The 54,665-nt window shown below is 39.6% G+C and overlaps 3 protein-coding genes across 3 annotated transcripts; 2 read left to right on the top strand and 1 right to left on the bottom strand.

Annotated features, from left to right (window-relative positions):
- The first annotated feature begins 9,453 nt into the window (after positions 1-9,453).
- Positions 9,454-15,218, top strand: LOC135477976 (uncharacterized). The gene is made up of 3 exons (XM_064758213.1): positions 9,454-9,592; positions 10,483-10,632; positions 13,875-15,218. Exons 1-3 carry the CDS (start codon positions 9,526-9,528, stop codon positions 14,045-14,047), a joined length of 390 nt encoding a protein of 129 aa, XP_064614283.1. The 5' UTR covers positions 9,454-9,525; the 3' UTR covers positions 14,048-15,218.
- Positions 15,219-22,596: 7,378 nt separating this feature from the next.
- Positions 22,597-36,520, top strand: LOC135477682 (D-3-phosphoglycerate dehydrogenase-like). Its single transcript, XM_064757871.1, is given in 12 exon segments — positions 22,597-22,740; positions 25,484-25,635; positions 25,968-26,033; positions 27,642-27,732; positions 27,734-27,796; positions 28,728-28,860; positions 30,529-30,677; positions 31,107-31,259; positions 32,557-32,695; positions 33,845-33,975; positions 35,141-35,369; positions 36,224-36,520. Coding segments are annotated over 12 exon segments (1,596 nt in total). The 5' UTR covers positions 22,597-22,605; the 3' UTR covers positions 36,379-36,520.
- Positions 36,521-46,990: 10,470 nt separating this feature from the next.
- Positions 46,991-51,105, bottom strand: LOC135478087 (helix-loop-helix protein 13-like). Its single transcript, XM_064758358.1, has 3 exons — positions 51,062-51,105; positions 50,393-50,853; positions 46,991-47,079 (listed from the first exon to the last, which is right to left on the bottom strand). The coding sequence occupies exons 1-3, from the start codon at positions 51,103-51,105 to the stop codon at positions 46,991-46,993; spliced, it is 594 nt and encodes a 197-aa protein (XP_064614428.1).
- Positions 51,106-54,665: the final 3,560 nt, after the last annotated feature.

Here is a 54,665-nt window from a genome sequence, read left to right as displayed (position 1 = left end):
GTTCCCTGGCAGTATTCTATTGTGTTCTTTGGCTCAGTTGGTTAGCTCGCCTAGCGCAGCGTAATGACCCAGAATCCTCTCACCAATGCGGTAGCTGTGAGTTCAAGTCAGCTCATGCTGGCTTCCTCTCCTGCCGTACGTGGGGTCTGGCATCAACCTGCGGATGGTCGTGGGTTTCCCCCGGGCTCTGTCTGGTTTCCTCCCACCTTAATGCTGGCCTCCGTCGTATAAGTGAAATATTCTTTAGTACGGCGTAAAACACCAATCAAATAAATAAATAAATAAATAAATATTGTGTTCTTTGGAAACTTGAGTACGTGCATCTGCTTTTGTTGGAAGTCATGGAAAGCATGTGCTGTGAATCTGACTCGTTTCTCTGTACCGATCCTTATGTCACCAGTTACATAACTCTGTGTGTTCCCTTCTCAATGTCGTCCTCGTGCTTTTTCTGCTTTGACATGACACCGTATGCAGATTTCTCACAATCAGATCCTATTGAATATCGTCTCCCATGTCTTGTCTATGCGATATTCAAATGAGTTATACTGCCCTAACTTGTAAAATTATTTTGTTGAGACTAGTACACTCGTCTATGCGATATTCCAATGAGTTATACTGCCCTAACTTGTAAAATTATTTTGTTGAGACTAGTACACTCGTCTATGCGATATTCCAATGAGTTATACTGTCCTAACTTGTAAAATTATTTTGTTGAGACTAGTACACTCGTCTATGCGATATTCCTATGAGTTATACTGCCCTAACTTGTAAAATTATTTTGTTGAGACTAGTACACACACATATACATGTATGTTTGTTTTCGTCTCACTCGGGTAAAGAATAGCCTATGGCCCCATTTGCGTCTTTTTCTAACAATTATTGCAAATCATATTTATTGCCGCTAAAGTTAATTTACGTGTTTTTTCCGTCTCAGTCAGCCTCTTCTCGTAAACAGTGCCGCAGCATTTACTGTCTTGTTCTTTATATGACTCTTTTCCTTGTCTGCTCTGCTATTTTTCTTTTCTGTTTTTGTGAGTTAACGTGCCTGTTCGTGGTGTCATTTACCCCAATACAAAAATCTGCCTGGACTTACTTACTATACAAACTGTCTTGTATCCGTAATTGATAATATCATAAATACTCCCGAACCCCCTTTCAATCTTCCATTCAACAATGAATCTTCTCTTCCCGAATTCCCCTCCAATAACCAACCTCTGCTCTCACGTGATGTCAACCTTGATTTCATCGACAACATGTGCATTGAAAATGAACACTATAAATCGTCTACGGAAGACAATCATTACGAAATATCACACTGGAATAAAATAACCGATCGCCAGTCTAGTTTTTCCACGCAAACTCAGTTTATCTCAACCTTTAATGACAGCAAAGGCCTATTCTATGATAAGACAGGGGGTGTTTTCTTGTAACGACTCGTACTGGCTGAGAGGCAACACACCCCCAGCATAAATTACAGGGTGTTGAAGATGGAGGGCGCGATGAACTCTGCGATTTATACCATCTTTGCCGTTTTCAGACTACGTCTATCGCGAGGAAAAATTGCAAAATTATGCAGCAGGCACCACCAGATAGACAAAAATGTGCTCTTTTCAGCCTATAGTGTCATCGTTTTAATTCTTCTTTTCCTTTAACGAGCATCTCGGTTTAAGGCTCAGAAACATTCCGCCTACCAAACAATGTATTACAATGGCCGATTTTAATATCGATCTTTTTCACACTGATAAACAATTCGCCTCCAAGGAATTCCTGGAAACCATGAAATGTAATTCTTTTTCCCTCTAATAACTAAACCTACTAGAGTGACAACCAGCTCAGCAACCTTGATCGACAATATTTTTCTAAACTTTTACGAGTCGGACATCCTAAGAGTTTTACCTACCGACCTGAATCACCTGCTCAGATATGTCAGTTCAAGGAAATGATTAAAAACCTTTACAGGGATGAAGTCATAACAAAAACAACCATTAACGAGGCTCTTGAAATTTTTATGGAAAATTTGAAAAAAATTATGATGAAGTTTTCCTCGAGCGGACTGTCGCCGCTCCCTGTCAAAGAACACGCAAACCATGGATAACGTCATCTCCCCTTACGTCAATTCACGAAAAAAAACACAAACTGTACCGCAAACAGCTTTCCTCCCCAAACGCTCTAAATAAATATAGGAAATGCAGAAATAAGCTGAATACTATGATTAAATTCTCTCGCAAAACATGTTTCGAAAACAAATTTTTAGAGTGCCATAATGACATAAAGGCCACTAGGAAAGTTCTCAATAAAACATTTGGCAGAAGTAAATCGCACTCGCTTAAGTTTTCCTCCCCAAACGCTCTAAATAAATATAGGAAATGCAGAAATAAGCTGAATACTATGATTAAATTCTCTCGCAAAACATATTTCGAAAACAAATTTTTAAAGTGCCATAATGACATAAAGGCCACTAGGAAAGTTCTCAATAAAACATTTGTCAGAAGTAAATCGCACTCGCTTAAGTTTTCCTCCCCAAACGCTCTAAATAAATATAGGAAATGCAGAAATAAGCTGAATACTATGATTAAATTCTCTCGCAAAACATATTTCGAAAACAAATTTTTAAAGTGCCATAATGACATAAAGGCCACTAGGAAAGTTCTCAATAAAACATTTGTCAGAAGTAAATCGCACTCGCTTCCAAAAACGTTTACTGTAAATAGTCATGATGTGTCTAACAAAGAAGATAAAGCCGACAGTTTCGATAATTATTTTTTTGCCATGGTATCTAACTTTGAATCAAAAATACCGCATCCTACGTGCGACTTTTCTCAATACCTTGGCCAGCCAATCTCAAATACGTTCAATTTCTCTCCCGTCTCACATGCAACCATTTCTTTGAAAACTTACTCCCTAAAATCTTCTGCAACCGGAATTTACGGTATCAAAATGTCCGATCTCAAACTAGTTTCCGAGTATATTTCTACTCCGTTAGCGCACATCATTAACTTATCTTTCCAAAGTGGTCACGGCCCGGACTCGACCAATATTTGTCCTCCCAGTCATAAGTAAAATATTTGAAAAATCTGCAACAATCAATATTACAAATTATCTCGAAGAAAATGATATCATATCGCCTGATCAATATGGTTTTCGTGCCCATCATTCCACCATGCATGCAGCATGTTCTTCACGCGGTTTTCTTGTACCTGCTAGGGAAAAGAACGAAACTAATCTTGTTACTTTCTTAGATTTATCTAAAGTATTTGATATCGTGAATCACAAGATACTCCTGACTAAACTTAAACATTACGGCTTTCATGCCAAACCGTTTTTATGGCTGTCAAGTTATTTAGCTCCATCCTAGGGCCCATCTTATTTCTTTGCTAATATCAACCAGTAATTAATGTCACCACTGTATTGAAATATGTATTATTCGCCAAAGACACAAATGTGTGTAGCTGATCCAGAAATATAAACAAAGCAGACACTACCATGCCTGCTGAACTCGAAAAGATTCCTGACTGGATGGCTTCACACAGGCTAAGGGGCCTCCGTGGCTCCATGGCTCCGTGGCTCAGTTGGTTAGCACGCTAACGCAGGGTAATGACCCTGGGGCCTCTCACCAATGCGGTCGCCGTGAGTTCAAGTCCAGCACATGCTGGCTTCCTCTCCGGCCGTACGTGGGAAAGTCTGACAGCAACCTGCGGGTGGTCGTGGGTTTCCACCGTGCTCTATCCGGTTTCCTCCCACCATAATACTGACCGCCGTCGTATAAGTGAAACATTCTTGAGCACGGCCTGAAACACCAATCAAATCCAACAGGCTATCCTTAAACATTAAAATAAAACCAAATGTATGGTCATCGGACCAGTGTCCTCTTCTCCTAAGGACATTCCTCGGCTATTCATGCAAGGGTGAGTTATAGACTATGTTTCCACAGCTTTCTAGTGAGGCATTGCCTGTGCTGCTGTGAATTACTAGAATACACAATAGATTCTGTTTTGAAGTTACTAGATCCTGCAACAAATGAGGACTTCTTTTCATTTTCGTCTACCAGAAATTCAACACATATCGAACACCTCATAACGTTTTCTTTCAGCATCATATTGTAACCATGGCCTACCGTCCTCCCATGATTTTAATACCGACGCCTGTTCCACTCCATTTCACCTGTTGTCAGTACCCCTCGACTCTTTTTCTTTGTCGGTTCCGCCCCAGAAATAACCCCCCACATAGCGAAATTCAACTTTACCGAACTTAATTCATACCTTGCAAATGGCCCTAGCCACCCACAAACAAGGAGGCACTTGCTATGACATCGTGTCCTGCGCAGCTCTTACCTAGACTTGTACCTTCCTATGATATACCTTATATGCGAGTTTGAAGGAAAGGTACGAATGTGCGTGTTTTCATCAAACACCGTTGAATGGAGAACAAAATCGTTTTCGTTTAGCTCGCTAAAAAATTGGACGCATTTGAAGTATTCCATTATAGTTTTACGAACCTATCATCATATTATTCATTTATATCATCAAAATATCATCATTTTTTTCACCATAATTTTGTCTACCATAATTTTCACTAGCCAAAACGGACAAGTGGTTTCAAAATCATACTAGCCCGACGACGGCTATTTTCACTCGCCAGCTTGTGCTGGTTTCCTCTCCGGCCGTACGTGAGATGGTCTGCGGATGGTCGTGGGTTTCCCCCGGGCTCTGTTCGGTTTCCTCCCACCACAATGCTGACTGCCGTCGTATAAGTGAAATAAACTTGAGTACGGCGTAAAACACCAATCAAATAAATAAATAAATAAATAAATTTTCACTCGCCACGGGCCAGCAGACCTATACTAATTTCGAGGCTGCTATTCTGCAAAATGTAACATTCGAATGTACCGATCGGCTTGTAAACACCAACAATGACGTATTTCTCGCCTTGAATGAATGGATGAATGATTATTGTTTAACGCCACGTCGGCAATATCTCCGCCATATCGTGGCGAGAACATGTTTATACCAGGGGACAGTGAATGGCTTTCGATATGCTGAAAACATTTAAAATAAACAAAAAAGATCAGCATGAATAAAAGCAGTTTAAAGATATATATGGGAAGAATCATATTTTGTAATATAGAAAATATTTGACAGCATCGCCAACAATGCCGTCAGATAAATTGTTTATAGTGTTGACTGTGTAGAACTTTTCCCGAACATGGGCAAAGTCCATACAGTCAGCCATGATATGGTTCATGCGGCACTGAACATCACATCCAACACACTCGGGAGCACTACGTCCATCAATAATATAATTGTGTGTCAAACGAGAATGCCGAATACGACAGCTCGTTAAAACTACTTGTTGACTTCGAGACATAGCATGAGTATAAGAATTATAGCCAATGCCAGGGTGAATAGCGTGTAGTTTATTATGGACCTGCAAATCCCATTCACCCTGCCATAATCGGCGAACATACCTACACAGTATATTTGTTGTAGGTATTTTTTATTCAGTTTTCTATGTAAAGCTTATATTTCAAATATCAGTGGATTGTTAAATGTATTATTCTGTATTGCCAAAAGACAAGAGACCGAGCCACTGTATTTCACTGTCTTCTGGGCGCGCCCAGAGGAAACATATGACAACGCCAGCTGAATAGCCATGGCCTAGGCACAAAAGGTTGAAGAAGAGGAAGGAAGAAGAAGAGAAGACTCGGTGTTACAAGACCGTAGACACAAATGTATTATTTGAACCATCAGTAAATGTAAATTTATAATCCAGATAATTAGCCTTAATTTCAGCAAAACTTTGCTAAATGATAAAAGGGTTTGTATCTGCTTTCTTATGCTTATGCAGACCAAATTTCAATTCAGGCTGTGGAAGAAGCCAGGGAGGAGACTCTTGAAAAGACACCGGAGTTAATCCGAGCTATATCCTCTACTTTGATGTTAGCTTCCACAATATGCGAATACAGACCGAACGCTGGGATCTTGTTAGGACATCTATTATATCTATCTACATATGATGGATTAAAAACACAGTCGTAGGCAGGATCTTTTGGATGAGCTTTAGCTTTGTAGCATATTGAAGGCTGAGTTTAATACGTCCGTAGTTTACAGAAGGTTCATTTGCCTCTACGCATAAACACTCTGCTGGTGAGGTTCTAAAAGAGCCAAGGCTCAGCCTCAAGCCCTGGTGATGGACAGGGTCCAACATTTTAAGGTATGATTTCCTTGCGGAATCGTAAATGATGGATCCATAATCCATTTTAGACCTCACCAGAGAACGATATAGATTAAGTAAAGCTGATCAGTCAGCACCCCGGTCGGTGCTAGACACGACCTTAATTATATCGGGAGCCTTTGTACATTTAGCTTCAAGCATTTTAATTTCAGAAATAAACGATAATCTGCGTTCATATATAAACCCTAAAAATTTATTTTCCCCATCGGTTTTAACTGGTTCCCTACAAAATTTAAGATTTGGATCTAAATGAAGTTTCCGTTCATTGCAAAAATGCATACCGACAGTTTTAGATTTTGAAAATCTAAAACCGTTTTCAGTTGGGCATTACTCGATCTTAATGACACGAGGCTATAACTGACGTTGTCAGTTTTTTTTTTCAATGCTATTTTGTCGCACACAGTTAAGTCGACATCTTACTGAAAACAAGTTTTGACAAAATAACAGATTGCAATGCAACAGTGATAATGAGATATACATACGCGCACAAGTGTTTTTAATTTAAGAAGTCATACATCACAAAATGAATTTCATTCATAATGAATGTATGGTCTAGATATTGTTTGACCTTGAAAAGGCTTACGACACCATATGGAAATTTGGTATTTTGAAAGACCTCTCGGATATGGGGCTTCAAGGTCGATTACCGATATTTATATCAATTTTTATCTGATCTTCAGTTTTAGGTACGGGTGGGGTCCACCCTTTCTGACTCCTGAGCTGGAAATGGGTGTACCTCAGGGCAGTATATTATCATCAGCCTTGTTTAGCATAAAATAAATAGCTTAGTCAAAACATTAACATCGGGCATAGAGGGTGCTTTATATGTTGATGACTTTCTTATATGCTACCGTGCTAAAAATATGAATAACATCGAAAGACAGATGCAGCTTTGTCTCAGTAAGATCGAAAAAATAGGCAACTGAGAACGGTTTTAAAATTTCAACATCTGAAACCGTTGGTATGTATTTTTGCAATAAACGGGGTATTTACCTCATAATCGGAAACGATTACACTCAGCTGCCACGTTAACAGATTAAAACCTATTTTGTAGAGTTGCAAGGTCTCGAATTTAAACGTGGTTTTCGTTGGGGTTAACTTCCAGAAGGATGTAAAATACTCGCTGTCCCTCGGCTCCATTGCAGTGTTGCAGCACAGCCCGTTTGCGGAGACTTACCCTCGTACCTTTTCAACCGGTACATTGCATAAGACACTACATTTTTCTGCAAAAACCAGGATTCTCCTGGTGAACTAAGCATCCCCGAAGCCTGGTGTCTTTGCATTGTTTAAATGTAATTGTATGTTAACTGTGATGACAACACCGCATTTTGAGTAATTCTAAACCAGGGATGTCTAATAAATGTCGGTTAACATCACTGTATGTTTTCCCCCCTAAGTCTGCTGAAGCCTTGGTGCTACGTGGCGTGCAAAGTGCTATTATTTATGCATTTACATAAAAATTTAAAATAAAAAAACTGATAGTTGCGGAATATAATTCTCTGTATCGATAACACGAAGTGTTGCTAGAGTTAGGGGAATAACTGCTTCCAGTGTGCCGGATCGACGTTAAGCCACATTTACCGGATCTTCACACGCGCATTAAATCTTTCCTAGCATAAATCGATGTCAAACGTGCGGTCCCGATAATCATCTAGCCTGTTTTGAGTCTCGCCTAACCAAAAACGATCCATGACAACCGCACAAATTCACAAAATAAATACTTTTTCAGACACCGCTTCTTACCCGAAGCGGACACTATACGAACTGAACAATCGGGGCCAGTAGATCTAGGTTCAATCCGGATTGGGGTCACACCTAAGATCTTAAGAGAGGAAGGTATAGCTTCCTCACTTGGCGTTCAGCATTGAGTGGATACTGAGTGAATGAGTGCTTGGGGGTTTAACGTCGTACTCAACAATTTTTCAGTCATATGACGGCGAAGGAATCCTTAGAGTGTATGGAATGTGCCGCCTTGTCGCAGAGCGGATTTCCACCACTCTTTTATCTAGTGCTGCTTCACTGAGAGGACTCACCGAAGGCAAGTAGGCCGCCCCGACCGAGCCATTATACTGATACAGGTCAACCAGTCGTTGCACTATCCCTTCATGCTGAATGCCAAACGAGGAAGGTGTTGAGCATGAAGGGGATAGTGCAACGACTGGTTCGGATGGAGCCTCCGTCTCAGTGAAGCAGTACCAGAAAAAAGAGCGGTGTAAATCCGCCCTGCAACAAGGAGGCATGTTAAATGCATTCCAAGGACTCCGTCGTCATATGACTAAAACATTGTTAAGGACTCGTTCTCTCACTGTTTTCATTTTCTCTCTGTCAAATGGAAACCCATTCATGTTCTCACGGTCCATGCATGGTGTCACGGTCAAATGGAAACCCATTTATGGTGTCACGGTCAAATGAAAAGCCATTCATATTCTCACTGTCAAATGAAGACCCATTCATCATGTCACGGTCAAATGGAAACCGATTCACTGCTCTGGGTTTAAGCATGTTAGTTTTATTGCCATTCTATGTCTGAAGTATTGCCGAGATGAGGTTAACCAATAATTATTTTTTTATCCATTTTCTCATACCGGAGAACATTATTTTGCCCATAATCCTAGACCGACTTCGCAAACAGAAGAACATACAACAGAGTGCGCAAATTTTATCGAAATAACTTTACTGCGAAAATTTCATCTATTTTTATCCATGCATTATGTATTTATTATTTCAATTCATACACTGGATTTTCTGACACATAATAAAAGCTAAATAAGTGAAACGAAACAACCATTGTGAATATTACAGGAAATCTGTCTCATAGATGATAGTAAAGATTTTTAGATAAAGTCGGTAATGTTTCGTTGTAGTAGAATTTTATGATCATGATATAACTTCGCTATAACTTTGTTTACTTGCTTTGACGAAACCGCAAACCCGTATGTGTTTAACGCAAAATGTTATCGCCATTTCGGGTCAAGCACACGCTGTTACAGTATTTCATTAACACAAATGCTTTTCTGCTGGTGCAAAGCCGTGGCACTTAAAATAATAAATATGACTGCAAGCAATTTGTGCTGCCAACAGAGGCAACTTATCAGTTAGGCAATTATGCAGGTGGATAATATTACAATTGTTTATTTCAAAATGAAGATAATAAGGCATATAATCGACTGCTATTTTAACTAAACGTTTCGTTAATTCAGCTGACATTCACCAAATTGTGCGCAAAAACTGAGGCATAAAAAAGCCATGGAATCGTGAGTTCCATTCATCAAACTGCCCTCACAACTGGGAACCATGGTCGGGAAACTGTTTATCTGCACTGCTATGCTTTTTGCTGCCTGTCAGGCCACCGTTCTAAAACGTAAGTACTTTTTGCCTCCTTAGTTTCAACTCTCATTACGGAAAGTTTTGAGTGTGTTTAAACGGAGTAGTTACGTGTAACATAGAGGAGGTTGGTCTAAAATATAAAGCCTAACATCTTTGGACGGTTGGATGAGGGATAAGGCGAAGTTGTAACGACAGAGTAAAACGGTATCTGGGTTAAACTGACAACAGGCCCTGTTTCACCGGTTACATGGTCTCTGCTCTGGGTTTTTTTCCCTGTGCTGTAAGTCTTTTATTATATTGCAATCGTGTAACTGTTCACTTGCGAATAGGGCAAATTCTATTAATACAGTCAACTTTCGTCAGGTGGACATTCACTAAATTAGTACAACGAAATATTTGCTTTCTGACTTCAAATTCAAATGAAAGAACATATCCATTTAACTTGTGTTGCAACGGAATATACTCTTTCTTTACTTTCTTTGCTGCACATCTTTCATCGTGTTCCAAGCTGTAGATAGGGAGTTTAAGACTAAATAACGATTATTATGCTGTTTCTAGTGGTGGTACTAGTAATAAATGCAAGTCGGAAGGCTCTCATCCGTTTTTACCAGAGACATTTTAGCACAACGTTAAAAACATTTCAAGAACTAGTTCATTACATGATCAAGTTGTGTTAAATCCCAGTGTTTGATCTCTGCAGAACATGCTTTGGCATATAAGTAAAAATATTCTCAAGCACAGCGTTAAACACCAATGAATGTTTTTATTTTTTTATTTTTATTTAATTTCTTTTGGGTAATCCTACTTTATGGGGAAAATACCTTCTCGTCTACTGCCGGCTATTATATGACTGGTACAGGGCTGTGTGGTATTAGCCCATGAGGTGGTGAACTTTAATTTGATATGTTGTATGTGTTATTACAGAATACTGCCTGGACACATCCGGAAACAGCCGGAGGCTGGGTGAGGAATGGGACGAAGGGGACAAACGATGTGAATGCATCCGAAGCGACCTTTTCTACATGGAGGGAGGGAATGACAATTCCGATCCCGTTAAGAACTGTCTGTGGAACGGTAAGCATTTGTGTGTCATTATACAGTTCTCCTTAAAGCGCATGTGTCGATCTATACGCCTACTTGATCTATAATGGTTAAAAAGATTTACTCTTTGGTTCACACCTGGATTTAAACTACGGTATCTACTTGCGAGGTCCAGCACACTACCTTCTGAGGCAAATCAAAATTGTAACCAGTTCACGCTACAGAAAAATCCCTGTCAGAGCTGGACACATGCGGGCTGCGAAGTCTTAGCCTCACCACTAATCTCCTTGGGTGGACCTATGGTCAGCTTTTATCCTCTGGCTCATCACCGTGACCCTAGGGACCCTGACGCTTCAGTTTGCTTTAACGCATAAAGCGAGCAAATTAGCCTCTTTATGTGTTATATTTCCTCTATATTAAAATTTGTACGTATCCATGACACTTGTCATTACTAATGCGTAACTGATTTAGGCATATGAATCGCTTTTGTTGTGGTAGCGTAATGGTATAGAGTGTTTCTGTGGGATCATGCGCTGCAGTCCTCTAGTAATGCGTGGGAACCTCATTGAAGCGGGAAATCGGGATCAGGTCCTGTCTCGCAGCTGGTGCCGTTCATGGCTGTTCATCGTCCAGGCCTCAATTCAAATATGTCTACGGGACACCACGCACGCTGGTTTTGACACGAAATTTCCTGCAAAATATTGACGTCATGGAATGGCCATCGAGATCACCTGACCTCAATCGCATCGACCACGTACGGAATGCTCTTGGGAAAAGTTTTGGTACCTTGAGACGTCAAACCCAGAATGTCAGGCTTACGGGTTGTTAAACGGTCAATCAGGCAACGTTGCCTTGTTATTGTGAATGCGAGAATGAGGCCAATGGGGCATGGAACAAGTTTCTTTGAAAAGAAAAACTGACCCGATCACGCTATTTTTGACTCTGGAGGGTGCACCAAGCATACCTTAATCCTGTTTTAGTGTACGCTCATTAAGCCCAGAAACCGGATTTATCCACTGGCAAAACACCTTGTTCCGTATGGGTATATTTGTAACATAAAATAACACATGAAAAATGTTTCTTGTTTTGTTCAGTGTATATTTTTGATTGGTAGTGCATACTAGGGTAAGAAATGTCCGGAATTGTCAGTTCTTGATAGGTGGTCTTCAACTCGTACTCCGCACTCCGCACTTGGAATGTAGAACTTCTTATGCAGAATTAGCAAAAATAGTTCTGATCTTACGTGATGTTTTATGCTAACTGTTCATACTTCGGTTATGTGCTGTCAGGTTGCTTTAGCAATCCCAACCTGTGTCGAGACTCGTCGGTTCACATTCATATTTGGGTCCACTTCAGGCAGGATATCCACTTGATACGTAAAGAAGTGGATCTAAAAATCACCTTAGGAGGCCATCTGGCATTATACAGGGAAACGTATGCACAAGGCAGAGCAGGTCGGAGAACTTGGCTTCTGTTCTCCTCAGGATACCAGTGACATAGGCCTTTTGCAGTAAAGGATCATCCAGAGCCGCAGGTTGCATGATGCTGGAAACTTTTGAGTTATATACGTGGCAGCAGTCGCCGAACACTGTCGAAAAAGAGGTTTCTGTCTTTTGCGATCAGGCCTTGCTCCTTGCACTGTTCGAAATAAAACCTGGTTTGCTGTCCAGTGACGATTTCATCTCTGGACTTCTGTATATTTCTGTCGTGGAAGTCTGGAGTATGCATGTTCTCTTGCCTTTGTGATGGCATCTGGGTGATAAACCTAAGCAACAAATTGGTCAGAACTGTGATACAGCTGGAGTGTACCAGATGAATCAGGCAGTTAGAGCTTCACGTTTGGATTTATCAAGGCATGATGAACTCGCTCAGGTCTCGACTTGCCACCCCCTTGCTATAGTTGACAAAAGAAAAGCTCTAGAAAATAGTGAAAAGGAAAAACAAGACTGATTAGTTGGTTTATTATACCTTAATGCCCCACTCAGATTCACATTCCAGTGTTTGAAGACAATTAAAGTCTCTACCTTTACTTTATTCGTTTCCACATATGGCTATGCACACTGCATGTTTACTTGGACTATATAATTCATACCGCTAATAATAGTGTTTTCGTTAATTTTCTTAAATGTTTAATTGAACAATTTGATTTGCATTATGGGTTTTGGTCTATGTTTAAGAATCTTTCACACATAGGACAGTGACAAGCCAGAGTGAGAATAAAACCCTATCTGAGGTAAATTGACAAGAGGCTGTATTTCACCGGTTAAGTGTGACCATTTGCCAGCTATCACACCGTCGTCGCTGCTCTGGTTTTACTCTCTATGCTGTACGTCTATCTACCTGTCGTCGCTGCTCTGGTTTTACTCTCTATGTTGTATGTCTATCACACCGTCGTCGCTGCTCTGGTCTTACTCTCTATGCTGTACGTCTATCACACAGTCGTCGCTGCTCTGGTCTTACTCTCTATGCTGTACGTCTATCACCCTGTCGTCGCTGCTCTGGTTTTACTCTCTATGTTTTTTGAAAGGCCCTTTTAACAAAGCACCGTTGGTTTGTGCGTTTATATTTTTGTTGAGGGTACAACAACATTAAAACAATGAAAGGCGGCCAGACCTAGGTGATGCTTATTAATGCACAAGGAGAATCCTGGTTTATGCAGGAATACAGTATACATGAGAGCTGTGTAATTTATTTTCCGTCTTATATATTCATTCATGTACCGATTTATTTATATACTTTCGTGTTTGACGCCATACACCAATACGAGAATGGGACATAACCCACATTATGAAGTATAATTAAAGACGCGCAGCATAGAGAGTAAAACCAGAGCAGCAACGACAGTGTGACAGCTGGCAAATAGTTACACGAAACCAGTGAAGACTGGCTACCCGTCAGTTTACCTCGGTTAGGGGTTTATTCTTTATTCATGTAAATGCTTAAAACAGCAGCTATTTGAAGGCCCTGCCCCATAGAATCCTACGGTATATGCACGTTTATCACAGTTTTCATTGTCCACGATACAGCTGAAATATTGCCGATGTGGCGCTAAGCCATAACCATTCATTCACTGTTTCCAAATGTCGGTTAGTCTTTGGGTCTGTCACAGCATTATGTTTTGAGATTTGACAGCCACAAAATCTGCATAACAGTCCGTTGTGCAAGTCTGCCTTAAAAGAGGTAAGGACGGAAGCAGTATATTGCTTCCTGTCTGTATATAGCAGATGACAGAGGCGGTAATGTTTTCATAATGTCAAATCATTCTCCTCTTGCAGGCTGTCCCGACCCGTCAGGTGGTCCAATACTCAAGGATGGGGATGAATACCAGGACAAATACGGCTACACCTGCACATGCAAGTTCGGATCAGACCCCTTTTTGGCGGATGCCTATACACTTTACCACGTTGAGTGCTTTCCTACTATCGGCGTTGAAAATTCGGAAGATTGAAGCGCATTTTCCAACAACGTATAAATAAAGTCCCACCAATGATTATCGCATATAATTTCTCTTTCTTGTGACGTAGAACATCAGATGCATTTTGTAAACCTAATTCGTAGCATTCTGAATATTAAAATCTTTTTTGTCAAAGAGACGGCACATTTGAACTCCATACAAATTACGAAATAACCCGCCTAGTCATTCAGATAACATTCGTCTAAGATGTCGAAGGATTCATTTCGTTCTCTTTGTCACGCTAGAAGAGATTACGTTACTGCATAATACGAAGTCCTTGGGGTTTCCACCGTTGACTTAGTGAAATACTCATGAGATTGGCGTAAAACCCCAATCAAATACTGCATGATTCAGTCTTAATATACTTTCTTAGTTCTTTCCTGGGTTGTGTTAAACGTTGTTTTGGGAATTGGTCTGGCGATTATTGACCAGGAACGTTCACTTAGGTTGACGACAGGTAAGCGAATGTCTGTTTCGACACATAGATTATAAACTGACAGAACAGACAAAGCGAAATACACGTCTCTGTCATTAATCATGGAAAAGAGTTTAACCATTTTGGGAAAGTGTATAAATATGTATTCTGCCTTCCTCTCCTGAACTTTCCCGTAAGTCTGCCTATAGCCTGCGTTTGATAGTGGGTATTCCCTGGGCTGTCTGGTTTCATATTGTTGGTCACTGTGGTATTGGTGAAATATTCTGGAGTACGGCGCAAAGCTGGTGGGAATGGGCATGTGGTTTTGGGGGCGTTTTTTGGGCAGTTTTACTCATTATACTGTTTGTCTTTTGTCACATTATGTTCAAACAAGTATGTAAAAGTAGTACGGCATCTTTGCATATATATACATATATAAGTTCAAATCCTCATGGTTAGGTAGTGATGCAGCAACTATTGAAGTGAAATGTTCTTTTCAATCCAAAGACAAACGCTAACGGTACCTTATCTCATATTGTAGACACTTTTTATACGCTGTGCAAATGACAGGAGTATCTTGTAAATTTAGGCACAAATACATTGCGCATTGGAAAGACTTTAAAGTAATGAAAGTACAAAAGCATATATAAAAGACTACAACGTGTAAAGTAAAGCAAAGAGTGTGATAGTTGGTAATGTTTGTACGTTTCTGGTGAAATACGGCGTCTTGTCGCTTTATCTTAGTGGGGGTGTTATTCCAATTGTACCATCGTTTAATTAAGATTTATAGAGTATGACATTAAGCAACACTCAAATACATATATTTATTTATTTAATTGATGTTTCACGCCGTACTGCGGATAGGAAACCGGGTCGAACCCGTGGGAAACCCACGAGGTTGTTGGTAGACCTTCCCACATACGTCCGGAGAGGAAGCTAGCATGAGCTAGACTTGAACTCTAGAGATAGGACGCTAACCAACTGAACCAAGGAGGCCCAGTATTTATATGGAGTGAGTACGTAGGGTTTAACGCCATACTTAACAATTTTACAGTCATATGACGACGAAGTCCATAGAATACATGTAACGTGTCCCCTTGTTGCAGGACGGATTTCCACCGCCCTTTTGTCCAGTGCTGCTTTACTGAGATGCCTTACCGAAGGCAAGTAATCTGCCCGCCCGAGGTATTATACTGATACAGGTCAACCAGTTGTTGCACTATCCCTTTCATGCTGAACGCCAAGCGAGGAAGCTACAACTTCCTCTTTTAAGGTCATAGATGTGCCCCGACAGGGTTGACCCTGGATCTACTGCCCCCGAAGCGGAAGCTCTACTAACTTAAATAAGAATGCCACTGATTTCAATACCAACACCGGTGATCATGGACAATCATAGCTGACATTGTTATTCAAATAGGCAGAGGGCAATGTTGTTCCGCATACAAGATTTGCTTCCCTTTCCAGAGGGCTGGTGAATATCATTTACTGCCGTTTATTGTAAAGATATCCTCGACAACATACTCCGACATAGCGCTGAAATATTATCATTCATTTAGTCAGAGCATGGTGGAATGTACATGGTGATAAACGGACTTCGCCCTTAGATTTAATACATCGTGTCGACTTGAATGCAGGGATAGTGTAAAATTTAATAGAAGTGAGGCAAAAATACTTCGGGATATGTCAAGTAATTTTAGGCGAGATTCTTGTCTCACTCTGATGCATAATTAAATATGTAATATCCGACATTGGTATTCCACTCGTACGCCATGAAGGGGTAAAACTGCAATCACCAAAGAAATCCTCGCACATGGCCTCACTTCCAGAGAATGCGTAGTATGCCGTCAAGTTTTGTCCACCATCTTAACAGCACTTACCAGACATGTCATACTTGCAGAACTGACCTTGATAGGTCCGTGATAACAATAACTCCCATTCCCAGAGCAACAATAGCAATTAAAACCTGTATCTTACTTTAAGGTCGGGTAATAAATTCTTTCATATTTCGCTTCTGTCGTGGTACACAAATACCCAGCTGCTTCATGATTGTGTTTAATTCCGCTTAACGCGGGGCTGTTAGCTGTATATTCAACGTGTTGCATTAAATCGCCACTTTCGATGTGTGAACAGTTGCTATCAAAGTGCAACTGAGATACATATTTTATTATCGAAAACTTATATTCTAGCATGGTACACGGTTTGAATACTGATTTCATTCGATTGCCTAGAACATACCTTGCGACTTTCCAACATCACTGAAAACTGTTGACTTCTTCTCTTTGTATAATTCCGTCCTATTTTCGTACTTTCGTAGTCTAAAATTTGAATTATTAAAGGATTTTTTAATTTATTATTTTTTAATGCCACAATGCAAAAGAGGAAATCTGTGCGAGCGGATACCAGTCGTCAACCAATAAGAACGTTCCAGGTCAATAAGCGCAAGGCCCATTCCCAAAACGACGAAATCATGCAAACAGAAGCAGTCAACAGTTTTCAATGGTGTTGGAAAGATGCCGGTTATGTTCTAAGCGAGTTCTCAGAGTAAAATCAGTATTCAAACCGTGCATCATGCTAGAATACCAGTTGTCGATAACAATATGTTTCCCAGTAGCTCTCCGTATGTTCAACACGATGAATATACGATCCTTTGCCCCGGGTTAAGCGGAATTGGACACATTCATGAAGCGGTGCGATTCTGGAGGCTGTGTCAATATTTACTCAGAAGAGAAATATACTCATTGTAAAACTTAAGAAACTTGGAGTGACGGCGTTTGATGGAATAACCTTGACCCACTAGTTTTTGCAGTAACAAGTTGTGACGTTGATTGAAATCGTCCCCCAACACGCAGGATCTTACAAATGCTACAAGGCAAGATATGTACACGTCATATTTAGAGGTTCGCCATCCGTGTCCTCCAGCCTCCACAGAGTGCCAACTGAGTGAATCTGCGGATAACCCAGCAGGAAGCACACCAAGGATTTCACGAATGGTATAATCAGATAGATGGACCACATCGGTCACCCAAATTCCCCACCACAAGCTCCTCCCTTCCTTCTCACCTTCGTTCTCACCCCAAAAATGTCATGCACCAGACACGCACTACCCGATTGACCCATGAGCCGCTGTCCATAGGACATCCACAAACCAGACTTTACAAATATTAATAATAATCTGATAGATGTTATTTGCGTCGAGAACTTGGGATTACAAAGAGGAAAGACGTGACCAGCTGACCTGGCGATGCTGTCATCAAATATTTGAAGGCCGTTTAAAGAAACAGAGAAAGATCCCCTGGTGAGGAGAATTTACATAGGAAAAGAAATGAAAGGCCTTCTCAACATTCTACATTTTGTTATATTCCAAACTTCCAAACTTTATGTTTCAAACTTCATGTTATTGTAACAGTTGGAATATAACAGATATGGCTGAAAAATTGCCGATGTGGCGTTCAGGCATAATCATTCATTTCAAACGTCTGTTACAGAGCACGTAAGCAGATATTATAGTGTTCTGAAGGCTGGACGCGGTGCTTTCAATATGGTGCTATCCTAACACGAATGAGGCAATGGAGTGTTTCTTAGGATGAAACATCATTCAATCAATCATGAAATTCATCTCATCAAGTGTAGCGTCATCCTAAACGTTGTGTTCATTGTCAACCATTGAGTTTCAGATTCGCAGCTGTGTGTCTAAAAACTATGTTTAATTATTTATTTCTTTGATTTATTGGATTGGTGTTTTTACGCCGTACTCGAGAATACTTCAATTACACGACAACAGCCAGCATTATGGTGGAAGGAAACCAGGAACTCACGACTATGGTTGCGTACTACCGGAGAGTATTTTACTTTCAAACTTCCATTTTAAAGATGAAAGTTCGAAATTGGAACTTGATGAAGGGTTCAGAGACATGCCAAACGACGCAGAGAGAATGCTATATATGGTTGTGGGTCATTCATTCATTTATTCCTTTAGATGTTCAGAAAACTCCTCCACCCAAGGATACCCCTGACTGGGCAACAAATAGAAGTGTGTTAGACTCGTTTTTCACAGTACTCAGGAAGATTTCATATATACGACGGCGGTCGCGGATCGCTGACAGTCCCTCCCACGAATAGTCGGAGACGAAGCCAGCATGAGCTGGACCTGAAATCAAAACGACCGCATTGAGAGGCTTTCAGGTCATTGCGCCGCACTGGCAAGCTAACCACTTGGTCACATAGGCCACAGTACAGATGATGTTTACTGTGTGAAATGTAATGATTTGTATGTCCTGTGATGTGTTTTCCAGTGTGAGGTGTCTGTATATGTTTCTATACTTTTGTTTCGGTACAATGCGGTCTCTGTGAGTTTCAGTTCATGCTGACTTTCTCTCCGGCCATACGTGGGATTGTCTCCAGGCAACCTGCGGATGGTCGTGGGTTTCTCACGGGCTCTGCCTAGTTTCCTCCCACTTTAATGCTGGCCGACGTCGTATAAATGAATATTTGTGTGTACGACGTAAAGAATCAATCGAATAAATAAATTCCTTTCGGTATGTCCAGATTGTACGTATTTAGATAAATATGCTCTGCTTTTCCAATAATTTGTGTACGTTTGTGATGTTCTCTCCTTCTCACCCTTGCATACTTTACTCAACAAAGTAACTGTGTATAGATATTATTATATTGTTATTCTATTTTCAAATACACTCTGTCTTTTTTTTTTCTTTTCATGGTCGAAGAAAAACCCATTGTCAATGCGCAAACAACAAACGGTTATTTAAGTCATGTCGCTGGCGTGTGTCCAAGGTCATTGACGGAGGAAAGGTCATAATGAAGGTTGGCAAGCTCAGTAACGACTATGTCCACCACGAGCGTCGATAGTTTCTGCGCAGTCACCAGACAAACAAGGAATGCTTGCGGAATCTCCGCCCAGATCCTGGTTATTTCTCTAGGCATTGCGCCAACGTTTTGCGTCTGGCGTCGCTGCCGTCTCAAGCGTCCGTCCTTTTCGTCCCAAACATACTCAAAGGTGTTAAATCACGTGAATTTTCATGCTAAGTGTCCACATGAAAGTTGTTTGCATCCACAAATGCTCTTGTCGCCCTAGCCGTATATGGTCGAGCACTGTCCTGCTGAAATGTTACCGTGACGCTGCAGGAAAAGGACGACGTCTGTTTCCGAGATGTGAAACAAACCCACCGATCTTGCGCAGGCGTCGGTACTCGTAGACGTCCAGAGCGCGGACGATACCTAGCATCCTGAAAAAATTGGGTCGTCGGGCGAGCGCTGCTGCGGTGTTTATAATACCTGATATATAATTAAACACGTACAGCATATACAGTCAAGCCAGAGAATTGACTGACTGTGTGATAGCTGACAAACAGTCGCACGTAACCAGTGAAATATGGTCTTTTGTCTGTTTACCTCAGTTAAGGTTTTATTCTACCTGTTCCTGTAAATGTTTAAATATTCCCAAATTACACTCCCCCTATAGCACCATGGCTTAAGCAGAATTGGGTAAAAAAAAAATGCTGTGATGTCAATTCACTTGTCTGGAGTTACTCAAAATGCTGTAAAAAGAGGAGAGGGTAAAGCGAAGCGACACCACCTTCCTTTAGCGGTATTCTCCTTCAGTAAAATTCAACCATTGCTGAAAAATGTCATTTAAAGAGAAAAGAAAATTTTGTTTCCATTCTTTATACAAATTCTTATATATTCAGGCGACCTCGTTGTACTGTGCGTAAATCTTTCCCATTCAGGTAACTTGTTGACACTGAATATCGTTGGTAACCTCACTTTCGTGGAAACCGCATAGCAAAACTGGAGATCTCTCCGGTCTTCTGGAACCCACATAGCAAAAGGGAGGTCTTTCCGGTCTTCTGGAATACGCAGAGCAAAACAGGAGTTTAATTCTGTGCATAATCCTGGAGATGGCATAGCACAGGTCGTAAAACCATCGTATTTTTCTGACAACAAATGGACAAAAAATCAAAATTTACATAAACTTTGCACTATCCTCATACATCATCTGTTGGCGCGGAAAAACTCTATAAATATATCAGTTTCTTTCTGTAAAGCTTACTTCCGGTTTCACGCTTTCTTACAAAATAGGCCTACAACGCTCTGATTAAGCAAGTCAGAGCATTGATTTTGGGTTTTAGAAAAGTTCAGACATTATATCCGAAGATTATACACTCCAAACTATCTTCTGTGATTTTTGTTTATTGTGGTAAATTTATTTTATTTATTTGATTGGGTTTCTCCCTCGTAAGAGTTCAAGAATATATTTCACTCACTGGACGATCATTTCACGTTTATGAGTGGAAAAAAATCGGGCAGAACCTGGGGGCCGGGTTAATGAAGCAATCATAGACTGAAGTCAAATTTTGATGATTAAATTTGAAATGTTCCTTTCCGCTATTTTAACTGGAAGTTGTTGTACAATAACTTACCTAGAATTTATAATACCAAGCAATATTCTGGTAAATATGGTATACATATAACTTAAAAGCCGAGACCGAACTGGAGCCAAAAAATCATTAATCTGATTATAAACTGGGTGAGTTATATAAGTGCGTGGAAGTGTACTCACTCCTCCTCCCCCCCCCCCCCCCACCCCCCACATCATGCTGCTGATGTAATCTCAGCTGGACATATATCGCGCTGTATATTTATCGGTCTGTCTGTTATCGCGTGGGTGGACAGAGTACGCTACGTAAGTTATATTTGCACATACACGCGCATGGGGGTCATCTTAGGGGATTTTCCGATGTACGTGGGTTTCCTTTATCCCTATACTGATACATGAATATAGGGCCTATATACATTAACTGGGCTATTCACATGACATTACGCATGACATGACCTGGTGGTGTTCACCTATATAGGCTAGTTCTGGCCTATCCCTGAGGTTAATGATATATAGGCCGAGTTTATCCAGCTGTAGGATATATGCAATTAGTGGAAAATGGAGTTACTAAACGGGTACTTTATGAGGACAGGGCTTAAAGAAATCTGTGCATACATGTACAGCAGCTTTGTGGTTCAAGCCGAGAATTACAGTTACGGGAATTAGATTAAGTGACATTATTGGAATTATATAGAGTTATACATTATAAAATTGATAAATAATTAAGTACCTACTGTTAACTATTAAGTGGCCCTCCATAAGTACATACATGTTAGCAAAGGCACGTAAGAAGGTTTCACATCTCAACAGGTAAGCTGTATGTCTATACTCTCTCTATTTTGACTGGCCAATGCAGCAGTTTTATTATAATTTGACAACACCATACTGATGAATTGTGGGAAATAAATCATCGTCTACAAGTCACGATTTGTACACACTGGTAGATTCTGAAGCCAAAAAAGTTAACATCGCTATATCCATGTTGGAAACTTGCCAAGACATGCAACCGTGATGGAAAAGACAGGAACAGATACATTAAAAAGGACTATAAAACAAAGATTATGGCTTTGAAGGATATGAAGAAAGTTATTCCCTTATTCTTTTTCAATTTCCATTTAGAGGCATTTTTTTGAAAATTTTTACGAATATGTTCCTTTCACGGTGGGAAATTCTCATAAATGACGTCAACGATGAATGGTAAAGGTAGGTAAATAATGAAATAATCACGACGACTTGAATACGTAAATATTTAAACTCGTGTATATATTGTAAAGAAGAAAATTATGCGCTTGCTTGCTTGTTAATCATATTAGTATAAACATTGTCAACATGTTATAGTTCGATTTTCAGCAGAGCTGAGAGCATGAATTGAACTTATTCCTTCGATCTCAAAGTCTAAGCAAATTATAGAGGGTGAAAAGGGGTGGATGAACTCTGCTTCTGTATTGCATCAAAAGTCAAATATATCAAACTTGAAAATTCACTGCACGATTATAAAGGCGGTACTTCGTGTGTTTAGTACTAATTTTTCTTGATATCTTATCAAGTTCAGATGTTATGTAAAATAAGTGTGTATAAAAGGGTACACCTCTTCTGGAGCCTCTCCGTGGCGGCGATTATGACCTTTCACCTCTTTGCTAATCCCACATGTCACCACTCCTTTGCCAGTGTCACTTCACTGGCTGAACAGGGAGGAGAATAAAAATTTGATCGCGGGACAGTACCGTGAGTACGGTAATCAAAATGGTTGTTACGCTAAAGAAAGTTTTGATCAGTGATGAAGTGGATGCGCGCTGCGCAGAAATCCTACAAACTAATGGAATTGAAGTGGTAAAAAACACCAAACTGAGCAAAGAAGAATTGATAGCAGAAATAGGGGTAAGTTACTCGTGAAATTCGTACAGTGTCACGCTGTTGTTGTTCCGTCGTGTTTTTGTAAATTTGCTACACGTGTGGAAGTGGCCGACTTTTTGTAGAATGATTCCCTTGCTGCAATAAAAATAAAGAAATACTGGCGGTCATAGATTATTTCAGCGGAATACATTCATATATTTCATCATCAGTCGATCGGTCACGGTCCAGTTGACACACTATCAAACTTTCCCCAGGGGCCTCCGCATCCGTGTCGACAGACAGGACATTGCGTCAGCCAAAGCTTAGGTAACGATTCAAATGTCTTCAAGCAGCCTAAGTAGAATAATGCTATTATTTTAATTTCAAATGCCGTATGATAGGCTTTCTAATTCTCGCTAATCGAGAATTAGTCTGCACGTTACTGTGGGTAGTGAACACATGTATATCTTGTAAAATGTCTGCTGTTACAAAAGAGAATGCAAAGTTTGAAATTTAAAGAGTTGACTAAAAAAGTTGAAAGGTCGAACGGAATTGCCACATAAACTATATAAAATATATGGATATATAACACCTGTATTTTTTCCACTCTGTCATCTTGCATACCTGTTCAGAAAAATACATATGTACTGAATTTAAAACCAAATTATTCCTGGCACATTTAAAAAGTGAGAAAAAAAATCTGCAAATGTAAGGAAAGACAAACATTGAGATTTTTAAAACAAAAATGATCATCCACTGATCTCTTAGTTGCTCTATTTTGATCTAAACATCAATAAATATGTGCAATGTTAGGTGATCAAGGCACCTAAACATGAAAAAAAACTAAAGTATTACGTATTTTCTTATTTTTGTATTTATCAGCCATAAGATAAAGTAATTCTGGAATGGAGACTAGACTGATACACTAAAACAAAGAATTTTCTGTGGAAGATATTAACATTTTATTCATTAATGAACATGTATCGGAATATCATAAACATGCCTTTTAGCTGCTAATACATATTCATCCTCAGTCAGTCAAACAATTAATATATTGGATTATTATGTAGTTAATGAAACTGTAGGTTCATGTTCAGTCAGTCAGTCAATCTATCATCACTCTATATCCACTGTGTGGTGGTGACACTAGTTCCACATGATGGAAAATTTCTCTCAGCTTTGAAGTCTGAGAATTCGGGTCACCAGGTCACATCTCAGCTGTTAGAAGGATGAGGGTCCTAAGGAGTGGGGGAGGGTCAAGAATTCAAAATGTACATATACAGGTCTACTGTTTGTTGCATATTCAGAAGAAAAAGCCTGCTTTGATAGGTACGCTAGTGTGCCTTCGGACAATGTGCTGTGTGTATTTTTAGTTATTATTTTGGATTAAATTAATTTGTTTGTAGTGGAGGTGTATAATGCATTCTCTACAGCCCTGATTATACGTCTGAACTCTGGTTACGTAAGCATTTTAGATACGTGTAACTAGTGTAGATACTTTGACATTTTGCATGATTATATACATGTGTATGTTTATGCAGAATCCAGAGGCCCTGCTCCTCATATGCATTTCTGACAAAGCCTAATTATTTCGTCACCAAATGGGAAAGGTTTTCTACAAAAGCTGTAACAGATTTCAGTATGCCTTTGTACAAGTCGATAGGATGTGCTGGACATTCCATATATCTTTATACATGTAGTAAGGTAGATATAAGGACAAGTATATCACATAAACACAAAATTTCCAGAATTACATCAAATCAAAAGTGGAAATCATCAATTGTCAGTATTGTTGAAATCATAAATAATTGGTTCCCAGTATTGAGCCTTACATTGTGTGAGGAGCAGGCTGAGGTCTAGGGATTGAAGGTTGAAATCTAGCCTTGAACAAGGAATTTAGATTTCCTGGTTCTCACTGCTTGTGGGACCTTCATGACAACAAGGCGTTGACAATGCTCGTGTGGGCATGTGTACAGTTTAAAATTCGCTGGAAATGAATAGTATGGTGGACATGTCTGTATGTCGCATGAAGGAAAGTTTGTCAGTAACTTGCCAAAGGTCGGTGGTTTATTTCAGCACTCAAGCTTCCTCTACCTATGAAATTGACTAGCGTAGCATAAATGAAAAACTGCTGGCATTAAATAAGTCAAAATAAATATTTGGCATCCAGATATGGCTTTTTGATCATCAAGAGACTTTCCTCATATCTTTTATTTTGTTCTACAAAACCAGACATTCTATAGTTTCATGACGTTCGTGTAGATCATCACAGTTCATACATGTACATGATGAAGCTGCACTCTATGTGATGTTACCTTGTACCTACATCTGAATTATTTATTTATATACATTTGATTGGTGTTTTAAGCCGTACTCTAGAATATTTCATTAGTATTATGGTGGGAGTAAACCCGCAGAGCACAGGGTAAACCCACGACCATTTCCAGGTTGCTGGAAGACCTTCCCACGAATGGCTAGAGAAGAAACAAGCATGAGCGGGACTTGAACTCAGAGACCGCATTGGTGATAGAGTCATTGGGTCACGCTGGTGTGTGCCTACTTTGGCACCTACATCTGAAAGCAGTCAATGTCCAGATGGCAGGCATGCATAAACTAACAACGTTATATGTCAGGTCGGCATAAAATATGAACATGGTTTTTTTTTACGACATTTGCCATGGCTGAAGTTGTTTAATAAAATTTGACGTTCAGGAACTACTCTGTGTTTGATTTTTCAAAACGAAAAGAATCGCCCCATTGAACTTATTTTTTTCTGTACTTATTTCAGAAATATGATGGGTTAATCGTACGCTCAGCCACCAAAGTGACAGCAGATGTATTAGCAGCGGCCACAAACCTCAAAATAATTGGCCGTGCAGGGACGGGTGTGGACAACATAGACTGTAACCTAGCAACCAAGAAAGGCATCATTGTCATGAAGTACGTGGCAGAAAAACGTGTGCACAGCGCTAAGTATAACACAGCGTATTGAAAGTCCCAAATTTTACATTTCTCCGGAAACTGAAATTGGATTCAATTTTTTTAAGAAATTTACTATTTTACTTAAACAAGCAGAATTCAGTTTCAACCATAATGTTCAGTTCAAAAAACTAAGAATATACGTAAAGTGGAAATATATGTCAGAATCTGTGCATTTATCACTGGAATTATTGTAGTTGTGTTATTATGAATTATGCAAATTAAGCAGAAATACCGTTTATCCATCGCCAGGTAAATGAATCGTCTAACTCTTGATTATTATATTTGGCCAGCACACCTGGAGGAAATACGTTGAGTGCTGCTGAACACACGTGTGCCATGATCTGTTCACTGTCCAGGTAAGTACTTACACTTAGGTACAACATACCACACTGTGGTGGTCAAGAGATTAGGGTGTCAGCCTCATGACTGAGTGCTGCTGAACACACCTGTGTCATGAGCTGCTCACTCTCCAGGTAAGTACTTACACTCAGGTACAACATACCCTACTGTGGTGGTCAAGAGATTAGGGTGTCAGCCTCATGACTGAGTGCTGCAGAACACACCTGTGTCATGAGCTGCTCACTCTCCAGGTAAGTACTTACACTGGTACAACATACCATGCTGTGGTGGTCAAGAGGTTAGGGTGTCTGCCTCATGAGTGAGTGCTGCAGAACACACCTGTGTCATTATCCGCTCACTGCCCCGGTAAGTACTTACACTCAGGTACCAGGTACTGTACTGTGGTGGTCAAGGGGTTAGGGTGTCAGCCTCATGACTGAGTGGAGGGGGTCCTCCGTGGCTCAGTCGGTTTAGCGCGCTAGCACAGCGTAATGACCCAGGAGTCTCTCACCAATGCGGTCGCTGTGAGTTCAAGTCCAGCTCATGCTGGCTACCTCTCCAGACGTACGTGGGAAGGTCTGTCAGCAATCTGCGGATTGTCGTGGGTTTCACCTGAGCTCTGCTCGGTTTCCTCCCACCATAATGCTGGCCGCCGTCGTATAAGTGAAATATTCTTGAGTACGGCTAAAACACCAATCAAAAAAAAAAAAAAAAATTCATGACTGAGTGCTGCAGAACACACCTGTGTCATTATCTGCTCACTGTCCAGGTAAGTACTTACACTCAGGTACAACATACCATACTTTAGTGGTCAAGAGGTTAGGGTGTCAGCCACATGACTTGAGGTGCTACAGAACACACAGGTGTCATTATCTTACTCACTGCCCAGGTAAGTACTTACACTCAGTACCAGGTACTGTACTGTGGTGGTCAAGGGGTTAGGATGTTTGCCTCATCACATACAGGTGGTCATTATACTGCTCACTGTCCAGGTAAGTACTTACACTTCATATAGTTACATGCAGGCTCACAAGTTGAGACATTTTTGAAGTATGAGCAGAAAATCACTAAAGTCTCTTGAAAGAACTTCTCTGTTAAAGACTCTCAACATTGGAGGATTCAGAAAAAAAAAGAGTACACCATTTTACTTGACACAAATTCAACAAGTGTAAGATTCCCAAGAAGTCTTTTGGAGTCCTTGTAGTTGCTGATTAAAAAGTTGAAGCAGATTGCAGCAGTTTGGGTGTAAATCACTGAAATAGGTACTTTATAACTTAATTAACTAAACTCTTAAGTTAACTTTTTAATCACACATGCGTCTTTGAGGAAAAGAAGGGAGGGTGTTGAATGACACGGAAAACACTGATTTTATTTTATTTTAATTTTCAATTTCAAAATTCAGCCTGATCCAGAAATAATAAATCTTAAGAATGAAGAAAATTTCTCGAGCACCAGTACAAGTCAGTGTATTAGAACACTAGTCAGATAAATGTATCTAGATGTTTTTTTCAAGTTCAGCATATTAATTTCAAATTGTCGGCACCATCCTTATATATAGCTGGCTCTCAGTCTGGACCTTGTACCATATTAATGATCCATTAACAATCAATTAATACACTCTACAGAGAAATCCCACAAGCGGTGGCATCCGTGAAAGATGGCCGATGGGAACGTAAGAAGTTCATGGGGTCAGAGTTGTACGGCAAAACGCTGGGCTATTATCGGACTGGGCAGAATAGGCAAGGAGGTTGCGATTCGTATGCAGTCCTTTGGCATGACGGTAAAACTATGTACTCACATTTCTTAATCAGATTTCATTGATGTGTTCAGCTCTTTAGTTGATGGATTTATTTCTTTATTGAATTTTTTTTGTTGATATTTGAAGTGTACAAAAAATTAAAAGACAAATGTGCACCAAGTGAAGAAGGGGTAATAGAGAACTGTGTCCATAAATCTTTTAGAGGATTTTTTTGGCACGTTCTTTTTCTGACTTAGTAATGGCAGCAAACCGATTTATTTTCTGTGGGTGGTTTGTTGGACCATACTTACCAAAGGTTTGTTTTCACATAATTTTGAGCATATGAAACTTCAGTTAAAATGATCCTAAGGTAGTTTATATGAGATGGTTTCACAGAAAATAACTATATTCCAAATTCTTGGGAGACAAAGCAGGGATATTCTTTTTTGGACAGATTTGTGTGACACTTCATCATTGATGTTTGCATTCACCTCCATCAATGTATAGCTACAAATATATGCCACATTTGGGGACCTCAGTGGCTCAGTTTTGTAAGCGCGCTAGCGCAGCGTAATTACCCCAGGGAGCCTCTCACCAATGCGGTCGCTGTGAGTTCAAGTCCAGCTCATGCTGGCTTCCTCTCCGGCCATACGTGGGAAGATCTCACAGCACCTGCGGATGGTTGTGGGTTTCCCCTGGGCTCTGCCCGGTTTCCACCTACCATAATGCTGGCCGCCATTGTATAAGTGAAATATTTTTGAGTACGGCGTAGAAACACTAATCAAATAAATACATAAATATGCCAAATTTGGGTACAAGCTTCATGACTCATTTAAACATGAGTCGGGAAATCTGTCTATAGTTTTCATTTTATTTATTTTGATGGATTTTCACAAATTATATTCTTCACAATACACAAAGATGAACAATATAAATGTAATTGTGATGTGACATTCTGATGTCGGTGTTCCAGACTATAGGTTTTGATCCCATCATACCTGCTGAAGTGAGTGTCGAATTCAATGTGGAGTGGCTTCCCCTTGACCAGATCTGGCCGCGTGCGGACTACATCACAGTACATACGCCGCTCATTCCGGCCACAACCAGTGAGTTACAGTCAACGTTATAGTCAAAGTTACAGAGTTACTGATAACTTTATTATTCAGTCCAGTATAATTTTGGGGTTTTCAGGGGAAACAACTGCATCAGAACTGACAAATATACCAAAGTAATACAATCTTTTTGCATTATCTCACATTCTAATGTTTATTGAAGATCTCTTTTTCTGTGACAAGGGAATTTCCCTGCAGTTTTGTAATTTTAGACTTTTTGGTTTATAATTTGAAAAGCAAATAGCTACTGATCTCATCAGAGCAGGTGACTGCTATATAAATGTGAGGTAGGGCAAAGTATTTCTCAGACTTTTTTTCTAATCATCAGTTCCCGTGCATGACCAAACTGGCATATCTTAAACATTTGAAAGTTTTTCAGTAAGGTGCCAGACGTGATTAGTTTACTTTGGGCACTCCTGTTCCTCCACCCATATAACAGACAGGACTTTGCTTTGAGTAAATAAAATCCATTTGATGAAAAGCATCACATTCACTTTCCTAGTTTTATTATAACAAAATGATTCATTTTGTTCCAGAACATCAGGCCTAATGTGCTGAACAAAATCTGTTTGTTTAAAATTATAGGTGTTGAAATCTTCACTTCTTTTGATATCAGTACTAGATCTGAACAAGAATTTTGTGGATTCCAGCAAACAAAATGTAGGAGAATCCACTTTGATTCTGGTAAAAAAAAAAATGATGAAAATAAAGCCCTTATAGACCTCCACCATACAGGTGAAAATTTCTGGACTAAAGCATTAAATAACTGTCAGATATATATATATATATATATATATATATATATATATATACTTGGTGGCGATTGGTCAAGTTTATGGGTGAAAGAAAGCAGGTAACACTTGAGGCAGATTTAACCTCAAAAGAAACCTGACAAACCTCTAAATGTAATGCAATTTTTCTTGCATTTTCTTATTTTCTAGTACCCTAATTCTTCTACCTTTTATGCATATGAAAGAACAACTTTCATTACAATTTATGCTCATTTATAATCAGATTTTGGAGACAAAATTACATTGTTTGGATTGGCCACTTTCAGGGCTTAATTCACAAAAAGTATAATTTTGTAAGTCTACACATAATAATGCCTTCAGAATATGCTTGAATAAATTTGAAGATGTACAGTATTGAGAATGGCAGACCAGAAAGCAAGCTCATTTCCATGCCCTGTTGGCACAAAAATTTTTACATGACATTCTGTTTCAAAGTTAAGGGTAATTAAACTGTCATGGAAAGAAATGTAATAGTTGGATTTACTCTAGGTCGTCCTAGTATATGAACAGTCGATGGGGTTAGCATGCCAGGATGGTGCAATGACCCAGGAGCCTCTTACAAGTGCGGTCACTGCGAGGTCAAGTCCAGCTCATGCTGGCTTCCTCTCCGACAGCACTTGGGAAAGTCTGCTGCAACCTGCAAATGGTTGCATGGTTTCCACCCAGCATAATGTTGGCCGCTATTGTAGAAGTGAAATATTTTTGAGTACAGCGTGAAACACAAGTCAAATAAATAAACAGTATTTATATACAGATCTCCACATGGAAGATCCAGAACTCTACCGAGTTACAAGTAAAGGGAAATCCCCACCAGCTGCTCTGAGAGTAAGCCTTTGAAAGATGTGCATGTCTTTTTTTTTTGTTTTTCTAGACTTAATCAATGAGAAGGTGTTTGCTGCCTGTAAGAAAGGCGTACGCGTGATCAATGTTGCCAGGGGCGGGATCATTGATGAGGTGGCATTGCTGAAGGCGCTAGAATCGCGTCAGTGTGGAGGCGCAGGGCTGGATGTTTACGTGGAAGTAGGTCGTTTTCCTTGTAGGCATTGCATGGTTTCTTTGCTGACATTGCGTAGTTTCTTTGCTGACATATTTTCATTGCTGACATTGCGTAGTTTCATTGCTGACATTGCTTAGTTTCATTGCTGACATTGCATGGTTACCTTGCTGACAGTTCAATGTTTCCTTGCTAACAGTTCACTATTTCTTTGCTGACAGTTCACGGTTTCCTTAAAAAATATATCCTGGTTCCATTGCAGACGTTGCATGATTTCCTTGCAGATATTTATACATGGCTACCTTGCAGACTTTGTTTCCCTGCAGACTCTGTCTTGTTCCCTACTAGAAGTTGCATGGATCCTGTGCAAACAGCGCATCATTTCCTCTTGTTTTTAACACACTCTTTTCCTCTGTCAGTAAATACAGTCACACTCCTGAAATCTCTATTGCTAGGAACCTCTGAAGGACTTCTCCTTGGTCCAGCACCCGAAAGTCATCTGCACACCTCACCTGGGAGCGAACACAGTGGAGGCTCAGAGTCGGGTTGCCATGGAAATAGCTGAGCAGTTTGTTGATCTGGTTCAGGGAAAGAGTCTCTTTGGTGCTGTGAGTAGATCGCAGGTTCTGCAATATGCAAATCTGTACATATAGCAAGGGTGCGGTCGCTGTGAGTTCAAGTCCAGCTCATGCTGGCTTACTCTTCGGCCGCAAGTGGGAATGTCTGCCAGCAACCTGCAGATGGTTGTGGGTTTCCCCCGGGCTCTGCCAGGTTTCCTCCCACCATAGTGCTGGCCGCTGTTGTATAAGTGAAATATTCTTGAGTATGGCGTAAAACACCAATCAAATAAATAAAATAAATAAACATATAGCAAGGGTGTATGTCTCTCCCCATTCAGGTGTTGAAATATTATGTTTTTCTACTTGAACAGGTAATTTTGTTTTCTCCACATCTGCTACTTTCCTTTCTGTCGAAAACATTTTTCCAACCTGTAAACATCTGGCTAGGGGCCTAAATATCATGCTCCTTTTCAAGCAAATAAAAAAACTTGCAAATGCAAATATAAGAATAGTTTGACTTTCATAACTGTGTACTGAATTTTGGTCCAATAAATGCTTCTGAAATTTCAATGAATAGTGTGCTAAATTTCACAGTTTTATGAAGATTGCGCGAATAATGACACAAGCAAATCTTTTTTCATAATAATCGTATTCATAAATTCTACTGAAAATACTGCTTTAAAGGTCGAAAAGGTTGAAAATATACAGTATTTTGACTCCTACTATCTTGTTCTAGCTCTTGTGGCAAACACTGTTGGCCGAAAAAGAACCATGTTGGGTTTAGACCGGAGTCAAATCCAGACTTGCATTAAGCATCTCTAATCCTTACAGGGCAGTAGTGTTAGTACTTCTTCAATGGAACTCACTGAAGCAATGGACCAACAGCTTGTCGACACCTTGTCATTTTATTGTGACAACGTTGGACCAGTTTGCTGGTGTCTTTGACATGGTATTCCAGTGAGGAAGCACCATAAAGGCCGGATGTTGACATTTAGCTTGGTCTGCTATACAAGGAGACACCACACATCATAACATAAATAACACTGAGAGTAAGATTTAATTGTAATGCATTGACATAAAATAAAGAACTCATTCTTATTTAGTGTTTGCATTTTTTTTTTTGAGTAATAATTTTTACTTTCTGGATAAGTTTGACCTGATTTTTGACAAGCCTGAAGAGAGAAAATACATTCATCAATTGCCAAAGGTTAGTGGTTTACCCCCGAGCACTCGAGTTCCTCCGTCCATAAAAAGGACCGGCAATTTACATGAAGTGAAAAGTCTTGAGTGTGGCATTAAGCAAAACCAAATAAATGTTCAAATATTTCTGTTACCCCACCCTCAGATCAATGCCCAGGCACTGTCAAATGCTCTCAGTCCAACCAGCCAGCCAATCATTAGCTTAGGGGATGGGCTAGGTCGCCTAGCAGGTGCTCTGGGAGGCGTGGTCACCGAGCCCACCACGGTGACAGTGCAAACTTATGGTGAGTTAGTCAGTGCCGTGTTGTTATCCAGTTGTCAAGTAACATCTGTTTGAAATTCTGTCATTGAACACAAACATATGTTTATGATCTTGCCATTGTCTGTTTGTAATCCAGTTATGCATTGCCTCTTTGTTGTCTACTCATTGTGCAATACCCCAATGCCTCAACTTTTCGCGCATGAACGAGCAGCTTTCAGTGCATTTTATGCACAATTATAATTATACTTTGGAGACAAATTTACATTGATTGGAGTGGCCAATCTGAAGACTTCACAGAAAGTATAATTTTGTCAGTCTGTACAGAATAATGCCTTCAGAATATGCTTGAATAAACACCTTGCAAACATGCGAAAGGTTGAAGAATTACAGTGTCTGTAATCCAGTCATGTGTCAGGTGACTGATAAAAGATGTTTGAAAGGGTGGGTCAGTCAGATTTCCTCGACCCGCGCACCTGACTCTCGATATTAGTAAAAACTTGTTAATTGAATTGAACAAATGTCTGTCTGTAAATAAATAAGTTACCAGTTATTACTTTTAAAGAAATAAATGCAGAAAAGCCTGAAATTATGGTCACACAAAACCAGACACGTGGCCATTGCACATGCATGTGTTGACCCCATTTCAGTGTTGTTGTTTTGCAGCTGCCATGTGATTGTTTTTCCAAAATCCTGTTTTGCATTCACATTACATATTCACGTTACGGATGTGACCATGGTATGCCTTTCTTAATGGATGCAGTAGAAAATGGATGTCAAGAGAGCAGGAGAAAAATTTATTTATATACTTTTTTGATTGGTATTTTACACTGTACTCAAGAATATTTCACTTATACGATGGCGGCCAGTGTTATGGAAAACGCACAACCATCGGCAGGTTGCTGGCTGCGAGGGGAAGCCAGCGTGAGCTGGACTTGAACTCACAGCGACTCCATTGGTGATAGGCTCCTGTGTCATTACGCTGCGGTGAAAATTTTAAGACTGACAATAACCAGTATTGTACTATTATAATCAAAACTTTCAACTTCATTGTTAACACTATTCAGTAGTAAAAACTAGAAATATCTGTGAAACGTATTAAAGCTGTATCTAAGCCAATAGCCATTGTACTTTTACCGTTTTACCTTTTTTAACTTTTACCTTCATCCCACAGGATCATCATTAAGAGGTACTGGGGCGTACCTGGGGGCAGCCGTCCTGGCCGGGATCCTGAAGACTGTGAGGTCAGGTAACCATCTAAACTTGATCAGCGCACCTGTCATCGCTAAGGAGCTGGGATACCAGGTGAAGCTAATTACAGGAATTAGGGACTGATTAAGCGAAGCCAGGAAGTGCATTATAATGTGTGGCATTTCACCCGAAAGGTTGAAATTGGAACAGCTAAATTACCTCTTCAGATGGTGGTGGGTTTCCCCTGGCTCTGACTGGTTTCCTCACACCATAATCCTGACAGCCATCGTATAAGTGAAATATTCTTGTGTACAACGTTAAACTCTAATCCAATAAATAATTTTTTAATCTCTGGGGTCCACAAATAAGTGTTACAACAGCATTTCAAATTTTGACAAGTCAAAACTAGCTTCGTGGAATCGGCCTATGGGGTCATCACTGGCTATTAAAGTCATCCTTTAGATGCATCACTCTTACTGCAGACCCTGTGTTTAAATTCAGTTTAAACCCAACCTTGGATTGGGAAACCATAGATTCACCTGCTTTCACTGCTTTTAGTGCCTTTGGTGACAGTAAACATTAGACGAATCTCTTGTAGCCGTTTACTCTGATGAATGTTCATTGAAGATCACTTGTGTTCTACCAATGTGCTGTGTATATCTGTGTGTAAGTCATATGTGGGAAAGTCTGACAGTTCCTGGCCATTATCCAGTGGTTTATGCCTGTACTGCGATTTGCTCCAACCATCTAAAACTGAAAGCCATCACATCGAAAAAAATTCTTGAGTGTAGCATTAAACAAGGATTAAAAAAAATATATAAATGAATCCAGTAGCTTTATGTTGGGAGATTTGCCAGGTACCAGAGAAGATGATGTGTGAAATATTCTTCACCGCAGCAAAAATGTAAGGAAAGCAATTTAATAAAGTAACAATTTAGACTGCATGTGTCAAAGGAAAGGAAAACATTTCACCATGCACAGTTAGTTTTACTTCACCTGAATGTCACCAGCCCTGATAGCACAGTTGATAGAGCGTCCGCTTCAGGAGCGGTAGATCCGGGATCTATCCTGGGTCGAGTCACACCTAAGACAATGAAGCAACACTAGATAAAAGAGCAGTGGAAATCCATCCTGCAACAAGCAGGCACATTATATGCCCTCTAAGGATTCCTTCATTGTCATATGACTGAAAAAATTGTTGAGCACGACGTTAAACCCCAAGCACTCACTCACTCACTCACTCACTCGAATGTCATCTAATTGTCTTGTCATCCTGCAGTTGAAGACCAGTCATGAGGACAGTCCACAAAACGGCTACCCTGCCTTGGTTACTGTAACTCTCCAGTCGGGATCAGCATCCCCCATCACTGTCAGCGGGACCTCATCAGGTGCAAGTGCACTGCTAGTTGCCATTGGGGACGCTACCTTGCCATCTCCTTTTAGCCTTCAGGGGGACGTCATTGCTTTCAGAAGTCAGGCTAACCCTCAGATCCTCTCTGCAGTGTCAGGTAATCTTGTGACAGTGTACTCTCTATAGTAACAAATCAGATGTGTTAAAGAGCATTCAAGTTAACAGAGTATCGGAGGTATTGTTTTTTTTTTTGTTTTTTTTTTTTTTTTTGACAGTTTATCGTAATTGAAATAGTTTATGAATAAGATTACAAGTGTATAACTTGCTTTATATTCTGTACAGTAATACGATTTACTTTGATGCTAAGTCTCACTTTGCCCTTAAAGAATACACGAAATTCTTGGTATTTATTTCTCAATATGGAGTATATGAGGTGGCCAAACATATAAAACTACCAAATTTCCCCCCAGCTCTGCCCGGTTTCCTCTCTCCATAATGCTGCCGGCCGTCGTGTAAGTGAAATATTCTTGAGTACGGCGTAAAACACCAATCAAATAAATAAACAAAACTACCACAACTACTTCTCACCTTTCTTCTTGGGACTTAAAAATTGCTTTTAACGGTAGTTTCGCCAATGCCACAGTGGTCAGTTTGGAAATGAAATAGCCCACCGTTGTGACATCCATGGTGATAGCTGACAAAACAGCTATGTTGGTGGAAGAGCCGGAATTTGGGGGTGCTGGTCCCGCATTCCCAGTATTGTCGTCCATGACATCATTGCCCAATATTTCCGGTCATTGACATGCATGCAGAAAATAGAGGGGTTGTTAAGAAATTTAAGATACGCCTCAAAAATGAAAATTATTTTCTCCTCACCAGTACTTTTCGTGTAATAGTAGCTTTTCATGTATCCTTTAACGTTTGTGAATCAAACAGCAAGGAAATGGTTCTGCAATGAAATGTTTTTAGCTCTATTTCCATTTCTATTTCTATTTTTTGTCGTACAACCAGGTGCTCTTGCTGGAGCCAACTCTTCGCTGTTGTCGTATGGCGCCTCAGTGCCGGTGAAAGGTCAGATGTGGGGCTTCGCTCGTGTCACGCCACCTGTTGGTGACCTTAGTGTCCTAAAGTTACACACAGACTTCTCCGTCCAGCTGGCGATGTAGTGCTCATCGAGAGGGAGTGCACTAATTGTGCACATTCAAGGGGAATAACTCTGATAGCATACCGCTTCGATCATACCTGTACACAGACACTCAAATTGGTTAATTCAAAGTATTTAGCAGTTATTCATGGTTTGTTGGGGGGGGGGAAATTACATTTGTTTTGGTGCATGTTCACATTTGTTCAGTGGATAGATTACATCGAATCCTTTTGCATAATGTTCACAATGAAAACCATTTCATATTTCCGATTATTTAGTCCGTCTCTTCGTTGACCAAATCACGACCAAACTTCTTTCTAAATGTTTTAGAATGCAAATATTTGTCATTTTATTGTGCCAAATTCACTCTATTTTTTTTACATTCAAATGACAACATGGCCCCAAATGTGGTCACAAATAATATGTAAATAAAGAATACAATTGGGTTTAAATCATGACAGGACATGTTAAGTCCATTGACAAAGTGTTTTCATTTGTTTTCTCCCTTACTCATCCAATATTACGCTCAACATGGGAGTTGTGTACACAAAATTATATTCGTTTCATCTGACAACACAGTTTGAATGATTTATTTTTTGCTTGTTTGTTTTGGGGTTTGACATACATGTGAGCATTATGAAGAGCACTAGGGATGAGGCCATGGTCCAAAGGGATAGCAGATGCCTTTTAGTCGCTAGGACATATGTGACGCAGGTTCAGATCCGGTCTTGGTGAACGCTGGGTGAAGGAACGTTGGATGATGACCACTAAATATGGTGTACACATTTCAACCTTATAAATTTGTTTTTCGCCTTATTTGTGCTTGGACCACTTTATTTGCCTAATAACTAAAGCGTCTGCCTTAAAGTCTGTAGATCTGGAATCAAACTTGGGTCAAATCAGGCCAAAGATGACACTGCTGCCTGTCTTGGCGCTCAGCACTGAGAGGTTAGACCAAGGAAACTGGATTGGTTGGCATTGTGTCAGTATAATGTGACTGGGTGGGGTGTCGTGTCTTGTGTCTTCTGCACGATACTTCAGCGGCGGCAGCACTATGTTGGCATGGACTCGCCCTGCCACAGTTTGTTAGGTACAACATAAAGCCCCACACACATACATAGTGATACATATATTTGTGTTTCTAATTGGTTTGCTTTTAATCTAGTAAATGCTGGCCCATTCAACCTCAGACCCCAAGTAATTTTTCAATAATGCTGGATACCGCAACTAAGCCCCTAACGAATAAGCTTGAGCTCCTATGATTAATTCCTAACCTGTAAGAAAGCAGGCATACAAAACCTTTACTTCAGTTGAACGTCAAAATCTTGAGCTTCTTATGCCAGCATCTGGGATTGGTACCTTGCAACATCAGGGAGACGTCATTCGGAACTTCAAGGCTTCTTGACACCTTGGAACTTCTTGCCAAGAATTTCAATCTCGCCAAACTGTAATCGAGTAAATTTAACAAAAAGTTGGTTATATGGTAAATGCTAGAATGTGTTCTATTATTGCAACATGGGCCCAGGTGTTAGCGTGCCAACGCTGCACATGGACCCAGGAGCTTCTCACCAGTGTAGTCACTGTGAGTTCAAATATAGCTCATGTTGTTTTCCTTTCGGGTCGTACGTGGGAAGGTCTGCCAGGAACCTGCAGATCGTCGTATAAGTTAAACATTCTTGAGTACCACGTAAAACACCAATGAAGTAAATAAATTATTGCAGCAAATTATTCTATCCTTGCAGGACACCAACCTGTGAAATATGAGCTCACATTCTATTAATTCGGGGGCCTCCGTGGCTCAGTTGGTTAGCGCGCTAGCGCGGCATAATGACCCAGGAGCCTCTAACCAATGCGGCCGCTGTGAGTGCAAGTCCAGCTCATGCTGGCTTCCTCTCCGGCCGTACGTGGAAAAGGTCTGACAGCAACCTGCAGATGGTCGTGGGATTCCCCCGGGCTCTGCCCGGTTTCTTCCCACAACAATGCTGGCCACCGTCGTATAAGTGAAATATTCTGGAGTACGGCGTAAAACACCAATCAAATAAATAAATAAATCTGTTAATTCAACAAAAAGGTTGTGGTAGACCAACAGGATAGTCTGTTGAATCGGACACATAATGTCATCATAACAGAATATACATTCTACCATTAACAGACTTGGCTAATCTTTCCAAAAACCTTCCAGCGGATGGTTGTGTGTTCCCCCGGGCTCTGCTCGCTCCGCCCCACCCAACCATAAAGCCGAAATATTCTTGAGTACAGCGTAAATAAAAAAAAAATAATTCGGTCAAAATTCCGTAGCCACCTCTCACTAAAGCGGTCGATGTTAGTGCAAGTCCAGCTCATGCTGACTTCCCCTCAGGCCGTCCGTAGGAAGGTCTTCCAGCAGCCTGCAGATGGTGGTGGGTTTACTCTAGGCTTTGCCGATTTTCCTCTCACAACAATGCTGGCCGCCGTCGTGTAAGTGAAATATTCGTCAGTAGGGCGTAAAACACCATAAATAAATAAATAAATAAATATGACCGGCGGTATATACCGCTTATATGCACAGGAGTTCGCCCAGTAACATGTTTCAGGTCGGTGCTCTCTATAAAGTACTGTGTACCATAGTCTATTTCTTTTAGCCAGTGGCCTATAGTCAGCTCTCTCTGTAAAATCATTCGTATTCGTTACCAAAATTGCCTTAATTTAGTCAGTGACACGTAACAACACAAGCTCTACATACTGATTTGTTGAAAATCCATATTATTACATAGAAAGTAGTTAAAATACTTTTTCTAATTCCACAATGCTGAATTCCATAAGCTTAGTTTAAACACCAAGAACTCATTGCCTTGGGTGACGTCATAATTATTCAAAGCATGTGACATGCAGGACAATGGGTGTGGTGAGTAATTTGCTTTACCATGGAGGTGTATATGATCGATATATACGGCCATGGTTTTACCATTAATCGGTTAGAACAAACTCCACGCAGTAACACCACCTAAACTACTGTCTCTGCGAATAGACTACATCACTTTAATTTCCTAACGTCCATCTTTAAATCTAAATCTCTATACTGCCGGGAGATCATATACTACAAGACCTAAAATAAAATTCATTTATTAAGGTTAAATTATACTAAAATGTGTAAACTATTTCAAATACAGCAAAGTGTCGGTAACAGGGTTAAGTCGATAGCAGTTTAGGTAACTCTTGTTACCCTCTGTCAAAACATGTTGAACTCCGCCTGATATGCCACTGGGTTTTTTTTTTTTTAAATAAATCTGACGTCATTGGGTTCTTATCGAAACCGAGCATATGGACTTCAGCATTATGAATGAGAAAAAGTGTTCTTACTTAATTTTCCTTGCAAGAGTATGAAGTTCAACATATCCATGTGTAGAGTTTGTATTGTTACGTGTCGCTGACTAAAGGCAATTTTGATAACAAGTATGACTGATTTTACAGACAGCTGAATATAGGCGACTGGCTAAAAGAAACAGACTATAGTAGTATACTAGTGCTGTGGCCAGAATGCACATTGGCGTGATTTTACCAGCACGAATTGCGCATTTCATGTAACACATCTACATCGACTTGTGTGCACATGTGTGTACCGCTGATACACATGTCACTGTCGATGTGCAAATTTGTACACAATCGTTTTCAGAGAGTGGTTTACTCTAGGGCTTCTGTTGTCCACGATCTAAAACCGGCCACTATGGTATGAATGAAAACATCTTAAGTATGACATTAGGCAACAATTCAAAAAATGAATAAATTAAGCTACAAATTTGTATTTTTAAACCATTTAAACTAGTAGACTTATATACGTTTCTTTAGCTAACTAGTTAAATATGAAATTAAGAGTAATTAAATAACATTTTGGTCTTTGTAATGCAATATACAAGACGAGGCTGCGTTACAAGCCTTTTGTCGGTTTCCTCCAACCATAACGCTGGACCCCGTCGTGTAAGTGAAATATTGTTGAATACGGCGTAGAATTCCAACAAAAAAAGTCCTTTGCGTACTAATGCGTGGTTTTATGTAACACTCGCGTTTGCTTGTAGGCCTAATTCGTATTTTGTTTTGGGTGTAAGATATCGATATATTTCCGGTTTTCCTAAACCAGGGAGCGGTTAGCGATGCTCATGTGACCATTTTCGCAACCTGACGTTCGTTTAAATGCCCTTGTTTTCCGGCAGTGTGGTGTACATATCTGTCCGTCACGTACAAACAAGGTCAGTGGTCTACCCCAAACGCTACGGGTTTGCTCCACCCTTAAAACTGGCCGATATCGTGTAAGTAAAAAGCCATTCTCGAATATGGCGGTAAACAACAATCCAATTAAATTTTTACTTCATTTTTAAAGAGAAGGAAAGATAAAAATGATGCAAATACAGATGAGATAACATGAAAAGTGATTTGCAAGTGCAATGTTTGATATTTTTTATTAAGAGATAAGGGTATTTGAATATATTTTTGTATGGTGGGTATTTGGGACAACCTCAGTGTATATATACCGTCGCTCCGTAGTAATGTTATTAAGGATGTGATGTATGTCTGATAAATTTATTGGAAGGTAATGTTTTGTTGTTTATATCCGAACACATGCACTTAACCTAAATTATGATAATATTTATGAATACATTAAAAATATAATATACCATTAAAATTATGGGTTGAACACAAGCTTAAAGAACCTTTTTGGCGCAAATATATGTATTAAACGTGCTTTGTACCTTCATTTAGAACAAAATTACCTCAAGACAAGAAATGCAAAAGAGGTGGTACCAACAAGAGCTATAGAAGACAAATCGACAAAAAAAAAGACTATATTTACAACTTTTAACACTCTTTCACGTGATCTTCACGTAAATTTTAACGTTCTTTTGTTTTAAACAAATAAAGCGAATGGCTATAAAATGAAGATCGTTACCAGTTCTGTGTTTTCTGTACCTTTGGCTTTATTTTATTTTAAACAAATAAAATGAATGACTGAATAAGACTGTGTTAGCCCGTCACTGCATCCTGTTGGTTATTTTTGCACTTTACAACATGCATTACCGATGCACTATAACAAATTCATTCAGGTTAAAAGATTTTATTGATTTATTTGATTGGTGTTTTACGCCGTACTCAAGAATATTTCACTTATACGACGGCGACCAGCATTATGGTGGGTGGAAACCGGGCAGAGCCCTGGGGAAACCCACGACCATCCGCAGGTTGCTGCCAGACCTTCCCACGTACGGCCGGAGAGGAAGCCAGCATGAGCTGGATTTGAACTCACAGCGACCGCATTGGTGAGAGACTCCTGGGTCATTGCGCTGCGCTAGCGCGCTAACCAACTGAGCCACGGAGGCTCCCAGGTTAAAAGAAATAATAGTACTTAGTTCGACACCAGTCGTTATATACCTCCAGTTAGATTATACAATATAACTCTCCAAATGGGCAGTCAGCTCGTCAGTTAAGCGCCTATCTGTCCACTAAAACGATGAGCGGTAAGACGCAGGAAGATCAAAGACGCGTCCTTCATGACCAGTTTAATCCTGGTTGTAATGCATTACCCTTAATGACCATGTAATGACAGGTCCCGCGTGCGGCATCACCACAATGAAAGGATGAGTTCGCTCACAGAAGACCCTTACACTGCACGTGCGAGTTGTAGGCTGCGGTAAGAACCCGTTATCTCACCGAAGTGCTTCCAACAATAAAGCCTCACTTAGTCCCATCTGTCGGTCAGAATTGTCGGGAAACCTAAATTAAGTATCCTATAGTCTGTTTCTTTTAACCAGTCGCCTATAGATTCAGTTATCTGCAATATCATTCATACTCGCTACCAAAATTGCTTTTAGTAAGTGACACGTAATAACAGAGAATCTGCGCGTAGATATGTTGAAAGTCCATACTCTGGCACAGAAAATGTAGTCAAAACACTTTTTTTTATAATTCATCATGTTAAACTGCATAAACTCAGTTTTGACGGCAAGAACTCATGACTTCGGGTGACGTTATAATTATATTAAAAAAGCAGTGGCATGCTAAAAGAAATGGACTATAGTCAACCACTTACAGCGTTCTTAGCATTCGCTCTTCATTGATGAACAGACGGAGACAGTAATCTGTGGCATTTTTAGCACAGTGCATCGTGAATTTTATAAAATCCCGCAAAAACAAAACAACAAAGACAAAAAACAAGTGAAACTGCAATAGCTTCAAAATTCCCGTATAGGAGGATTTCCTGTCGTCTAGCGCTCATGACAGTCACTGAAGGAATGTCCCATCTTAATAACATACGCCCTGCTGAAGAGATTAGATGTAAAAAAAAATTGACCTACCGACAGAACGACCGACCGGAACCGGAACGACCGGGCTGATTTGTCATAGCTGGACAAAAGGATAGTAAAGAAAACATGCAAAAATACGTCAATGAGGCACAAATTTCTACCTTATTTTCGGTTACTCCCGATTTCCTCTCACCATAATGCTGGTCGCCGTCGTTTAAGTCTCACTTAAAGCCTCATCTATCGGCCAAAATTGACGGGGAAGCTAAATTGAGCATCCTATAGTCTGTAACCAGTCGCCTATATTCTGTTATCTGTAAAATACTCGCTACCAAAATAGCTTTTAGTTAGTAACACGTAATAACGGAAGCTCTGAACTTCGATATGTTGGAAGTCCACACGCAGATGACGGAGAACATTTTGTCTATAATTCATAATGTTAAACTGCATCAGCTCGGTTTCGACGGCAATAACTCATTGCCTCAGGTGACGTAATTATATTTTAAAAAACGTGCATGATAAAACAAATAGACTATAGTGCACTATAGAACAGATGGGACCCGTATACATGAACCATCTGGTCTGTTTGCACGGGTAGGGCGATTTGAGCACAATGCTCCATGGATATTAGTATCCCACAAAAATAAAACAATCCAAGGACAAGAAAATACCAGCGAAAATTTGCAACGGCTGCTACATTCCTGTACCGGAATAGGATTTTTTGTGATAAAGCGCTCATGACAATGGTTGAAAGAATATCCCATCTTAATAAGATAGGTCTTACTTTAAAGATGGGTTGTCAGGAATTTCACCTACCCACAGAACGACCGACGTATACAGGGCTGGTCAGTCGTAGCTGGCAAAAAGGATACTAAAGAAGAACAGTCAAAAATAGGTCAATGGTGCAAAGCATCTACCGTATTTTCGATTACCCCCGGTTTGCTCCCCTCACAATGCTGGCCGCCGTCGAACAAGAGAAATATTCTTGAGTTCTGCGTAAAACATCAATCAAAAAAATAAATAAATAAATAAATATTTTCGGTTACTAGTTACAGTTGTCGGTTTTTCTTTTTATTTAATGGTGTTTTTCCGAACTTCTCACTTTCTGTTACATGACGGATTTTTTCTGTGTCCTTCAAAATACTACTCTTTTTCCTAGCTCTGCCTTAAAATTAAAACAAACTTAAAAACTGAGACTGAGTATTTTTTTTTTTTCGGTAAATTTGCATAAATACATAACTTTGTACAGTACCCTCAACTGACATCAAATTAAGAGATTTTATGATGCCTTCGTGTATTAGTAAATTTTATTAAAAGAAAACTGTTCACATGTTGATCATAAGTGACAATTTTTTGTGTAATTGAATAAAGCCTAAGCTTAAAACTTACATAAACTTTTTCACCTATTTACAGAGCTAGATCAGCCAACGTCACGGAAAATAAGAAACAAATTGATTTTTTGTGATGAAACATATACGTGATAAAAAGTGAATATTGCCGAAACAGGTATATGTGCTCTTCTGGTAAAATGATTCTGTTCCCAGAAATTCTCATTGTGGTAAAGATTTTTGTTTTAACTTAATAATATAAAGTGATCATAGGGTTTAAAAATAGCGTTTCTTGGCTCTGTTTACTAATTGTTTCTTTCATTTTTCCTTACCCGTGCGCATGCGTACATGAAGCTGATACAGCCAGCGGTATAATCCCAGAGTAATGCTGACTTTAATACGCCTCTTTACCCGGATTTATTTAAGTCGCTATTGCTCGCTCCACCCCTTGCAGCGATTCCCCTCTCTTGCTTAAGAGTGTGAAAATTGCCCGACATTAACAAAAACTAAACTGAAAAGATTAAAGACCGCCCAAGGGAAGATGCTGAGTGAGCCACGCAGCAGAGCTGAACAGAGTCAAGAAACGCGTGGACTGGATTGGATATTATAATTTGCACACGTGACCGCGTGTTCACGACACGCGCTGCAGACTTTTTTTTTTGGTGTGACGAGATCCGAAGTCATGTGGCTAAGTGATATCGTGTTTGAAGCTTTCTGAACGGTTACCTTTCTCATTAATTTCTCATCTGGTAGCGTTTGTAGAATGTTAAGACGCATAGAAATCAGAGAAAAACGTGATCTCAACATAAACGATAAATATTGTTAAGAATAAAATGTCTAATACATTTTCTTAAAGATTTGCTACCATAGTGTCAATGCATTTTATTTTTATTTATTTATTTATTTGATTCGTGTTTTGTGCGGTACTCGAGAATATTTCACTTATACGACGGCGAAACCAGCATTATGATGGGAGGAAACCGGGCAGAGCCCGGGGGAAGCCGATTTACACAAACACAACATCGCTTGAACGGAAACCAACAAAATATCAACATGAATTGTAATATGCATATCTCGCTTTAGGACAAGTTTCGCATGAGACTGATGTTCACCGGTCTATGGCCGTTTGTTTGGTTGCTTGTCTTTCAGGCGGTAGCAAACATGAAGTGCGGGTTCAAACCCTGTCTAAGACACGGAATTTGTTTTTCCCCGCGTTCTAACTGTTCACTGGGGCAATGGTAACAATTAGAATGCGCGCTTGCCAAGGTTAGGTGGTTTACCCCAGGAGTTCCGTTTCTCTCCATCGACTAAAAAATAGCGTCATCGTCAAAGAAAATAATTCGTAACTGTGGCGTTAAACAATTAATAATTTCTATAAATCAAAATTTTAACAACGATTCACAAATATCTACAGAAATAAAGAAAAAAAAACCAACAACTATCAGTCCAATTTAGATATGATGCGAACAAACATCCTGTGAATGAAAGAAATCAAAAATAGTTCATCCGAAACCTTTATTTTTTTTATATATATATTTCGTCGCGCTTGATAGAGACATGATATTTACATCCATATATAGATATAATTACTTAACACACAAAATATAGGCAACCCAAGTATATACAAATACAAATATAAGCCCGTATCATTTACAAACATGATAATACATCTGTATGTGTAGATTCAACATTTATAGAAAAACAATTCAATATACTTACAAATGTTACAGTTTATCATAAGATATATATTAAGCGTTTAATATATACACGCATGTATATTAAATATGCAATGTTCACTTTAATACTCAAGTCTCGTACGGGACTCCGTGGCTCAGTTGGTTAGCTAGCGCAACGTAATGGCCCAGGAGCCTCTCACCAATGCGGTCGCTGTGAGTTCAAGCCCAGCTCATGCTGGCCTCCTCTCCGGCCGTAAGTGGGAAGGTCTGCCAGCAACCTGCGGATGGTCGTGGGATTCCCCCGGGCTCTGCCCGGTTTTCTCCCACCATAATGCTGGCCGCCTTGGTATAAGTGAAATATTCTTGAGTACGGCGTAAAACACCAATCAAACAAATAAATAAATCAAGTCTCAACAAATATCGATGCTAAGCGTGTACAAAGGAACAGAATATCGATTATTTCAATATACCGTGGAAGACATTAAAGATGGAGTTCCGATTCATCAAAGATATACTGTAAGTTGATTGAAACATCCATGTATGCCTGTCACATGTTGTGGAATGGTAGTTACAATTGGCTTACATGTGCCTTACAATTTGGAAAACGACCAATAAGAATACTGACCGGTAAGTGAATGTTAATTGATATATACCTTAAATGGAATATTTTTACCGCGGGGAATTGATAGGAGCAAACACCGCTGCATTAACACGTGGTGGTCTCAGAGGTATACAAGTATGTCCATCGAGAGTCCCCAGCATTGATGGGGCCACCCGGTTTTTCCTCAACTCTAAACTGATAACAGGGAAGACACGATAGACTTGTGCAAGCACAAGAGTACAAAATCAGCATGAATTGCCCTGGTTCAAGGATCGGGTTTTCTTATATAACACAGGAGCACGCGATACGCTGTCACGTTTTTACATGTGGTCTTGCAATACCACAGTGTGCTGCTCTGAACCCAGAGGCTTTCGTTTCTGACACCAACCTTACAACACTATGAAAATAGCACTGGGAAACTACACGGAGATGACTCAAATAATAGACACTGTGCTGCACTGTCACATTCCCCAGCTCCATAAGAACGTAAAACACCTTTTTTTTTCAGTCGTGATGGCGTCAGTGGCTGCCGGAGTAGGGTCCCAGATATGGCCGCCTCTTCACACTTATATAGACCCCCTAACGTGATGTTACAGCGCTGACGGTGCCCTTGTTTGCCGGAGTAGAGGCCCAGTTCCGGACTTCTCTTCACACCTGTATAGACCGCCCACCCCCATGAGTTGTTACGGCGGTGACGTTGTCATTGCATGTCTTCAGACCTATATTGACTCCCATATATGTTGTTACAGCCGTGACGGTATCATTGCCTACCGGAGTAAGGGCCCAGATACGGTCGTCTCTTCACGCCCAGGCTCTCCCATTTGACCCATGACAATCGAGCCGTCAGATCTGCAAACGAAGATAATACATAAAACTTATTAAAAAGTTAGTGAAAATGTACATGAAGCAAAAATAATAAGAATGAGTGACAAATGAAAACCAACAGAAAATTGCCTTCACAAATATTATTTTTGGTACCGGTGCAAGTTTTCATTCCCCCCAGAAAATGTCAGAAAGTTTTCTTTTCCCATTGAAGAGTTTTACGGGCCAATTTTCTTCCAAAGGTCTGTCATATAACTTCGAGCGCCTGAAAATCCATTTAAACTCATTAGAATGATTCTAATCACCACAGATGAAAAGAGAGATATGAATTCTGTTTATTTTTGGCGACGTGAAAACAACGTTTAGGGAAGAATCGTGTTAAAATTCATTTATGATATTTATGCAGTTTTATTAAATATATGAACATCAAGTAGGTTGAAAAATTGTTGATCCCGCGAGAATTTGGCACATTTCATTCACGTTGTGGACTTATATTTATATATTTTAACAAGAGGTGTGGGAATGGCTGTGTATATTTAGGAAGAAACGAACAGCCTTGAACACAGATTTGTATTACTTGACACTACTAGGGAGAATCTCGTAATAAGAGGAAAAACATTTTATTAGGTACTTTCCAATTGATATATATAGTTAGAGACATGCAAGCTTTAGAAGTTCAATTTGGAGAATTTCTGTCTTAACTGTTTCTGTTGCTACATGTTGTCCTCTAGAGAATGACCTGCGGGGATGTTGTATATAGGTGTACATAGGGGTCCCAAATGTTAACGTTTTCTTAGTTAAATTAATCGCGGTCCTGGACAATGTAATCCATGCAATCAAAAACCATGCAGTTTATATATATATATATATATATATATATATATATATATATATATATATATATATATATATATATATATATATATATATATATATATATATATATATATATATATATATGTGTGTGTATTACATTTTTGTACTTCAAAAGAGGGTAAAAATATTAATATGTATAATTCCTAATAATAGCAGAAAATTTCACCTTTCATACAATATTAATATTGTGTTTAACTTCACTGTGCAACGTATCATTTTAATTTGCAGAATAAATATTTTTTATTTGTTTATATAATTTAATTTGTGATATGTATTTTGGATCGTATATTATTATGTTAAACAATAAATTATAGTAAATAAATAATATAAAAAATAATATTTTATGTTGTGTTCAAACGTGACTTAACGTGTGTTTTCCAATTATAAATATTATGTTCTGTATGCCGAATTTCTAATATATACCATTAAAATATTATTTTAATCAGCAAACGACAATACCACTGGAGCTATAGATGATTGCTTTTCTATTTTCGCATCACACCAAACTCATGATTTGTGCTTTCTGGATTCTGGAGAGATTTTTATCAACATTGTTTAGGGAATTTTGCCTTTCGAAACTTTCTGTACCTGGGATTTTATAGATTAATTTGTCTGTTGGTAGCCTTCAACTGTATTAAAAAACGGAATTAATTTAAGTTAAAAATTCATACTTTCGTGCGTTGTTTAAATATGTTTGTATATTAACTGTGACGAGAACAGCATTTTGAGTAATTCTAGATCAGTGGCTTCTAATATACTGCAAGTATATAATCATCCCTTTTTTAACTTAATTCCGCTTAAGCCATGGTACTAGGGAGTGTATAAGTTACTATGTAAGTATTTAGATGAACAGTTAGAATAAAACCTTAATTGAGGTAAATTGACAAGGGGCGGTATTTCACAATTACGCATATTTGCCAGCTATCACACTGTCGGCGCTTTTCTGGTTTTACTCTCCGTGTTGTATATTGTTAATCACATTGTATTCCTGCTTAAACCACGGTTCTTGTCTTTGCTCTAGTCTTTTAGATAGTTATATATAATTATAAAATTAATATGAACGGAGGGCTGTGCTTTTTAGTGAGGTACACAACTACAAATTATAAATAAGTAGGAGGTATACGGGAAGCGTCTTTAATTCCGGGAGAATTTTACATTTCTCTGTCCGTAAGATCTTGCACAATATGGGTGTTCCCCGACCCATAAATTTTACCACAATTGTATAAGTTGGTTTCCACTGGGCTTTGTCTGATTTCCTCCCACGATAATTCTAACCGCCGTCGTATAAGTGAGATAATCTTAAGTACGCTGTAAAACACCAATCAAATCAATAAATAGTTCATTCTATACGTAAAATGTTACTGAGTACCACGTTAAAACCCAGTAAAATGAACAAAAACCTAACTATTCGTTTATTTGCCTGAGCGGTTTGGCTGCGTGGTTTCCTTGAAAGAATATGTCATTTTATACGATGGTAGTCAGGTTGTATATTTATTTATTTATATGATTGGAGTTTTACGCCGTACTCAAGAATATTTCACTTATACGACGGCGGCCAGCATTATGCTGGAAGGAAACCGGACCACGTTCATCTGCAGGTTGATACAGACTTTCCCTGGTACGGCCGGAGAGGAAGCCTTATAAACGCCAATCAAATAAATAAATAAAGTACATGCTCACCAATGATGTTCCATAATTACGTGTGCAAAATTTTCCTGTAGTATCGAGTAGATAATTAGTACAGTACCCTTCACAATATACGTGGGAATATTTCCAAGTGTACGACGTTAACCAGCGGTCAAATAATAAATAAAAATAAATTCTTATAAATTTATAGTGTTCCATAATTAATTTTATGTGTGAGAAATTTTGCTGTAATATCGATCACATAATTAATACATCTAAATATATTTATTTGATTTATTTGGTTTGTGTTTTACGCCGTACCCAAGAGTATTTCACTTATACGACGTCGGCCAGCATTATAGTGAGAGGAAACCGGGCAGAGCCCGGGGGAAACCCACAACCATCCGCAGGTTGCTGTAGGCCTTCCGACTTACGGCCGGTACATCTTAATATACGTGAGTACGATGTTAAACAATGAAATCAACAAATAAAATACATCCTTGCCTCCGGTTAGGATGGTGGTCAGGTTTATAGGCAGTGAGTATATTTATTTATTTATTTATTTATTTATTTATTTGTTTATTTTATTGGTGTTTTACGCCGTACTCAAGAATATTTCGCTTATAGGAAATCAGGCAGAACCCGGGAGAAACCTACGACCATCTGCATGTTGCTGACAGACTTTAACTGGTACGGCCGGAGAGGAAGCCAGCATAATTACATGCGCGAAATTTCGCTGTAATATCTAGGAGATAATTAGAACGGTATCCTTAAATATATACCTCGAAATATTTTCGAGTATACAACAATCATGTAGATAAATAAAATACAGTCTTACCACTGGTGTTCCATGTGTATTCTTCGCTCGTTTTCTTCCCTTCTCGAAGACTTGTCTCCACAAATTCCAGCGGGTCGCGTCCTGAGAGCAGAATGTCGCGAAGGAGAGCGATGTAAGCGATGGCCAGCCGCAAAGTGTCGATTTTGGACAACCTCTTCTCGTAAGGAAAAGTAGGTACATGACATCGGAGTTCTTCAAAAGCCGTGTTGATGCTCATCATACGTTTGCGTTCTCGAATATTAGCGGCGTGTCTCTGTAGACGGTAAGGGCTACTGGGTGACAGAACAACCGGGTTGATGCCTTTCTGGTAGAGTTGTCTTGGTGAGCCGTATGGGTCGTAGCCGTCATCATAGGCACACTGGTCGTCCGCACCCTCTCCGAACCCGAACGTACCGACGCCACCAACGAGGTGTCTGCCGTCAGAGTTCGAATCCCCGATTGGGAAATTTTCATTCTGGTAGCTGTAAGCGCATGATGGAAGATCTTGTAGGTTTGGACACGATTTGGGACAACTAGCGTCCTGTCGCTCGTCTCTCTCAGGCACCGGAAACCATTCCGGACAAACCACTGACAAATTCCAGATGATTCTTGTTGGCGTCGAGAGTTATATTTGATCGACCGTGTTCAGCACTGCCATAGGCCTTTTCCTCAGAAAAACTTGGAAAATACCCGCAAACCGTCTCGTCGACTTGGGAAAACGTAAGCTCCGCCATTTTCGGGATGTCAACTGCAGCCGACTTTGCTTTCTGAAAGTTTTTTTTCCTGCGCAGGCTCTTCGCACTTCACAAACAAAACTCCTTGGTCCTTTTTACTTATTTTCGCATTTCAACGCACCGCCGCTTTAACAATGCATCTGACAGAAAAACACGACTTATCTGTGGATACTTGAAGATTTGCACTGCCTCCCTTCTTAGCTCGGATTTTTTTCTCTCTTTAAGCCGCGAATGAATTATAAACGGTGATTGGGTTCAGAGTGCTTGGAATCTTTCTGCCATGGTCAGACTCACTGATTATCGTGAAAGGTCTGGTGGTGATGTTTATATATACCTTACATGTCTTTAGAAAATGAAGTTGTCAATTTCAAATGTTAGAATCAATTAGCTCGCCTATCCTATCGGGCTCTTAGCAGCGTGGGGCCTATGACTGAAGACCACTTGTCGCGGAAGGCTTGTGGACCGACTTCATTTGTCCGTCCGCTGGTGTTGGCACGAGAGAACAGCGGGGGACAAACGTCGCTTAATAATCGGGTTTGTCTTCCAGCCAACACTTTGTGAATTTAGATGGCCGGACCTTCAGTAATAGATTTCTTTCTAGCCCACGGGTTAGGCTGGCCGCCAGGCGCGTCTTTGGATAAACCAGTTCACGATTCCCCAACCCTCAGTTTCTGCTTGTATAGGCACATCCCTATTGTAATTACAGCGGGTTTTAAAAAAGGGAGACGACAAATCCTAAATCCGTGTGGGCTGTGTCTGTCATTGGACATCCCCTTAACATCTCCTGACTTCCTTACCAGCCCATCCACAAGAAAAGAAGAATTAAGGACAAACGTGTTTTGTCTTCTATCGCAGTTCTCGATTTCAATGGGAATGCTGCATGGTGATTTCGATGGACAAGAAGTAATTACAGAAGAAAAAAAATCACAAGAGCCTGCATTTTGTACAGGACTGTTGAAAATTAAACGAAATAGTCAAAAGTTCCGGAGTTTAATTATGGAGACAAGAGGTTGAATTCAGCGCCAAACGGGTTAGGAAGCATCTTCAAGAGGGCGACAAACCAAACCCTGTTCCAGCGGAAAAAGGTGACACTTGACGCGTACACAGTTTTCATGTCGTCTGCTTCTTATAATTCCGCTCCACATAGTGTTTTCACCTCTATATTGTTTGGAGGTTTCCGAGCAGAAATCAAGAGCATAGCGGTTGATTCTTAACACGCTTTATTGCACTCTATCCGCTGACAATATTTTCTTTTCGCACGTGCGGGTAATGAAACACGGAAAGAATCAAGCTAGGCCCACAGTTCGAGCTAACAATAAACGATACAAAAAAAATCTGTCAAAACAGTTTTTGAGCAAATGAATGCTTTGTATTTTATTATCTCGCTTGTTCTTCAAAATATAAATAGTTCTAAAAATGCCATCGTCTGTACCCATGCTTATAGCTATGAATTTTATATTTATGCCCCCAAAAATATGTTTTATTTTCTTTATAAAATTTGTTGCCATATCATGCAACTGTACATTTACCGAACGGTGTGTAGACAGGTGAATATATTAAAACAAGTTATTAAAAAAAAACGCTAAATGTAACATTTTTAAACGCCCCCCCCCCCCCTGATAATTGAAGCCGTTGCATTATCTTTTGTCAAAGGCATTTCGTCTTCTGCAGGTGGTAAATGACACAACTGAATACGTTTTTTTAAAACCAATCTAAAATTCTGTATTGGGTTTGTGTTACCATTCTCGAGTCAGTAAAACATTCTTGAAGAGGCCGTTGAACACCAATCAAACAAAGAAACAAAAAAATAAATATATAAATAAAAATGAAATGTGCTGCACTGGTCCCAGTACTTGCATTAAATATCTTTTACTTATTTATTTCCATATTTCTGCATGACGAATTTACATAAAATTGAGTTGCATTGAGTTATTTTATAATTTACTGTAAACAAGTGAATTTTTTTAGCAATTTACTGACGTAATTTCTTTTAAATTAAAAATAGTGTTGTAACATCCATATATTCTAAATAGACTTGCACAACTGATGATAATCAGCGCATGTATTAAGAGTGTTTAAAATCTAAAATGACATTTGCTTGCTAATACATATTGCAGCATTTTTATATCAAGCTGCATGTGTCCATCGAGATTCATGGCAGTAATTAATTCACGTAATATTTTCTGTGTTTTTCATCTATTCTGTAATCTAGTTACTCTGACAGATCTATGCTCCTGTCAAGTACGTCCCATTGTGCTTCCCGATGCGCCGTGGTACCGCTATAACCTGTAGGGCGGGGATCCGTGGGGGGTTTCATGTCACTCTGTGGAAGGCCCATAAACATATCGCGGCTCAACGTTTCGCCTACACAGGTCTTTGTGTTAAACTGTTAATCACCGTGACGACCGCTATTATAAAGCATTGTGGGTTTCCCCTAAATGATTCGGTCACTCATTCTTTGATATCGCTGCCATATATCACACTCCCACACATTCGCATGGTCCTCTTTCTATACATTTTTGTTGTCTCGAGTAAATATGTCGGCCGTGCACACAGACCGCCTATATTTAAATCATCTGTCGAGGATTTTGTTTACCACACATTAATTCAATCTATCAATCAAGGAAGAGTTCAAGGCTTTTTTTCTTGTCTTCTTATAATATTCCACCTCTTTCTTATACCAGAGCCTAATATAGCTCTTGGTTGTTAAATATTAATAAACTGAATAGGGTAAATTTTAAAGCCAGGATTTGTATGGATGTGGATGAAGTGTCGAGGCACTCTGCGCATTTATTGCCACTCACAATCTCAAATCAACAAAAACTGCTTGGTGACGCAAACCTTTAGAACAAATCTTCTGTTGACACTACAGAAAATTGAGGATGAACATCATTTCACACTTATTTGTCCATTGTATAAATATAATAAAGAGAAATGTATTGCACAGTGTTATACTATCTGTCATGAAAACAGACATTTTTTTTCAACTGTTGACAACAGCTAATGTACAACAATAACAAAACTCTAAACTGTTTATTGACAGTAGTCTACCTGTTAATAATGTTGATGTCTTCTGTCCCTCATCACGAAGTGATATGTTACATATTTGTATGTTCATGGGTTCGATGCAATAATAATCTATCTACATTTATATTCGGCTTTGATAAACATCACTATTTCTTTTGATGGAGCTTAAGAGACCGTTGGGATTTGGACGCCAGGATGGCGCAATAACCAAGAAACTTCCCACCAATACGATCGCTGCGAGTTCAAATCCAGCTCATGTTGGCTTCCTCCGCGGCCGTACGTGAGAAAGTCTGCCAGCAACATGCGGATGATTTCCTCCCACCATTATGCTGGCCTCCCCGTCGTATAAGTGAAATATTCTGAAGCACGGCGTAAAACACCAGTTAAATAAATAAATAAATTTCTTTTTAAATGCATGCGCATTACACTTAGGTAATCTGTTCTGGGCTAAAACAGCGTTTTGTTTTTTGTCACACCAATGTCACGACAGGAGTGTGTTAAGTTTCAATTTTGACAATGTTATTTATCCTTAC

This window comes from Liolophura sinensis, chromosome 11 (genome assembly GCF_032854445.1).
Source record: "Liolophura sinensis isolate JHLJ2023 chromosome 11, CUHK_Ljap_v2, whole genome shotgun sequence".
Classification (NCBI taxonomy): Eukaryota; Metazoa; Mollusca; class Polyplacophora; order Chitonida; family Chitonidae; genus Liolophura; species Liolophura sinensis.
The sequence above is the reverse complement of the archived record's forward strand: the minus strand, read 5'-3'. Positions and strand labels throughout refer to the sequence as shown.

Excerpts from the sequence above, each read along its gene's own strand:
- LOC135478087 (XM_064758358.1), bottom strand. The coding sequence starts at position 51,105 with ATGGCGGAGCTTACGTTTTCCCAAGTCGACGAGACGGTTTGCGG. Across the intron at positions 50,854-51,061 it reads GTCGACGAGACGGTTTGCGG|CTACCAGAATGAAAATTTCC; the intron begins GTATTTTCCAAG and ends ATGCGCTTACAG. Across the intron at positions 47,080-50,392 it reads ATACACATGGAACACCAGTG|ATCTGACGGCTCGATTGTCA; the intron begins GTAAGACTGTAT and ends CTTCGTTTGCAG.
- LOC135477976 (XM_064758213.1), top strand. The coding sequence starts at position 9,526 with ATGGTCGGGAAACTGTTTATCTGCACTGCTATGCTTTTTGCTGCCTGT. Across the intron at positions 9,593-10,482 it reads TCAGGCCACCGTTCTAAAAC|AATACTGCCTGGACACATCC; the intron begins GTAAGTACTTTT and ends GTGTTATTACAG. Across the intron at positions 10,633-13,874 it reads TAAGAACTGTCTGTGGAACG|GCTGTCCCGACCCGTCAGGT; the intron begins GTAAGCATTTGT and ends CTCCTCTTGCAG.